The sequence below is a fragment of the Panicum hallii genome, chromosome 3, assembly GCF_002211085.1.
Source record: "Panicum hallii strain FIL2 chromosome 3, PHallii_v3.1, whole genome shotgun sequence".
NCBI lineage: Eukaryota > Viridiplantae > Streptophyta > Magnoliopsida > Poales > Poaceae > Panicum > Panicum hallii.
Genome location: NC_038044.1, coordinates 15,353,364 through 15,416,114, shown reverse-complemented (window position 1 = coordinate 15,416,114; position 62,751 = coordinate 15,353,364). Strand labels below are relative to the sequence as shown.

The window sequence follows — 62,751 nt, the reverse complement described above, 5'->3', positions numbered from 1 at the left end:
GGCCGATTAAGGGCAAGTATATTAGAGCCGTCTAAACGGTCTTATATAATTATATATCATTATGAAACAACTAAATTAAAATAAGTTGTTAATTTTTTTATCTTCTAGCAGTATCATATCTTTAAGTTATGGGATGAAAAAAAATATTATAACTAGCATGATAATAACAACTTATACAATGACAAGTAAGCGGTCTTATAGTCTTTAATTTTAGTTTATGAGGTGGTTGCCATATCATCAAAAAATCTCACATGGATCTGCATGAGATAACCTATAACACCGCTGACGTGCAGCAATATACTTGCTATAGCGGCAGTGTTCCTGACTTCTTCTTGCCCGGTGTATAGCTAATATTGTGACAAACTGACAATGTTACCACTCGCAATGGCGGAACCAGGGGCCGAGCAGGGGCCATGGCCCCCCTAACACCATTGAAATTTTTTAACCTCCTACCGATATTCTAAAATCCAACACACGGATCATCAATATAACGATGCTTTGTACTTAAGTTCTCCAAGTATCATTTTTAACATACCCAACAACACATACTCAACGGGCATGTAATACTCATCTAGCTAGACAGGTAGCTAAATACTAGTCAAATCCAACCAGAAGACTGATGTTATGGGCCACTGAGGTCTGAATCTCTAACAATAAATTGAAAGCCGCTCGACGCTGGCGCGCATGACAGCTTCTGCCTCGGCTTCTTGCAGGCTGCAGCGGGAAATGCTGCTAGCCAGAACACCAAGCACACAGGCAGCATGACATGCAGTTATGCAATTTAACTGTTGGCAAGCAGACAATGCATGTACATATGATTCACGTATATATAAGCCATCAAGCACAGTAAGCGATTGTTACTCTCAAATGCTCATGTTTATTTTTCTTATCTTAAATACACATAGTATAATGGGAGAACTAAAACTTATGTTATAATCTTTTCAATAAACGTGGCTAAACTAAAAAAAAGAAAGATATTTGTATTATTTTAGAAAAGAAAGAGATTGCAAATTTGCAATACGTTAGGAGATGGCTGCTTGTATGCTTTGTATAAAGTGCAAATAGAATATATATGAAGCATTTTCTCTATCTAAAATATTGATGACATATATTGATGACATGCATATATATCTTATATATTTTCTCACGTATTGTATAAAGTGTCCGGTCGACCCTCTTATTCAAAATTCCTGCTTCCGCCACTGGCCACTCGATCCCTTTGTTTACTCGTGAAAGTTTGGCTCTCCCGTTAATGGCATTATATTCAAGTTTTGAAGCGTGTTTGGTTTCACATTTCTCGTGCATGAGTCAAAACTAGGCGCCTATTTAGATACTTGGTCGCTGGTTTCACGCAAAAATTTCAGTTGGCCGGAGCATTTTCTGTCAAACTAGAAAAACGTTGGGCGGCACTTCAATCCGCCAAGTTTTAAGCATAGTACAAAACGCTATACCAAAGTTGAACCATCTTCAAATTTAGGCCACGCCACTCGCCCACTATTCTACAAACCAAAGAACTGGACTGGGTCACCCTCACGTTCCGCCCGGCCGGCCCAGCGAGCGGTCTCCTCCACCTCACGCCCTCTCACGGCCTTTTCGCCGCCGCGCGCGACCCCGACCCTCGGAAGCATTTCCCCGAACACCTGCCGTGCGTGCCGTGCCCGCGCGCCCCCAAACCCCGCCGCCCCGCCTAAACCCCAGGAACCCCAGAGCGCCGCCGGATGCCCTCCCGCCGCCCGTCGGATGGCCTCGGCGGCGCGAGGTAGAGAGGGGCCGGCGCGACTCCTCTCCCCATTCAGATGTGGCGGCTCCCCCCGGCCGCGGCGCTCCTCCTCCGACGCTCGCTCGGCGCCACCGCGCGCCTCTCCGCTCCGGTACTGCACTTCCCCAGCTTCTCCTAATAGTATTTGTGATTTCCGCAAAGGATATTCCGTCCGGATGCTCGGTTAGCGCGGGCCCGTCACGAATTTGCGAATCCAAGCACAACCTTGCTAGATTGCTTCCGGTGAGGGGCTTGATTGGTTCCTTGTGACGGATTATCTGGTAGATCGTTGATACCCCGTCTCGTTTCGGCAGTGGCTTTTGTTAGTATTCAGGACCTAATCCTAGGTTTGGTTGAACTTTTGAACTTGTCCCTTCTTTTTTACTCGTGCTGTTTGAATTGTGTATCTCAAAGTGGTGCGACGATCTCACAAGTTTCTTTCATTTTTACCTCCAGAGGTGTTTGGTGCGTGCCTTGCTACACGAGGAACAGCCCAATGTGGGCACTAATTCACTCATGACTGTGCGTTACCTCCAATGGTGTGGTTCAGATAACGACGACGACGATGAGGCCATTGAGGCATTTAAGCATTATTGCTCAACAACTGCAAGCAGTAGTGCTTCAGATGCCTCAGCATCTACTGCTTATGTCGAGAAGCTCTGCAAATCTGGCAACCTTCTTGATGCTGTACGTGTTGTGCGGCATCTGCGTGATGAGCAGATCCATGTCTGCCTCCACACATTCAATATGTTACTGCAGCAAGCAGCTGAAGCAAACAGCTTTGCTCTTTTTGCCAAGGTATTCAGATACTTGCTGCTTTCAAAACTTGCTCCTGATTCAACTTCATATATGAATGTCGCCAAGGCCCTCCAGAAGTTGGATGGGTGTGAATTGATACTCAAGTTTGTAAGAGAAATTTTGGAAATAACACAGGATAGAGATCCTACGGTAATGAATCGCATTATTTTTGCCACGGCTAAATACGGAGACATTGATAAAAGTTTGATCATCTTTGAAGAGTTGAAGAAAGATCGAACCAGCTTGGATGTCGTCACGTTTAACACTATCTTGGACATGCTAGGAAAAGCTGGTCGGGTGAATCAAATGCTTCATGAGGTGAAGCAAATGGAAGAACTTGGCCATTATCCTGACATTGTGACATATAATACCGTAATAAACTGCTTGCGAAGGCTTGGGAGATTAGATCTGTGTAAAAGATTTGCAGGGGAAATGCTTGAGAGAGGCGTCAATCCGGATCTTAGAACATACACAGCACTCATCGATAGTTTCGGACGGGCTGGCCATATTACTGAAGCCCTGGAAATGCTTGACTTGATGAAGATGTCACATAAACCTTCAGTTTATGTCTATCGCGCACTGATCAGTGACTTGAAAAAAGCTGGACAGTGTGAACTAGCCCAAAAGCTCTCTGAAGAGATGAATTCAAGTGCATCAGATTTATTTGGCCCTGAAGATTTCAAGCAAAAGAACAAGGGAAGATGGTTCAGGAATAAAAGATAACAAGTCGATGAGTGATCTTTTAGGCCTGAATATTCTGTTTTCATGCGCAATGTGCATCCATAGTTCCAGAAATTCTGGAATGAACTGAAATGTTCAGGAGAATGTATCTCAGAGAATCAGGGAGTAACAGACTTTCAGATGAAGAAGCACAATGATTGGGAAGTCTCTGGTACAAATTCAAACATAAAATTATTCTCAAGATTTGCTATGCGCCAAGGAGACATGGCAATCTGGTACCTGTGGCTCCTTGATCGATGTGCAATCGTGGGGGCATTGTGAATTTGTGACAGACGTGATCTGCTGCACAAACTCGAGTTAAACTTAAACACATAGCTGGACTGTCACATGACTTGGTTGGGCCTTGAGATACTGATGACGTGGTATCATATGCATCTAACCTGCTTTGTTGGACATCACTGGTATTAGCCTTGTTTCGCTGGACATCTCTACATGTAAAGTATCAGCTTCTACCATTCCTTTTCAGTGCTGAACAAAAGTAAAATTCTTCACGTCCAACCCTTTTATGTACAGCTCAAGTATAACCATGCATCGAATGATCGAAGCCATCTATGAGCTTCCCTTTTTGGTGATTTTAACCGTAGGATCCTGAGTTGCAACCAAATGGTTGTACCTGTGGCTGTAGTTGGACAAAATAGTTAAATCTTGAGTCAGGAATTCCTTTTTCACCAATTATTCTGCCATGCAATCGGAAAATGGAATGTACTAATATGAGTTGATTAAATTCATTATTTATTTGAGTCATTCTATCACAATTGTGTATTGATAACCTAATGCTTTCATAAAGCATATAGACATGGGTTCTATATGCATAATGATGATTTAGTGAGAAAAGGTGCAGGCAACAATGTTTCGGAGTGTGGTATGGATAAGTTGTCATGCAACCTAGGTATATGTTTGAGTTGTCTTCCTCTCGATACTCATCTGTGCTCTGAAAATGTACTTTTTACAAGTTGTATACTTTGTCCTCGAACAAGTGGTGCAGCCACAATAGTGATTAGTAGTGACACATGTAGAAAAACTCTTAACAAGTTTGCAGTTAATTAAGGCATGTTACACATGTAAACCATTGTGGATGGAGTCATGCCCACACATGCAGCACACTTGAGGTGATTCGTTGTATACAAAATCATCTAAAGCTTGATACTTTTAAATATAGTTCTAGACAAAGGGTATTTATCTTAAAATAAACATGTTCTGTTACATAGCAATGACTTATTAATATATAGAGTACTATATATTTGAGACTTGGTCACATTCACATAACATCACAACTATTTTCGACATCAGAATTCAGGGCCAATAGGAATACTACTGTAAAACTACTCGTTTGACATAACCTAACAGACTGTTCTATTTCAAAACAAGAAAAAAAAACTACCCGCCTGTCTCCTTGGTAACGTCCAATGACTTGGGCTTTTGGGATCTTTTTCTTCAAGGCTGTCGGGCTGTCTAATGGGGGAGTGGAGATCCTGATAGGCCCAACTCATAGCTCACGAGCGCATGCAGAGTTGCAACAAAAACATTTGCAACAGAAATTTTTTAAAGGATTTCGTGGTGCCATTTCATTTCCTATATATTTTTTAAAAAAATTGGACAGCTAGTGCATCCTGGAAGTGCTTTGAGCCATGGAATGCTCTGGTAACTTCCTGGGATAGTATTCCGAGCTTCAACAGCAAGAGATCATCAGCAGATGGAACGCGAAGACGTGTAGCAGCCATCGTCTTTTCCAAAACTGCGACGTGAAATCGATCGATCCAGGCGGCAACGGGGCCGGACAGTCACGTCAGGCTGGTCCGGACCGGACGTCAACCCAACGTCAAGTGGCCACGTACGATACGATTGGCCTGCAGGAAGAAAATGACCCGGCGATGACGGCGAGCCATGGAGATTAGATGGAGAAGAGACGATGCCTAGCGCCAAACCCTGACGCGTGCACGGAGATACACTACGGCCGTATCTCGCCGGAACGGAACGTCAATGTCGTCGGACCGGCCCAAACTTTCCACGCCGGCCGGGGGGAAGCGTCGTCGCCACCGCGCGCATCTATCGTATCGCGTGCCTGACGGTGCGCGCGTACGCGGAGCAGGGGTCATCGGATGAGATTAGATGATCTCGATCGCGGGTGGGGGAGCAAGGAGACGTCCGAGCTGTGACGCCGAGTCAATCTTCTGGGAAGCCGCCCGAGAGGAAGAAGAAGCTGGCAGCGACTTGGGGAGCGTGACCGGCCGGCAGGCCGAGACGGCGAGACCAATCGCCGTTCCGGCGCGTGGCGGTCCGAAGAGATGGATGGCGAGTCAGAGTTCGATTCGTTCCCGCGTGGGTTCGTCGTCGCCGTTGTGCGGCGATCGATGGTTGTGACGATCCGCTAGCTGCTGCTTTACATCACGCGTGGCGCCGTCTCCGTCCGTACAGGCACGCCGAGCACAAGGCGAACACTTCTCTGCGTGTCCGCAGAGTGTGTAGACCGTACGCATCTGCATCAGGCGGCGCACGCGGCGGCAATGCATATGACTCGCTCGCTGCCTTCCACGGTGGTTACTCGGCTTCGCCTTTCGCCTTTCGACGGCGTTGTTTTGCCGTCCGGCCGCCGGCAGGGTGCACACGCGCGTCGGCGTCGGCACCGGAGCTGGGCCGCTGGGCGCGGGGCGGGCGTCCGTTGGCGCCCGGCGTCGAGCCTCTCTGCCAATGCGCGGGCGCGCCTCGGCACGGGCGCGCCCACCGGTGCGCACGCGGCAGGGCCGCGGGCGGCTCGGCCGACACGTCGGCGAGGCGGCACCACACGGCAGGCGGAGGAGAAGGGGCTCGTAGGCTTTAGGCTGGTCCCGACCCGACCGGTCGATGGGCAGGCATAGCTAGCGGCCTAGCGCTAGCGGCGCGGCACCACGACGCCCGGCGCCAGATCGTCCAATTGCCTGCGGATTCCTCGGTCGCATAATAGAGACAGCATGGAACCGAGAGAGAGAGAGAGAGAGGCACCGGCGTACAGCCGTGACAGGTCGTCCACCTTGTTTGTACTACCTCCGATCCGCGACTTGCCGTTGCTGGCTTGCTGCATCCATCCATGATCCATCACCACCTCATGCCTGCCAGCCAGCTAGATTAGCTCCTTTCGACGCCATTCCCAGATCGATCGGTACGGTACGAGGAGTGATGGACGATGATGCTAGACCAGATGTGATGTCACGTCATGCATGCGTGACCACGGGAAGATTGGTGAAAACCACCGGACTCTTCGTTAGGGGAATTGGGGAAAGATCGGTAAAAAAATCCGGTCAGGCATGACATGACATCATATTTAGTATCATCTATCATCGTACTAGTTTGATTATTGGGCTCCTGTTGTCCGTCGAAATCCGAACATATTTTTTTGAAAACTAGGAAATCCGAATATTTATTTGTGTGGTCTCACTTGCATGTACGGCGATGGAAACATGAGCAGTTCCGTATCCTATTTCTGTAATGATAATGGAGTAATATAACTTTAGTTCCAAAGGTGATGGCACATCTTCTTTCATACTCTTTCCGTTCCAAATTATTAATTATTTTAACTTTTCTAGATTCATAAAGTTTGCTATGCATCTATATATATATATATAGAAAAGTTAAATAACTAATAATTTGAAATATGGGAGTACAATATATTATATTATATTATAAATAAAGATCAGCTTTAACGCTACAATGTAGCGGCTTAGCTACATCTCGCTCGGGTGGTTTTTTAGTCCCACACCCTCTCTCTATCTCTTCTTAATTTTTATTGCTCCCTCCTTTTACCTCTACTGCGATGTCAACCCTGAGAGTTTTGGTTAGGTTGGGTTAGTGTAAGAAATTAGAGAATGGACTTTCTCCGGCGAGATTAGGGTTAAGGTTTGGGAAGTTCATTGTGTACTGAGCATAAACAGAGAAGGGTGGATGCAGGCTAGCTCAATGGTGGCGGTAGGCGCAAGGGTGGTCAACAGCTTTCGCAAGTGCTAGAAGACGACTTGTGGGCAAGATCGTGGTGGTGGCTGTGACGGTGGGTGAGAACCGCGAGTGGGGATTCGTGGAACCCCGTTTAGAGATTCGGCTAGGTGCTGAACGCGCTGATCCTCTTAGGCAGTACCTATGGTGAGCATAGAGAGAAATTTTACCTAGGTTCGAGTCTCCTGAAGGATAATAGCCCTATGTCCTGCTTTTGTGTATATTTTATGGGTGCGCATGAACTAGAGAGTACATAGGAGCCGAGCTCGTTCTTTAGCTCTGGAATCTTTTTTTGAGCCAGAAGCTCCTCTTCCCTACCCCGTGGGTCTACTCTTGTTGCCTCTACAGCTGACATGCTCTTCATGCATGGACCTCCTTTTTTAATGCGTACAGGTGCATGTATCTGGGCACATGCTTTCACGCGGCTCATGCACGCATGTATTCGTGTGGAGTTCTCCTTGGTCTTGTCTTATCCTATCTTGGTGCATGCATGTATGCAGCCCATCCACGTGCAAGCATGCAAGGGGCTATTTAGTGCCGTCTGCCCTGCCGGCTGTTAGAGCGTTTCCTTTGGAGCGAAGGTAGCTTCCCGTTCCCAAGGTCCTTTCGTAGTAGTATCCGGGGTCCTTCAAGCTCCCGGGACCTGAGAATCAGGCGGGCCTACCCTGTGGCCCAGCCCTCGTGTGGCGAACGAGCATCTCCACTAATCACTTGCACTTGGGATCCCGTTCCCTTTGCGTCGACAAGCGGCCTCATTGAAGTTATGTTAGGACAACATGGTGTGTCCAGTGGCAGGAGCTGCATCCTTCATTCCAATTTTTAGGTTATTTTAGTAAGTCCAGATACATAAATTTTGCTATGCATATAGATACACGCTACGTCTAGATACATAGCATAAACTATATATTTAGATTTGCTAAATAAACGAACAACAATTTGAAAGGAAGGAGTACAAGTGATGGGAGCGGGAGGCAGCGCGACGGGGTCACGTAGCAATGAAGGATGGTGACGAGAGAGAAGAACACCATGAGGAAAACTGGAAGGAAGAAGGAACCCGTCAGCCGTTGGATCCTAATCTAAAGGCTACATATAGGTTTTGAGTGTGGGGAAGGGTAAACGACGTGTATTGAATTCCTCGGTACATAGTACTAATATTTATCGCCATTAATTTTTTCTTATAACTCTGACCATTTATTTTATTCAAAAAATTATATAAATACCATCTATTTTGTTTATGAAATGCTTTATTATTATAGGTATTTTAAGCATGACTTATGTTTGCAATAAATTTTTGAATAAGACGAATGGTCAAAGTTGTGATAAATATTTGCATACGGAGGGAGTAGCAATTTAGCAAATGTATACGATTCATTGTAGGCTAGCAGGTAGACGCATACATACTAGCGGTAGAAAGTAGTAGGCCCGGTGCGCACGTGTAGTGCTTGGAGCCGTGGGCCTCTACTGTATGGCATGGACGGCCCATGCACCCAAGGCAGGCACTGTTGGCCTCATTCACGCTCGCCGCGTCGCTCACCTTCTGATTTAAAGTTGCACGCACGTGCCTGTCAATCGGAGTATACGGATGCGTGCATCGCATTCGTATGGCATGGTTTGAAATATCTTCCAGGAAGTTAGCGGATGGCACAGATAGGAATATACGGAGGGTTCGAGATGTATATGTTGCACCGGTGTACGGTCAAAACTTGCCAAGTTAAATTTTTTTAAAAAAAGTTGGACCGTCCTGTGGTGTAGGATGTTTCTCCGATCGGACGGTCGCGTGTGATGCGTGGTAGGATCAACCACCACCATTCATGCGTGCGACCTGTGAATATTCGAAGCTGTGCCATGGTGAGTCGTCTTTCCAGCCACAGCAGGTTGCATGCTAGTCGAACAGGCTTCATTCTCGCGTCTCACCGACCTAGTAGTACCAAACTATAGGGGAGATGACAGAACATGCTCAGTTATTCCTCCACTATGAAAAACGATCATGAAAAATGGTGGCGAAGAAATTATGAAAAATGTTGATGGAGACATTATGAGAAATGTTTAATTAGGTCGAATAATAACATACTATACATATCACCGTCCAGCAGTAATAAAATATACATGGACGGTCATACATGCATGGCCTGAATTATTAAAGCCGCACATGTAGACATATCTATCCTTGTAGCTTACACGCGCTGCAAATTTCCTCGACGGCAACGGTGAGGCGAGGATTAATATTTTAAGACGCGTACGTGTTTCAACGTCTCCAAAACTGACCTGCTGGTTAAATGTGTAGCAGGCAAAGTGTAGTAGGTGCAGCGTCTAATGTCTTCTCCTACGGCTTAATGTTACTCTCGCCAAGACTCTTAACGGCTCGTATGAACGATGATGGCTCGTGCTCCATATAACCTGAATATACCGAACGTTACCATCTGTAGTTGCAGCTTAAACACGCAAAAATACTTGAACTGGTTTTCCAAAAAAAAAATCAAATATATTATATGTACACGACCTCATATATACACTAGTATATCCAACGACACAACAACTACATTGTTTTGGTTGTGCACTGAGCTGAAGATAACGTTATGTGTTGTAATTCGTTGTCATGTCGTTTTTTTCTTTGGTATTGGTAATTGTAGGCCGTGGTTTTATCCTATTTGTGCTGAGGCCAGAGTAGTATTATTAGAGCTAGCGTTGTATCTGGTATCAGAAGCTTTAAACAAAAATATATATCCAACGACACAAGCAACTAGAAATAAGCTAATGTACGTGCCTATATATACTCACTGATTGCTAGGTTGATTGGCTCCATCACCACTATAATTAACAACTAATAAGTCCATCATCTCACTATTACTAGTATTGTTTACCATTAGTGGCCCTTGTCCAATCATGCACATTTTGTGTCACCAAGACCAATAATACACTGTGCAGAAGGAATCAAATTTAATGCAGCAGGAAACTGCAAAACCTACTTGTTTGACACGCCGACACAAGCATCAACGGAAACAAAGCCGTTCCGGTATGCTTTCTCGCCGCGCTCTCTGGGCCTACCAGGCCATAGTTATTGCCTAGGACCAAACGGGAAAGCCATTTCTTGTGTCCATGTATGGACATGTGGGGCCAAATTGTTTCCCAAGCGAGCTTTGCTCGATCTGCTAGGAGCGAGGATGTATAGCTAGGAGATCCGAAACTAGACTGCTTGTTTAGTTTGTGGAATACTTGCCATGATCCTAACGCTCAGTTACCTTCAGTTTCTTGCTAACATGAGAAAGGAGATAAGGCGAGGGAGGCTTCCTTACGGACCCAAGCAAGCATACTCTTTGATGATCCATGCAAGTTTGCCGAGAGCAAATACTACCGCAATTCTCTCTCACACGCTATTACTATTTGTGTGAGTGTAGTGTGCATACCTACAACTCCCTCGCTCGGTTATGCAATGTTTGTCTGATCAAGGAAGTTTTTTTACCTGATCCAATCAAAGTTGGTGTGAAATGACCATCCATATCCTTAGTAAATCATATGGCACAAAAAATATCTTCTTTCAAAGTATTTACCTAGAGGTAGCGAGTGAAAATATTACAATTGAGATCCCCAATTGACAAACATTATTGTGAAACATTTTATCCTGAGGCCATGAACAAGTACAACGAGTTTTGTAAAGAAAAACACACCCACCTAATTGAAATGGTCAGTCCTCCAAAATTCTAGCCTTCTACGACTACAAATAGTCACAAATAGAGTAAGGAGTACGTTTTATGGGATAACAATGACAATATTTCTTCAGTGTATCTTTGCATGCTTGCATTGAAAATTATCTTATAAGTATAATGAAAATGTAATATTATTGGTCAATAGAAAATTACACTGCTGAAGATAATTTTCGTATAGTAAAATTCAATAATATTTTACACTCAAATTTCAATATTTGTACATAAGATTTTCGTATAGTAAAATTGATATTTTGAAACATATTGGTAGTCAGAATTTGAGATCTACTTCAACTGAAACTCAGAGCACCATTTCCAAAACATAGTAGTATGTTTGCACCAGTAGAGTACTAGATTACTGAGCAAGACTGGCTGAACTAATAACTAATGACTCTGGTATAAGTCTCAAGAGTCAATACAGTGTCTTGTATTTTGGTTGGGTCTAAACGCACATTATTTTTCTCCGTAGAAACTCTTTCGAAATTTCCGTGAAGAAATTTCTACGATCCCACCCAAGCAGGCCTAGACCTACATACCTTGAGCACCTTAATTAATTAGCGCATGCCTCGCTCAGTCACTCTTACTTTACCACGTCTTCTGCTATATAAACTCACCCGCGGCAGGAGCCGCGGAGGGAAGGGAAGAAGGGAACACACACAAGAACTTTCTTGCTAGCCAGAGACTAGAGAGGGAGATAGGCTAGGAGACGGTGCTGCCGCTCGCTCGCGCAAGGCGGCCATGGAGTACACGAACAGCTCCTTGCCACTGGCGCCGCTGCTGGCAGGGTGGTGCGCCCTCGCGGCCGCGGCGCTGCTCCTCGCCGCCGCCATTTCCGCGTGGCTGCAGCGGCCGCGCCGGGTCGCGGAGGCCTTCCGGCGGCAGGGCATCGACGGCCCGCCGCCGTCGTCGTTCCTGTCGGGGAACCTCTCCGAGATGCAGGCGAGGGCGGCCGCCGCGGCGGTGGCCGAGGCGCCGGCGGCGGCCGGCGGCCGGGACTTCGAGAAGGAAGGCTTCGACGACTACTGCAAGAAGATCTTCCCCTACTTCGAGAAGTGGAGGAAAGCCTACGGTACGTCTCCTCTCCCAGCCCCTTAAATCTCCCGCGCCTTATTAACTTGTTAATATTCATGCTTGTGTGCTTAATACTCGCCTCTTTATTAGCCCTCAGATTGCCATCCCTGTTGTTGCTCTCATGCAAAATAGAATCTTGTTGCCACCTTCGTTTTTTTTTTTTGCGAATGAGTTGTCAATAACAGCAAAGCCCGCATGGCTACTACTACCAAAAGGAACTAGGGTCTTGCCCGTTTGGTAAAAATTATGTACTAGGTTTTTATGAGAAATATAAGTACGTTGTAAGCCGAACTCGTAAAACAGAAATGACACCATGGATCTCTTATTTCAAAAAAAAACTTCTGCTCCCTTCCATAGTTTCATCTCAATTTTATATGAGCAAGCACCATGGATCCATTGAAGTGGCACTGCACTAGCCTATTCCCCAAGCAAGTTGACTAGCCGCTAGTTGTTGTTTAAAAGATACTGCAAGTACCAAAAATGTAGCAAAGTCACTGCTTAAAGAAAACAAGTGGGCGAAAATAACGCCATTCCCCTACCAAGATGGGGTTTGAGTTGTCAATGAAGTCAACATCAGAAAGCAAGCAGGTTCATCAAGGAAAAAAACATACTAGATAACAGATGCAAGATAGAAACCGGGCGCAGTCAACTCCTACCGGCCGGGTGTCCAGGTTCCTGGGCCACCAAGTCTAATTGGAGTAAATAAATAAACAAATAAATTAAAACTGATCCCGTTCTGTCTAGCAAGTAATTGCAGACAACACACAACCGCCTAGCTAGCTAGCTAGAGTAGCTAGGAGTGTAGGCAAAGGTAGCTGCGGATAAACAAGGGGCGCGGGGGTGGCCATGTGGTCAAACTGTCCTGTGCATATGCATGCACGTATTAATTGCCGGGGGGGTGAATGAATAATTGGCATGCTGCCTCGCTCGGTTCTCCGGGACCGTCCGGTTTGACCTATGGGGCTGCGCAGCGCGATGATGTGCGCATGGCTACCTAGCATGGACTCGCTGGTCCACCGTTCATGGGCGGGCGGGCTGGCCGGACTGGACTTTGGACTGGACTGCTGGATAGCTCACCTCAGCTGCTCTGCTGGTTAGATCCTGTGCATGCACAAAGCAATTTAATTATTGGGAGCAGGGAAGAATTGCTCTTTTGATCTATTTTGGGGGCCCAGCAGTAGTGTCTTGCTGTCAAAAGAATTGAAAATGTACGTTAAAACCACTTCACATTCTTCTCTTTTTTTTTTTAAGATAAAGGAACAAGAGAGTATTCCACACTGACTCCTCCATCTTAACGAATGCTACATATAAATATAGCGGCACCTCCCCTGTAAGTTATACTATTATCAACCTAAACATGTAGTAAGTGTATCTTAAGGCAACAAGATTAGAATATACTCGATTGATGAGGCCGACGCCGACCCCAACAGCTAGCCGTACCTCGCATGCAACTCATCAGCTAGCAACCCCAGCCACTGACTGTGTCAAAGACTACTGATTAAGTAACTGCAGCAGCAGCAGCAGCAGAATCATCTGACTACTGACCTGGTAGTTATAATATTATTATTATTATAGCCGGCTAATCAGGTAGGTTTTCCGTAAACGGGCATCATGCATGTTGCCATTAGCTGTCCGCACCCGTCAGGGCAAGGGCTCGTCGATCCTGCCTGACGTCTCGCCCATGCCTATCCACTGCCTGCCAAATAGAGATCCAGCCCACTGCCGCATCCGGTTCTAGCTTTTCCTCAGCCAGATAGAAACGTACGCGATGCGGCCAGGTGCTCTCTGAATCTCAACTGACCAAAGCGCCGCACCTGACAGTACTATCGGTATATATGCATATATATGATGTAATTATATGTACCATCATATACATATATATATATATTAATATACAGTATATATAGATAATATATTTTGGCTAGGATTCCTCCATTTTCGGTGCATGTTCCTCGAAGAAGAAAAACGGAATAGGTGCTGCTTCTCAGCTGGGCCCGCTGATGTATGTAGCAGTCCATTGACAGTTTCAGAAGGCTTCAAACTTCAAACCAGAATATAGCTATGTGAGTTGGCAATTAGGTGCATGCATGCATGATAGGTAGCTGACTTGTTGCGATAAAGATAATAACAAGGCCCCTCCTGTATAGTATAATTCAACCTGAAATAGTTATGGAGCGTGAGTGTATAATTAAACTTTTTGTCAACGACGCTCGCAAACCATAATAATAGAGCACTATTGCCCTGGTTGTTAGCGCACGAGAAATGCATATGATATTTCTTCTCCATGCTAAACTTTTAAGTTTATTCTTTGTCGAATGCGACTTTGATGGAAACTTGGAGCAAAGTTTACATATGCGTGCATCAGAAGACTTGCTTACATCCTACATTCATGCATGGTGCTAGTAGCTTGCTATCTAGGACTCTTGATTTCTTCCTCAGGCCCAATTTAATTATGGAAGATTAACGTTATTCCCCATCATAGCACGATCGATGTGGACTAGAAGCATTAACTTTATGATCTGGCATGGCGTGCGTAGGATGTGACAACAATTGTATTCCCCCCCCCCCCCTGATTTAATTGAATAAAAATTATTATACGACGTCCTTGTTGCGGTACGTCACAAATAAGTGATGTTGCGGGTTGTCTAAAGTTGGCCATTTTTTTTTCAAAAAATAAAATCAGTTTGATTTTTTATGTGTTGTGTGGGTATCTGACAACAACATGAGTATATCTATATTGTCGAAAACTAGTTTCGTAATGATATAGTTTTGCTACGTGTCACTATAGTCATATTAACAAAAATTGATGGTCAAAGTTTCATTTTAGAGGCCACATCTTTTTTTAAAAAACACAGTACAGATGCAGACGTTCACAAATACGCACGCACACTTATCTCTATGAATATACGCACGCAATCCTACCCTATGAGCATCTCCGAAAGACTTAGCTAGCAGAATCACGACATTTGTCGATAGGTACATCATCTACCACTGAAAAAATAACGCCGGTTAAATTCTAAAATATATCTAAAAAAATGCGAGCACCCATACTGAATCTAGAACTTACATACATGGACAGGCAGGTTCCATCACAAGAACCCGGTTCGCATTCTAGAGGCCACATCGACGCTTCAAAAACGTCACCTGTTTGTCAATGGAGGCAGTACTGTTTGTTTAGCTTGTGCTTCTCCCTGATTCCAAGTAAAGGCATGTTGACCAACATAAACATACACATAGTAGTAGCTAGCTGCTAAACTATCCTTGAAGTCAGTCTTAAACTAACAAACCGCCACGAAACCGATCATCAGACAGCACCCACCTTCTTCCCCGTATTCCTTGTTTCTCAAGACACCAAATAAAGAATCTAACTTGATTATTAACATCAATGCCCTGCCAATCACCCAATTGACTTGTACTAGCTGTATGACTTTTGGCCGGGTAAAATGACAATAAATTATTTGTACTTCCCAACAGCACACCAGATCAATACCAGATCGATGCCCATGATCTCCAACGGCTTCAAATAATTCAACCACTAAACCAGTAGCTAGCTAGAGGTGTGCCCCTCCTACCGGCCGGCCCCAGTCCATATGGAGGGAATCAGCTCCCAGTACATGCATGCTGTGCCGGCCCCCAACAGGGCCATCGACGACTAGGTTATCAGCCCTGGCTCTAGGGCAGGGCTCGTAGCTAGCTGGTCGTCCTAGCACACAGCCGCAGACGAGAGGACCTTGCTCATGCTGCCATGCATGCATGCGCACAGTAGTCGCAGTGCTTGCATGCACACACTGTGGTGCTGCACCAACCACGCATCTTTCTCTGGCACACTGCACCTTTAAGGACTGAAAGCGCGAACGAAGCTGAACACCTCTGCCCGATCTGCGTCCATGGACCTCTCTCTCCTACGAGGAATCCACATGGACCTGATGCCTGCGTCGTGGCTACCCTCTGCCTAGCAGCTAGATGCAGGTTGATCTCGCCGTCGCAGCGATCCGTGATTCTGTGCATCGCGGAGATCGATCAGTGCCTCGCTCCTTTTTCTTTTGCCATCATATATCTCTGATTAGCTTCACACACCTTTCCTTTCCTTTCCTTTGCGCAATGGGCTGAACATGAACACCAACCCTATGTGCTTTGTTTCTCTGAAATAAAGCGGGGAAACCTTGTTTCTAAAAAGTAGGCTGAACATGCGGCTGCCTAGCCGGCCAGGGCGTGCTGCGCGAGCCTGTCTGCACCGCGCGGCGATGTCTCGCCATTTGGACGGTCACACATAGAGAGACAGTGACGTGGCTGACGATGAAATTCGTGTGTTTTTTTGGGTCCATCTTTTCTGTAGGAAACCGGCCGGGAGATATCTGTACAAGAGTACAAGCAAGCTGCCGGTTGGTAGCTCGCATTGAGGACTTGAGGTAGCATCCTAGAACATCGCGGCGGTGGACGCTGACCAGCCAGCAGCTATTAGTTGAGGCGCCGCTCGCACGCACGTACTAGGGAGTAGTGGAGTGGCTAGCTTGCCGTCGACAGGCAACCGCCTGCCTTGACACGCCGCCGGTCCAGGCCAAGGAGGGGTCCCTTTCGCGTGTGCTGGGATGCACGCGTGCATACCCCGGGAACGGAGAGGTTGAAGGGGGGAAAGGAAACCACCGTGGCGCGCGGCCGGATCGTATCGGACCAGGTGCGTGTGCGAGCGAACGGCCGGTCGGCGTACGACGGCTCGATCGACGACGTCACGCGCGCCGCCGGCGAAGGACACTGCGCCCTGTTCTTCTCTGCGGCGTGTATGCTTGGCTGCGGCATGCATGCCCCCCGCCTGGTCGGCCGGGCGTCCCTGTTGGATCGGCGGCGTGAGTAGTAGTGGCCTGATCCGATCCGCTAGCTATTAGCTGCGGCCCGCAGGACGCTGGTCCATCCATCCATGATCCATCGTCCATGCCACGGCGATACTTCTCCGCCAAGCAAGGCAACGACCTGCTAGCTAGCTGCTGCTCGTGCACGTGCACGTACACGCGCTAGCTTAGCTGCTGATGATGCGCGCGCACGAACGACCGTGACCACACGACAGGGCCAGCTAACGGCCGGCACCGGCACCGGCGCATGGGTGGTGGCGAGTACGCACGACGTGAGCGTTGCTTACGACCGATGCCGATCGCCATGTCGCCATGTCGGCGAGAAGAAGCGAGGCTTCGTCTCAGATCTCGACCGAGGCGGGCGGTTAGCTAGCTAGCCGGCAGGGATCCACCGTCCATGTGAAGCTAGCTACCAACAAGCGGCCGGCGGCGAGGAGACGATCGACCCAGGACCACCATGGCCGCGCCTGCCCGCGAGGTCACTGTCAGCTTGCTTGCAAGACGTTGGTTGCGTCGTCGCCGATCGATCCGGGCCACGAGAACGAATCCCCGTCAAATCTCAGGGGCGGTCACTGCTCACCGCCACTGGCCGGTCAAAGATTCAGCTGGTCAGGGATCTCCGCCCTTGGAGGGTGCGCGTGGGAGGATCTTCTTACCGCGATACCACGAAACACTTGAGCAGTCAGTGCGTAGGCCAGCCGGCCGGGTCCACACCGGGGAGCGTGTCGTCTAGCTTTGACCGAGTTTTGTAAGGCCGGTCAACCGGGCGCCCAGGATCCTGGAGATTACTGCTGCTGCGTCGCGGTGCTATGGCGTGCGTGCATGTGTCCAGAGAATGCCCATTGGGCCATTGTCTCGGCCCACGTCCTCCCAAATGCAACGTCTCAGGCCAAAAACGGGCCGAAACATCCAGCAAAGCAAGCCCAAACCAGACGGCTTGCTCTTGGTCTTGGGAGCCCGAGAGCAATTCATTCCCTGTTTCTTTTCCTTTTCTTTTTCTTTTCCGGACTGACGACTGAACCCCGCTCGCGTTGTCTCGGTGTGTGCAGGCGAGACGTACCTGTACTGGCTGCGGCGGCGGCCGGCGCTGTACGTGTCGGACCCGGAGCTGATCCGCGAGATCGGGCGCTGCGTGTCGCTGGACATGGGCAAGCCCACCTACCTGCAGAAGGGCCAGGAGCCCCTCTTCGGCCGCGGCGTCCTCAAGGCCAACGGCGCCGAGTGGCACCGCCAGCGCAGGGTCATCGCCCCCGAGTTCTACATGGCCAAGGTCAAGGTAAGGTTAACTTGCTGCTGCTGCTCCTGCACGTGACAGACTGACCTCGATCGCCCGAGTTCCGGCGCGCGTTTGTGTGCGTGTGCGTGTGCGCTTCATCCGTTGGTGCGCGCGCAGGGCATGGTGGAGCTGATGGTGGACGCAGCGCAGCCGCTGCTGCGGTCGTGGGAGTCCAAGGCCGCCGCCGCGCCGGGCGGGGTCGCGGAGGTCGACGTCGACGACGACATCCGGAGCTTCTCCTTCGACGTCATCTCCAGGGCCTGCTTCGGCGGGGACTACTCCAGGGGGCGGGAGATCTTCCGCCGCCTCAGGGCGCTGTCGGGCCTCATGTCCGAGACTAGCGTCATCTTCACCATCCCGTCGCTCCGCCACCTGCCGACGGAGAAGAACCGGAGGATCTGGAGGCTCACGCAGGAGATCCGGTCCCTGATCCTCCAGCTCGCCAGCGAGCGCCGCCGGGCGGGGGAGGGGGAGCCGGCGGCTCCGGCGCCCGACTTCCTGGGGTCCATCATTGAGAACAGCCGGGACCAGCCGCGCGCGGACGACTTCGTGGTGGACAACTGCAAGAACATCTACTTCGCGGGGCACGAGACGAGCGCGGTCACCGCGACGTGGTGCCTCATGCTCCTCGCCGCGCACCCGGAGTGGCAGGACCGCGCGCGGGCCGAGGTGCTCGAGGTCTGCGGCTCCGGCGCCGGCGCGGGCGCCCCGGACTTCGACGCCATCGCCAGGATGCGGACGGTGCACTCGGTGGTGCTGGAGACGCTGCGCCTGTTCCCGCCGTCGTCGTTCGTGGTGCGGGAGGCGTTCCGCGACATGCAGCTTGGCCGGCTGCGCGCCCCCAGGGGCACCTACCTCTTCGTGCCCGTCTCCACCATGCACCACGACGCGTCCATCTGGGGCCCCACCGCGCGCCGCTTCGACCCCGGCCGGTTCCGCGACGGCGTGGCGGCGGCGTGCAAGCACCCGCAGGCGTTCATGCCGTTCGGGCTCGGCGCGCGCACCTGCCTCGGCCAGAACCTCGCGCTCGTCGAGGTCAAGGCGCTGGTGGCGCTCGTCCTCGCGCGGTTCGCGGTCGCCCTGTCGCCGGACTACAGGCACGCCCCCGCGTTCCGGTTCATCATCGAGCCGGAGTTCGGGCTGCGCCTCCTCGTCCGCCGCCTCGGTCCCGACGGCCGCCACTGATGACGATGCGCGCGTAGATGTTCAGCAAGTGTTTGGAGTTGCGTTTTGTAAAGACGTACACTAGCTAACACGTGAAACAGAGGACAGGGATTACCACGACACCGATGAACACACACAGGGCCGGAATAACAGGAGTGTATGTAATGTACATGAAGGATATGCAGTAGTAATATACTGAAGAACTTGTCTGAATTTCAGGGTACAAATCTTCTTGTTTCAGCTGTTTAATCGGTATCGATACTGTTTTGTAGCACAGAAATTTCAGGAATGAACAGTGTGAACGATTTGGATTGACGGCCAATTCACTGTCAGATCAGGTAGCTGAATCCCCTGATCCTCGTTGAGCCATTGCATGACCTGCTGCTGCTAATATCATGAGGACACCAGAGCAAAAGAGGCAAGGTGAAAAGTTTCAGAGATCACATCAGGGAAAGGGACGGTTTCTTGAAGGTGTTCTCTCCCTTGACACATGAGCAGCTGAGCATCACCGTGGCGAAAGCATTTTGCCTCCTGGATTCTTGCTCTTATGCTATAGGTGCTTGGTTGAGTGATCCAACGTACGACAAGGACGCCGGTGACCGGTGTCCTCTGGTTTCTGCCCTGCAGCACTAATAAAACCGCGCTGGTTGCTTGGTTGAAATCACGAAAGCGGAGCAGAGATTGCGACGACATCAGCGTTTAGCGCATCGATCTGACTGACCCTGCGATGCTGGTTTGCAACAAAATTCATTCATGCACAGCGCTGTACAACAGCGGATTACCCGTTCGCAGCGCAGAAAATTCACAAATTTTCGTAAGGAATACAGTTGAATTCAAATCGAGAACTCCTGTATTCCAAGAAGGCGCGCGCTTGTAAGTTTTGTAGCTTCGAGTTGAGTGTGCTTTGCTGCAACAGAACAATGTAGACATACACGTTGTGTACACCTGTGTTACCTGTCCCCTGTATCTGCTTTGATTGGTTCGAAATGTTGGGAGCGGGTGGTCTTGGTCTCTTGGACTCTTGGTGTATACATAAGCAAGAAGCCAAGAACACACTTGCGTGAGGCGCCACAGCTCACCAAACATGTCCGAGTCCGGCGGCATGCCGCCCCAGCACCACGGCCCCCAGAAAGTCCGCCGCCGCCGCGTCCTCCTCTGCCTCGCCTTCACCGCCCTCGCCCTGCTCCTCGTCGCCGCGGCGGCCGCCATCGCCCTGCTCGCGGTCCTCCGCCCGCGGGACCCCGTCACGGAGCTCCTCTCGGTCAACGCCACGGGCGTCCTCCCGCGCGTCGTCCCGCTCCCCACCGTCTCCGTGCAGCTCAACGTCACGTTCCTCCTCGTGGTCCGCGTGCGGAACCCGAACCCGGCCGCGTTCCGCCACGGCCCCGCCGCCACGTCGCTCTACTACCGCGGCGCGGCCGTGGGCTACGGCGAGGTCCCGGCCGGGACCGTGCCGAGCCGGGGCGCGGCCACCATTCGGATGAACATGACGGTGCAGGCCGACCGGGTCGTGGCGGCCGCCGGGATCGGGGGCCTCGTCGCGGACGTGCTCGCCGGCGAGATGGAGTTCGAGGCGAGGACCGAGGTGCCGGGCACGGTCACGCTCCTCGGGCTCGTGAAGCGCGGCGTCGAGGCCAGATCGGTGTGCCGCGTCGTCATCGGCGTCGCCGACGTCAACGTTCGGCGTCAGGAGTGCCACAACGAGGCCAAGCTGTAAGGAGTCTTTGATCTCGGCGATCGTGCACGTGGTGTGGTGCGCACGTACAGTATGTGAGTGAATTTGTACATGTATATATACAAGTACTATATACGTACACATGTATTGTGGAATTCCGGGGAGAATTATTGGCTGTATGCCTGTATCAGTGTTCCTGTGGCCATCGGCCATGCACAAGCTGTTTTTTACTAACAGAGTTATGTAATGCTATAATTATATTACGTTAAACATTTGTTTGTATATGTATTGAGATGTGTATTCCATACTACGTGCTATACAAACATGATACTTTTGCAAAAAGAAAATGGGCGTACAACTACGGTAGATTCGTCCCTAGCAGTTTAGCCTCCTGCGTCGTCTATCAGGTGGTATACGACCTTATGCGTAAATCGATTATCACATGCAACCCTCTTAATACAACCGCCTATACAAACTGTCCGTAGAAAATAGCATCTAAAATCTTTTAAAAATAATTTACCAAGAAGCCACACATTTTTTTTTTCATGCGAAATGTTGGTGTGAGTCGCAACCTATGGTCTCAAGCCTCATGCGATCCCACCTTCCTATCTCAGCACACGCTCATAAACAATGGCTATCGTGCAATTTATTCTTTCTTATCCTTTTTAGTCAAATCTTAAAGTTGTGTATCGAGCGTCTAAAGTAACGATAGCATTTGAACTACAAAGTTATATAGATCTATTCATGAGCATAGTCCCACTGGATGGGAGCCATCCATATTCCTACACAAAGATGCTACTAACTCTGTTGGTCGTTAGAGAGATTTGATGTCGTGATAATTTTTGCTACACCTCGGGTGTCAATGGTTGTCAGTTTATTGGTGGTTATCTTTGATGTTTTACCGTGGAATGTCGCTACATCATGGTATTTTTCGTTTTTGTTAAAACATAATGCATACTACCTTTCTATCTCAAATTATCAGTCATTTTGATTTTTCTAGATATATAGATTTTACTATACATCTGGATGCATAATAAAAATATTTTTTTTTTCAAATTTTGATTTCATATTTCTGCGGCTTCCAGACCTCTGAATCTCCTTCCTTCGACAAACCACGCGCTCCATTTAAATTTCGAACCAAAACCAATCCGGCGATCCCTTCCAAAAGTGGAAACGCTCCATAGTCCGCGCGGAGCGCCACTTCCAGGTGGAGCCCCCAGCTCACCAGGACCACCACCATGGTATGAAATGAAACCGGATCTCGCACGCTACTAACGGCAATCCTACTTGTATCCCTAATCAGTGGGTCCAATAGAAACTGGGTCCCATGGATCAGTGATATTTACAGAAGGAGGCTAGGTCCCGCTCGCTCGGACACGACCCCGAAAAATTCAAACCAGCGTAGCCAGGCTTCGATCCCGCCCGCGCAGCCCTCGTCTCGCTGACATTTTGTCCCCACATGTCAGAGGTCACAGGGCGCCTCATCTTAAACACCTGCCCAATTTCTCACCCATCTCCGTCTCCCCGTTTCTCTCTCCCCCTCTCTCTCTTCCCCCCCAATCTCCCAGCTGAGCTTGAGCTCCCAAACCCTAGGCCTCACCGGGGAGCTAGCTCCGCCGCGCCAGGATGCCGCTCGTCTCGGAGGCTTGACGAGTCCGGCCTCCAAAGTTTATCTCTTCGGCGGCGGGCGCGGCGGGGTTGCTGTGGGAGGCCGGGCGGCGGGGTGCGGAGATGGAGCCGAGGCGGATCTCGGCGAGCCCGCGCCCGTGCAGCGGGCGGCGGGTCGTGGCGAGGAAGAGGCCGAGACAGGAGTCGGTCGTGAGCAGCGTGCGGAAGCTGCAGCGACGGGAAATCAGCTCCCGCCGCGACCGCGCCTTCGCCATGAGCGCCACGCAGGAGCGCTTCCGCAACATACAGCTCCAGGTTGACCCCCTAGCCCGGTTACCACTACCTCAAGCTTCATTTAGATCCCTTTCGTGCAACCCTGTGGCAGGGTTAGCCTCCGGTGCTGGATGCGAGTAATTGCTGGTTGGGGAAGAAGGGGCGGCTTTGTTCACGGACCTCGTGTTTAGCTTGGGCTGGCCGATTTTCCGTTGTGGTGGGCACCTAGATTTAGTGGGAGCGGAGATCTGCTGAGTATACTTTTGAATTCTTGTCGGTCACTCTTATGGCTGCTGATCACCTTTTCCTTTCCCTGGTGCCTTTGGCTTCTTCTTTAAACCTCAGGTCATGGCACTGCTGTTGTACAAGGGAAGCATACCTTTTGTATTTTCTTGATCATTTTTATTTCTTCTGACATATAGTCGGCAGAGCTCCTGCCATCCGTTCGAAAGAAGCAAATTCTCGTTGTTAACTGAGAGTAGAGTTCAGTGCTGGCCGGTATACTGGATAGAGAGGTAAAAGTCGTTTGATACATGTGGTGTGGCTTATATAGCAATGCCTGTTTGAGGAGCGGCCAAATTTAATGTTCATATGTGCAACCTTGTATCAAACCCTTTTGTGACTTCACACTGGCCTGTTTACGCATTTCAGCATTTCTGGTTTGTTCAGTTTGTGGCATTTTTTTTGAGGGTACATTGATATTTGCTTGGTCAGGAAAAAAGAAAAGAGGACTATGTGCTGATGTTTGAGATTGTTGAAGCCTGATCTTTAGTGATTGCTTCAACTTGTTTATCCTCTGTAGGCTATAGCAAATGCCAAATTATAATTCCTTGGTCTTTGCTAGGGATGCAAGTGGGCTTGTCGGGGAGTCCGCACATAGGTGAAAAAAATGGCCTATTTGCAGACAATCCCGCTTGCATACCTAGTCTTTTCCGTGGCCTCATTGTTACCAAGTTGCGGTACAGATGCTGGAATCAGCTACTAACCAGGTATCTGAGTGTTTCCTTTGTGCCACTTGATGCCTTTGTTATTCATGAATCTGTAACATTGTATTTCTGAATAATGAATTTAACACTGTATGCTGGAATCAGCTACTAACTAGGCTTGTTATCACTGGCACTCCAATGCTCAACCACAAGCATTTTGCGGCTGGAAATCACCGTATTAGAGTCGTCAACCTTTGCAATATCTGAGCTTTTATCACTGTTGGTGCAGCAATGAATTTATCTTAAGCCATGTTCTTGGTGACATCACTTGACTGCACTTGAAGTTTCTAATAAAGCATCTTTTTTGTTACTTCTAGGAAGAGTTTGACACTCATGACCCTAAGGAGAACAGTTTGCTACTCCCTTACTTGAGGAAAAGGTCAAAAATCATTGAGATAGTTGCAGCGCGTGATATAGTCTTTGCTCTATCACAGTCAGGAGTATGTGCTGCTTTTAGTAGAGGTATGGTATGCTTGTCTTCTTGTTCCATTTCTGCTTCATCTGGCTTTCCTGAGATTCTCTTTTTATATTTCCAGAGACAAATGAGAGAATATGCTTTCTGAACGGAAGCCCCGATGAAGTTATCCGCAGTTTATTTTTCAACAAGAATAATGATTCACTCATTACTGTGTCAGTATATGGTTCTGAAAATTTCAGTGCTCTGCGATGCAGAACAACTCGAATCGAGTATGCTTTTGGTTCCATACACTTTGTCAATGCAATTGCATTTTTACCATGTCATCTTCCTTGAGAAAATTTTCAACTATTCAAGGTACATTCGGCGTGGACAACCAGATGCTGGTTTCCCTCTTTTCGAGACTGAGTCTCTGAAATGGCCTGGATTTGTGGAGTTTGATGATGTCAATGGAAAGGTTTTAACTTACTCTGCTCAAGACAGGTACATTGAGTCACTGACTTCAGTAATGTCTGAGAAATTGAATATTTTGTGATTCTGCTCTGATGCCAACTCATCCACACGCAGCACTTACAAGGTGTTCGATTTGAAAAACTACACATTGCTGTATTCAGTAGCTGATAAGAATGTTCAAGAAATAAAGATCAGGTACTTTGATGTTTCTGTCCTGTGTTCCCTTTTCCTGCGTGCTACCCTTGCCAGATGCTCTTGATGTTTGTTTCCATTTTGATGTGGAGTAAATTGATTAGCCACATTTTAATGTGTCTTTTGATAAGTCAACAGCAAAAAGTTGTGTGCTTAAAACATCTTTAAATAGACCAGTCATTCAATTCTAGGATGTGATATATATCTAATGCATGTACCGCGGGCAATAGTAGCTTTTACAGCTCATCATTTTTTTCAGCTTAAAATGTTCTATTTGATTCTTTAGTTGATTTTGATTCTATATTACTGCTATTTACATTTGTGTGACCTCAAATTATCTATGTTTTTTTGGTGACAGCCCTGGGATAATGTTATTGATTTATACAAGGACAAGCAGCTCTGTTCCTCTGAAGATTCTTTCCATTGAGGATGGTACAGTCTTGAAGTCCTTCAGTCACCTTCTCCATCGTAACAAGAAGGTGGATTTTATTGAGCAGTTCAATGAAAAGCTTCTGGTCAAGCAGGAAGGAGAGAATCTTCAAATTCTTGATGTAAGCAGTGTACCTAATACAATCAAACAAAAATATATTTGTTTCGTAATTTGGGTTTTAACTTTGGACTCACCTGTGTACCTAATGTATGTAGGTAAGGAACTTCCAGTTGACAGAAGTCAGCACGACTGAGTTTATGACTCCATCTGCCTTTATTTTTCTGTATGAGCTGCAACTGTTCCTGACTTTCCGGAATCGATCGGTAGCAGTTTGGAACTTTCGAGGTGAACTGGTCACATCATTTGAAGATCACCTGTTGTGGCACCCTGACTGCAACACAAACAACATATACATAACAAGTGATCAAGATCTTATTATTTCGTACTGCAAGGCTGATTCCACTGATTCATCTTCAGAAGAAAATGGTGAGCATTTTTTTTTGATATATTGTTCAATTGCTCATGTATTTTTACTGCAGTGCCTTTTGCATTCTACATTTCTAAGCTATGTTCTTTTGATTTTCCCTTGTAATTCTTCCATTGCCAACTACATCATGTTTCTTGTGCTCCTCATATTGAACTATTTGAACTAAATTGCTGTTGCACGATCTCATATTGTCATGCATTTTGATGACTAAACTTAGGATTACTTGAGTTTCGTTAACCTGCATTTTTTTTTTCATTTTGATAAGTTGATTTCTTATTTCGGGTGGAATTCACTGTATCTTTTCACTTCAGAGTGATGTGCATAAAATGTCACATGCATGGTATTTGACATGGGGCTTCTTTTCTAAAAATGCTGCATTTCCTCCATCCTTTAAGATAATGGATAATAGGCATGATATTGCATTCATGGCGCATAAAGATTGCTCGTAGGCTGATTGGAACACTAATCTCTCTTTCGTACAATGCAGCTGGCTCTATAAACATAAGCAGCATACTGACAGGAAAATGCTTGGCAAAAATAAACCCTGGAAATGGAAACTCATGCAAGCAAAAGAAAGCATGGAAGTTCCAGAATACAGTCTCTGAGGCCCTTGAGGACATCACAGCTCTGTACTACGATGAAGAGCGTGATGAGATCTACACTGGCAACCGGCATGGCCTTGTTCATGTGTGGTCGAACTGAAAGCTGAAAGCTTTCACCTACAGCATGGTGATCTTCAGCTTCACCTGTATGTGTATTAACAGCCAGTACCTCATGTGGTGGGGCTATGAAGGGACCCCCCAGCTCCCAGGGCCCAGGTACCTAGAGATGCTTCATTTTTTGAGGCGATTCTTATTTATCCCTGCCTGCCAATAGTTCTCCATCCATTCAGACCCCCCTCAGATTTGTTGTAGAATTGACGCTCGTCATGCGTTTTCACCGTAGCCTGTAGCTTTTGGAAATGTTGATCATGTCCCTCAACTCAGTCCCAGAGTGAGTTCAAGTGTAACGGATGTACCTTGCTCGTAATGAAATTTATTCGTTGAGTTTTCATCCGTTGAAATGCTTCCATTGTGATATACCATATGTCCCGAACTGGGAATCTTGTCCTGAATGTCTGGGTTCTAAGGCTCGCGAGGATGCTCACTGGAGGGGATGCCTCCTTTCAGAAGTCCTGTAATTTGTTTACCAGAGTTCATACTGCATACGCAGGCACAAGTACAACTCTTTCGTGATGAAAATTTGGGATTGAAAAACTCTGGTTGATCAGAGTTGAAGCTTGTTTGCGAATTGAAACGCCGGAATCAGACCGATGGCTGGGTGTCTGCTGAAACTCCTGCGCTCCAAACAAGCTCTGAAACTCTGAATCCGGTGGCCGCTCAACTACGCAGCGCACGGCGCAGTCTATGTGCTCCACCACCGCCCTCCCCGGCCGCCCCGCATGGCACGGTGCTAGCGTCGACGACTACGCAACCACCTCGACGAGTCGGCGAGCTCCGGCGGTGGTCGCGCAACTTTCGGCGCCGGAATTCAACACGCATCACTAGCCTCGCTGGGGGCAAGACGGCTAGAGGAGGGTGAGTGCGTGCTGGACTGGCGGCCTGGAAAAGGAGCACACACTTCACCAACCGTTTGTCTCGCGTGCCGGCCAGGCGGTTAGGATTTCGATCCCGGGTGGGATCGACGCTTGGCGCTGATCCACTGTGCAGTCTCTCTCTCGCCAGTTCATCATGGTAGCATGTACTCATGAAGTGGGGGACAAGCAAATGTGATGCTCAAGCATGTCCCCTTCCTTTTTTAGTGGACTCAATTTGAACCGGCAGAGGAACAATGGCCAGGCGATTCTTTTGGGTATGGCAATGTTTTGTTTTTCTGAAAAATAAGCGATTTTTCGAATGCGATTCAGGCTTCGCATGAGAAATTATAATGGAAACTAAGTGGGGAGGGGGGGGGGGGATAGAAATAGAGACAGGAAATTGGCCTACTCTAACTTTTTTTTGTATTTTTTTTCTGAAATATTTACACTTTGTCCTCTCTTTACAAGGTGCATGGTTTACTGCCGGGTTAAAAAAAAAACAAAACCACACACACCAAGAGAATTCGATCCACATTCACATCGTATGACCCCAGTTAATCGGCTTTCATATCAAAGAGGAACGAAAAAAAAAGGCAGCCATGAGCAATTCTTTTGCTCCTGGGCCAAACAATTGGGGGCAAAAGCGGAAACGAAGCACCTGCGCCAAATGGGATGGCACGGTGGCTACAGCCTACAGGCTAGGCCTAGGAGGACCAGCTCCTGAGGAGGGACGGCTTGCCGAACATTTGGTCGAGCGCGAGGACGACGGCCATGGCCAGCGACACCTCCGTCCCGGGCTGCACCACCAGGCGGAACACGTCCGAGCCCACCGCCTCCTTGGGCCGCACCTCCGCCACGGCCCGCCGCCGCTCGTCGTACACCGTGCAGCACCGGCGCAGGTACGACCCCTCCACCTCGTACCCGCCGCCGGCCCGCTTGCCGCCCGCGGCGCCGGAGCACGGCGCGACGTGCGCCATGGACTTGCCGCCGCCGCCGCCGCCGCCGCGCATGTACTGCGCCGCCCGCTTCACTGCGTAGAGCGGCGGCAGGCGCGTCTCCTCGCCGGGGTACACCAGCCACTGGTCGGCCCCCAGGCCGATCACCTTCCTGCGGCGGACGGTGAGCACGGCGCGGCCGGCGGCGTCCATGAGCACGACCTCGGCGCGGGAGTCGGAGGCGTAGCTGTCCACGCGGTACACGAGGTTGCCGCTGGCGTCGAACACCGTGAATCCCCTGCAGTTGAACAGCAGCGACTTGCGCCACACCGTCAGCGTGACCGGCCCCTCGTCGGCCGGCGCCGCCGCCGGCTGGCCGAGGCACGTCACGGCCACGTTCGGGTGCACCTTCGCCGTCATGCTTCGATATGGATGCAGACGGGCGGATCGAGATTCAAGAATGGTGGTAGTGGACGGAGGAGGAAGAGGCAGTTAGGTCGCTAAGCTAGCCGGGCTGAGGGAGGAGAGAGCGATGGGAGGGAGCTTATGATTGTGCCACGGCTTGAAAAATGGTACCGGGCGTGAGCGGCCTATATACACGCCGCTTGGACGGGAATGCCCCTGGATAATTAGGTTGGGTAGGAAGGGTTATGTGGCAGATGGCTCTCACGTGTGTTGGGGGCAGGGGATGAGATTAATAACTATATATCCCCTAATAATGCTCTGCCACTTTTTATGTGAAGTTTGGACAATGGAGGCACATGTAGGCTCAGGTTAACATGAATCTTGGCTAGTGTGCTCTTGGGGGTCACTAAATGTGGCAATCACTATTTCGCTAAGGTCAATTCACCAAAATGAAGTTGTAATATCCCTGAACGTACTTGGTAGTGAGGTCCAAGGATGGCTCATAAGAGACGCCGTGGTTGTTGGAGGATCTAGAATATTAGCAGCAAAGAATCAAAGATGAGTGCTTAAGGAGGCAGCTAGGTTAGTGTAGTAGTAGAAACAAAATAAAACATTGCTATATATATTACGATTGTAACTACAATAAGCAGCCCACTCATTTTTTTTTTCATGCTTCCCCAGTTCAACTCTTCACCAAGATAAATTGGCTCTTGGGACACCTGCAGCATCACTGGCAAGCAGGAAAAAAAAAGGAAAAAGAACTACCAGTGTCTTAGAAGGGTAGGCTATGAGCTGCCATGTCCTCTCCCTTGCAATTGCAACTCATAGAGTACTTTGCTAAGACCTCGAACTGAAGCTGTTAACTACACCGTGCTCCTTCGATTTTTCTCATGCTCCTCACTGTACATTCCCAGCCACCTCATCTCGGCTCGGTGTCATCTCCGACCTACAACCATATAAAAAACCCCATATTTTTCACACTCGGCGATCGCTATCATCCCGGTCGTGCAATTCGGGTTGGTTAGAACAAAAACATTTCTTTACGCGGTTCAGCCTTGTTCTACCCGGTCAGAATCATTCCTCGAAACCGACAGATCCGACGCGCGGCGCGCGGCGGAGGCTCGGGTGGCCAGGATGAGGCGAGCGCGCGAGGAGGGGGGCGGCGCGGCCGCCCCCGCTCGTCAGCACCCGGCGCGGTCGGCTGGGGATTACAATAAAAACGATTTGTTAGTGGCAGCAAGCCCGCGAGATCTTTATCTCGAGCCATAAGCGAGACCGCCGAGCTTGTTACGGGTTTAAAATTGCTGCTAAGTGATGTGCTTATTAGCTGGTAGCTTAAGATTATTTTACTTGGAAAAAAAATCTAATGGCTGTGAAGTGATCGTCGCTGGAGTTTCAGTAGCCGGCCGGGCTGTGCAGGTTCAGGCGCTGACAGGTGTGTTGATATTTTCTTCTCTCTTGTCGTGTGATGGAAGAGATGAGGTAATGCATGCCTAGGATACTCTGGTAATCATGCCGTTTTTTTATTTTATTTTTGTTTGGAGTTGATTGAAAATTTTCTGCAAATAGAGAAGAAAACGTAGACATAACCCTGTGCAGAGCTGGGAGTCCAGATAATTCCAGGAAACGAGAAACGGAGGTGGCTTGAGGGGATCCGGTCTGGATCAGAAGATTTTCGAATTGAATTTTCCATTAAATACACAGATTCGTAATCACAACTGACCGATGCTTCTGCAAGCAACAAACCAGATCCACAAGTGCGAAAATGTGCCACATCATCACAATGTACTAGCTCTAGCTCTGACTAGTATCCATGCACCAGTCATCCCTCGGATGCATGCCCACACGAAGAAAAATATGAAGTTTTAGTTTTGTCGTCTATGAAGCATGGTTAATTACAAAGCTAATGACGGCGGCGGCGAGGAGCCGATATTTTTTTAGCTGTGGCTACTGGATGATCCCGGCCAGATCACGCTGCGAGCACTGCCACCACCAGAAAGAGCAGGGTACCAGAAGCCAAGCTACGCACACAAGTGACCGCAAAGGACAGCCATCACATTAGTGCAGGCCATGCACTGTATCATCTAATTGCCAGTAAACAAAGCTTGGTGATGTTATCGTGTAGCGAATATCTAATGATTGATGATCTGGTTGATGGCTTGCATAGGGCATTTTTCGGTTGCATCCGACGTAGATCCTTCAGCTGGTAGCTGGTCGTAGCCTAGCTGGTGTACTGCATGTTCTATATATGTACACACACTTCCCCCTTAATTTTCTGAAAGAAAAGCAAATGAGATCCAACTAAGTCCATAGTACTTTTTAAACAAATCTTTATGCATGCTATCAATTTTCTTGCTTTATATCAGTGGTTTCTCTTCAATTATACGAACAGCGATTAAGTGAATCATATGGGCGAAACCTTTAATTTGTTTGCTCTAAAATTATAAATTAAATGTACCGTATCAGATCTTCCTCCTACGAAAAATAAAATTCTCTTTTGTGTAATTAACCTCAAGTATAATATTTAGAGAATCATTTCTGTTCATAGCCAATCATTAGATTTCCTGATCATTGGTCTGGACGCAGAAAAATGAACAGACCTACCTTGCCTGCTAGATGTCAATCAGCTAGGTGTTTTGAAAACAATTCAGTACAACAGATGGAGTTGAGGAACTGGTCAGGAACTCTTAGCTAGTAGGCCACTAGTGTCCTATTTTTCCAATGCGCACAGGAAAACGATGCTCTCAGTCAATAGATCCTGTCGAAATCAGGATTATTAAACTAACAAACTGATGACCATCTTCCACCGCTGTTCTAGTGCGTTCCGTTCTCCTCAGCTGGCCTGGCCTCAAAGTTAGTTGAGATATTTGCCAACTCTAGTCTCTGTTTCCACACTATGTTCATCCCATGAAGACTGTAAGAAGTTGACCCTGCCTTTTGTGTTCTTGGCCCTTTCATGAAGCCATCTAATAATTTGCATGCACTGATGAATTATTTGTGTATGTGTTTTTTTCTTCCAAATGATTTTCACCATCATAATATGTATTGCCTCAGTGGATTGAGATTTCTAATTTTATAGTCTTGAGTCAAATTGAATCAGAAGTCCTTCAGCTAGACCAGTTGCATTGCCTGGATGTCTCAAGTTTTGTATCTGTTGGACCTATAACCTCACAAGAATTTTACCTGAGAACAATATAATTCCTTTGGGTCCTTTTTGCCCATGTCAGTTCTAGATCATAGCTGAAAAGTGCAGCAGAAATCAGAGGGAGCATGATCGATTCAACATTTCCATCAACGTTACCGAAGTACATTTCATCGACGCTCGATCGATCCTGTTCCGTTCTGACGAGCCACGCATCAAGTAGCCCTCACGTCGCGCCATGCTGTTCGCTGTCCCCTCCACGATTCGACTGGGGGGACGCTGCTGCCCACGGGATGGAGGAAACGAAACCGCAAATGATTCTGCCCATTATATTCGTTCGATCCATCTGGCTGCCTGCCACTGTACACCCACAGCCGCATGGCATCAGTGGTAGTAGGAGATGGATGGATGATCGATCGGAAGAGTCCAAGCGGAACTGTTACGCGATTGACATCGGTTGACCGGACCGGGCCTGATTGCAGCTCGGCATGGCGCTGGCAGTAGCAGCAGCAGCAGCAGCATCTGCATGCAGGGGTTGCTGCATGCGCCATCGATCTTCAGGCATGCAGCACAAGGTGCGGAGCACAGTCGCCGAACAAACTGTCAATCAGCCCAGCAGGCCAGCTTCAACTTTCAAGTTTCAACTGCCGGCTTGTAAGCTTTCTGCGCGTCTCGCTCTGCCTTGGAATTTCTCCAGTGTCCCAGACTGTGCAGTTCACTACTTCACTTATTAGCATGCATGACGGCAGCCAGTTATCCTGTTGCGTCGAGGTAGTTGGGTTCAGTTCAGGTATCCGCATCTCTGGCTGCTTTACCTGGTACATCAAAAATGTTTTTTTTTTCAAAGGAACCAAGAAAGTTCGTCATCGAAATGTTATCGGGGTTCACTACTTTTCCTTTTTCTCTGATGTGGCAAACTAGAAAATGCTGCAGGTGTTGAGCAGCTTTCCATCAGGAAGGCTCGGGACAGTACGCTTTCAGATTCACAGTATTTTTGCCGAGATCGCGCTGGCTGAGATCCATTTGCCTTTCTGAATTTTCGGAGTGGGCGCTCCGCTACATGTCACCGGTTTTATAGTTTATCTCGTGCAGATTTACGTAGGATTTTTGATGATGCGAAGGAGAGAGAGGGAAGAGAGAGAAAGAGGTGGTTGCTTCGTGAAACAATCGTTTTATAGGTTAAAATTAAATACTATGAGATCACTTACTCACCATTGTACGAGTTGTTGTTATCATACTACTCGTAATATTCCTTTTTTTCATTCTACAAATTAAAAATATGATATACTATGAGACAACAAAAATAACAAGCTGAGGTTATCTGTTCAGTCATCTCAAAATGACGTATCAATGCATAAGATCGCCTATTAGATAGCTCTAATATAATATGCTTTGCCATAGCAGATAAACAAGTCGCGGAAAGGAAACCGGCCATGTGCGGCTCGTCGATCCTACGCCATTTAAGGGATCGACTAATCAAAAAGATTGTTATCAGAGAGAAACGTTAGGACACAGCACCACCTCCTTGCCCGCCACTGTCCATACCTGTAGACCATCACCTGGGAAAAGATGAGAGCGAGTGGAAGCAGCTCCATCTTTATCTGCTGCTGCTACTGCATGCTCACAGTTTTCTAAGCAGATCACCTGTCCGGATGAGTCACCCCACGCGGCCTACACGGTCCCCGGCTCCTTTCAGTTGCGCGCGGGACCCATGCGAAAGTATAATCCATGGGCATTGCTACTCCAATCCAAACAGATAAGAGTACTGACGAACAGTGGGTAATTCAGTACTGGTCCTACCAGAAAACAATCGATGGCTTGGCCCTGTTCTGAACCTGGAAATGGTGTCCGATCGATCACTCGATCAGTGTCTGTGAAATCCTTCACAACTTTCAGGCAACCACCGTAGTTTTACTAAAAAAAAGAATCCTTCACAACTGTGCTGAAGATCAAAGCATTTCAGCTGGCTCCTGGCCGCCAATAAGAAATGGAGCACTACTGGTAGTTTATTGCCTACTAGAAAACAGAAGAGTGATCTCGGATCAGTGTTCGTGAATGTTCGGGTGACAATGTTCGAGCAGAGATCAAGAAAAGGGGGCAAGAAAATAAAAGCAAAAGGAAAGATACTACTAGTAGGAGCACTATACAGAGCTAAGCAACCGCCTTCATGGGTGTCTGTTTGCCACAATGCCACAACCGAGCTCTTAAAAGAAAAATAGAGCTCTCCCTACACACTACAGGTGAACAGGGTCCACGGGCCCGGCCCTTTTCAACAACCGAGCTGAAGACACGGCGGCATGCCGGCACCGAGAACCCCGACCTTGTCCCCCTCCCGCGGCGTCGGCCACCGTCTCCAGCGCGTCCCCATCCATGGACCACGGCCCGTGAAGCTGCCGGAATTCAACGCACCTACGAACAGCCCATGCACACTGGCTGGCTGGGCGAGTGGGCGTCTGCGCTGCCTCCCCCTGGCGGTCTCCTCCTCTGGCCGGCCTCGCCGGCGTCGAATTGATGACGCAGCCAGCCCGAGCACATGCGTGCATGGAGACGGTAGCGCGTGGCGCCGCCACCCGCTACACGTGTTCGCTCGCGAGCGTATTGGCAGCGTCTCCGTCGAGTCACCCCGGCCGCCGGCACCTGTCCCCGGCTGGCTGCTGCTCCTCTCGCCGGGCTGCTTCGCTCCCCTCCTCATGAAGGCGGCCGTTTGGTTTGGTGAGCTGGCCGGCTCCAACTTCCGAACGACCTCGGCCGGCTCTTGATGAGCAGCAGCAGCCAGCAGCAGTGAACGATGATGACTGAGACTGACCCAAATGGAAGTGATGCGTGGCCCCGAGGGACACCAGGCGCAGCGGCGCGTCACGCTGCAAGGAGACAACGCGCGGGCCGAGGGGCTCCATGCGGTGGAGCAGGCCATGTGGAGGGTTAGGAAAAAAAGAGAGGAAAGGCCAGGTGGTCAGGTACCTTTGCTAAGGGATCTCTCGAGGGTTAGTGATCCAAGAAAGCTTTCTGTGGATTGAAGCCCACGCCGGCCGGCCGGCCGGTCGCCGGATAAGCGGATCAGAAAACGATGGAGCGCGCGCGCGCGAGGTGATCCAAGTTTGGCGTGGTGCCGCGCGGCGCGGTTGCGTCACACACCCCCCCCCCCCCCCCCCCCCCCCCGGCGTCTGCTTGGCGCTCGCGGCGTGTGAATACTGCTCGACCGGCTCATTTTTCCCCTTCTGGAAACTGTGCTGCGTCTTGGGTTACGGCCACGATCTATGTGGTATATATTTTTGGAGGTATCGGTATCATCTGCTTACCATTAGCACTTATTACCACCCGGTTGCTTTCTCCATGTACTATATTACAAAATTTTAATTATTTGTCAATATTTTGATGAACCAATGAGGTTAAATTTAGGTATATATTCTCAAAAGTTGTGTTCAAAAATACTTCTACCAGTGACACGGGTTCTAGAGTACCCTTCCTACGCCGTCGGGTAATTGCGAGGTTTGGAATGCGATAGCCAAGACAGCAGGCTGGAGGTCCTTAAGTCGCAGAGGAGGGCCCTCATCATCCCATGTGGTAGGAATTTATAGTCTGCAGGCCGTGTCACATAGCGCCATGAGGCTTCCCTATCATGTGTTCTATTTGTGGGCATAAAGCGACCACCGCCCGAATCATGCTCGCCTCAGTAGGAGTGATGCTTGTCCCTATAAAGATGTTTGCCTCAGTATTCACCGTAGGCCGTGGCCATGACATAGGACCTAACAATGAGCGTGCACCTTGACTGTGGCGCATGGCTGGGTCACATTAAATGTGACAAATTGAGAGAGCCATTGGACGCACCATCATCACCGGCCCCTATTTCATCGCTACCGATCACTGCAAGACAGGTCACTCCACAGTAGCGTTGTGAAGCGGCATTTGAGGCTAATATCGAGATGGTTGTAGATGGCAATGTGGATGGGGAGGAGCTCAACGCCCTCCCCCCCTCCCGAGGGGGGGGGGGTGCACCAGCCAATTAGAGGTAGGCGTGTGAGTACGTGTGATTGGTGGAGCTAGAACCTAGTCTTAGGGTGTATAAGGTTGTCTCCAATTCCATGCAAGATTGGGACTACATTTTCTTCCATGAGAAAGAAAGACGCAAAAAGAAAGCTCCAAGCTCATTAGGACATAGACCTTACCCTTAAGGGGCTCAAACCTAGCAAGAATCCCTTACACTTAATCTAACTTCGAGAGCGATGTTCACCCATTGAATCTTTATCCGCGAACTCTAAGCCTAGTTACTAGGTCTGTTGACGAGAAATCATCGACAACTTCGTACTAATATGTAATTTTACAATAACTGCTAATCTATTCTAAAATATTATGATAAACCATCATTAGTTTCTAGCGGGACTGCAGATATTTATGAACAAAGTTTCGATGCTTGGAAATAAAGGGAATAATAGAATTTATACTCATTTCTAATAACATAGAAGGAATGAGTGTAAATTCTAATGGAATTGAAGAAATTTTCTCTTCCTTGTCCCTTCTCTATTTCAGCTTGGTGTTGTTTATCTTTTTCGTCATAAGTGGTCCACATTTGCGTTATCCTATCCTCGCACCCTTTCTCTCGTCGCTATGTGCTACTCGACCAATCCGAGGCAGGTGGAGGACGTGTTGGCTGCTGGTTGGCGCAGGAGGATGGGCATCAGTTTGAGTTTCAAAGTTCAAATATGATTTTTCTCTTAAACTGTTAATACATTTCAAATCTATTTAAATCACAGTGTCAGTTAGAATTAACACCACAACATAGATCCGATATGATCACATTCTTATTTATATTCTTGTCAAACTCAATATTTAGAGTGTACAATTTTAACAATTTGTTTATACTAGTTCAACATTTGGTCATTTTTTGGGGTAAAAAGGGGAGAAAAGTTTGCTCAGCTCCGCGCCGCGTTTTTCTGCTGCTTTTGCTACGCCTATACTACTGTGCTTGGGCTCTGGTCCATCCTTACCGCTGCTACTAGTTAGGCCGGTTGCTGATGTACTCGGCCATGCGATTCCGCAGCTTGGCACATCATCGCACAAGGTACATAGAAGCCCCGTCCAACTACTCTACCGGTGGCGCTGTCAGATCCGGGTTCACACTGCGCATATGATCTATATCTTACAGGATAAAGGGTAGGGCATGGTTCACGTCCTACACACCAGCTGTAACTATTTGTAGCGTAGTACTTGGAGACAGTAGAAAACTACCTGAAAAGTACGGACTGCTGGGCTCGCATCTGACTAAGACTTACATATAACCTTATCCCCCCAGACTATATAAGGGTGGGCAGGGACCCACTCTAAACAGTAGATCATCCGATCACCACCTTAGGCAATAGAACCATACAGGACGCAGGGTATTACCCTATCGGTAGTCCAAGCCTGTCTAAACTTTGTGTTCCTTGCACCTTCAAGTTTCTAATCTCGGCGACACGCTACCTACAAATTCACCATCTTGGAGGTATCCCTCGGTGGGCGTGACGGTAAAATACCGAAAGCTGGCGCGCCAGCTAGGGGTGTTCATGGAGCATCCACCGGAGAACTCGATGGCATCTTTCAGCTTCACCAGCACCGTGCTCGATGAGGGCACAACTTTCATCTTCGGCTCCTAGATCTGCGTTGCCAACGACTTGGGTGGCTTCAACATCCACATAGACGATTTCAGAAAGCCGGACGCCTCTACACCAACTCGACGCAACGACCTCCATGAGTTTATCGACAATCTCAACGAGTTGCTGCTCCCCGATCTCGCCGAGGAGATCGAGATGATGTCCGTTTTCTACATGACTTCAACTCCGCTGCACCAGGACTACTCAGATTGGATTCAAACCGATCTGAGGAGGCTACACAGTTTGAGTCCCTCTCCGACTTGGAGGAGGACTTGGATCGTCTTCTCAAGATTCGAGACGAGGGAGTCACCGCCTGTTGGGAGGAGGGGGGGGGGCCGTTTTCGACAACTACTTCGACTCCAATGAAGAGTACTCGTCGACTACTACTGCACCTTCGAGCCAGAGCCGAGGAGGACTCGAGGATGAGGGAGCCACCGCTTGTCGGGAGGCCCCCCTTCTCAACAACCACTCGCAACCTGATGACCACCCCGAATCCTTTTCGGATAGTCACCTGGGTTTGACCATAACATCTACGCTGCAAGACCATTCCGTGTACTGGAAGGGCTCAGAGCCCTCTGAACTACTCGAGTATGACTCCCGCCTTGTGGCTTTCATGCAGGAACTGCCTTTACAAGAGGGCAAACCCCTCTCTCCCATCTCGGAAGGGGGAGAGGGCAGCACAGAGCTACTCAAGTACAGCCATATGGCTGACAACTCACCGGATCATTAAGTCCACATGGCTTCCCTTCGTAATGCAGATGACGATGAGCTAGGTCCCGAGTACGACGCTGAACTACTTGCGGACGTGTCTACCAACGAGCGTACGGTGGACGTCCCCTAGGATGAGAACGAGGACCACTGAAGGATCCAGCTGTTGAAGAATGCCAAGCACGCCCAGCACAGGCAGAATGCGGAAAACCGCGCACGCAACCCAATGCACCAAAGGAACCTTAACAACGCTTTCGCAGCAGCCGTAGATTGGGAGTATCGCACACCGATTGGCGCCATTGCAGAAGCAGCGCTCCGACAGGCGCTCTCATGCGGGAGGAGCCACCAACCCTGTGCTCTTTCTTCCCCACTACGTCCTCTCCTCCATTGTAACCAGTGGCGGATCGGAGGGGGGGGGCTTGAGCCCCCCTACTGGTTGCAACATCCATTGGAACAAGGGGGACCGAGAAGAATAAGAGAGAGAGAGGAGGTGGGTGAAGAGGAAGAAGAAGACTTTAGACCCTATGTGGTTGTATGCTATATTCGTCATTGATTGTAACCCACAACCAGGAGCATGGAGCGTCTCCATGTTGGTGATGCTTAAATATCAAATTCGACCGTCAACCTCTGCATCATTCAGCACTAAATAACCACCAAACCTAGAGGTAGGGATTCAACTCTAACTATTTTCATAAGTTTCAGTGAATCATGATATGCAGGCACCCATGAGCGAACACTAAGAGAAAACGCGCATAGAATGTAGAAGAATGCACAGAAAATCTCATCCTATGTCACACAAGGATAGAAGGGCCTACATGCCAGAGCAAACTGAGTCAAAGACGCGGGAATCACCAAGGATCAACATCAAGGCCCACCTATCAGCAACTCAGAGAAAGGCGGTGCTAGAGAAGCCCCACCTGGGGTCGGCCGCAGCACGCTCAGATTTGGCGGGAAGCCCTCCCGCGCTCTCGCAAGGACGATTGCCAATGTTTCCATACCAAGAGATGGTGGGAACCGACCTATCCAAGCAATATATGGAGGAGGAGGAGGAGAGCCCCTCACAACACACACCACAAGTGAAGAAGAAGAGAGCAGAGGGACGCTATTTTTGTAGTATTAGGATAAGGAGCGTGTGAGGAGAACTGTGGAGAAGAGCCGGATGTATCGGCATCTCTTCTATCTTGTACCTCGACGGATACGATTTATTTGAGTAGGTATCCGAGTTCATCTACGGTGATGAGTTCTCTGGTTAAGTTAAGCTTTCATTGCTAAATGTGGGTTCATTGTCCATTCTTATAGCGGATGCTCTAGTTAAGAACTCCTGATAGAGACGGATGTTCCTGAGCAAAGCTAGAGTAGCAATCGATAGCGTTAACATGGTGTTTAGGCTATAGATTGCCCTTGTTTGCCTTGTTCCCACGGTCCGTGAGGTAGGCGGCAGGTGGGTGCTAGCCCTGTCCATCCTTCATAGTCCTCCACGTCCGGATTCGCGTAAAGCTGTAGGTCGCAGTCGTATGGCAAACCAGGTGTGAAACGGTGCCCAAAGTACGCGCCTAGCAACCAAATTTATCTTCCTAGAAACTCTATCTGTAAGACAGCCACACTACCTAGGCCAATTTATCTCTTGTTCTTCGGGGGTAAACTAGATAGAAAACCGTTACACCTCCGTTCCTTGAGAAATTTACGATACCCTGAATACTCTCCAGGTGAAGTGCTATAGCGGTATATCCATACGCTTGTGGATTTATTCGTGAACGTTAAGAAATACCATCACTCCGCCAAGTTGTTCTCATCCAGCAGCTGCTGCTCATCCTCCTCGAGGCTCGGCCACAGGTCGCCCGCCTCCGCCTCCGCCGGACTCGCGCCACCAGGCCACCTCCTCATGTCGCGTCACAGCCTCCCCTGAAGACGCCATGCAAGGGGTTACCACTGAGGATTTATTCAGATCTAATGAGTTGGGGTTCTGTTCCGGGCCGAGGAGGGGGAGAAAAAGTCCGGATGAATCAATTTCCATAGTTTCCATTCCGAACCAGACCTAAATGAATGCTTGTTCCGGATCAGACCCGTTTTCAAACCGGGCCAGGCCGATCCGGATAGAACTAACTGCATTCCAGGCCGAACCGAACGAGGCCTAACTCAGGAAGCAAACCACCCGTGTGGTCGAGGCTGGCCATGGGATGGCGGCGGCAGATTCAGGTGGCAAGTCAGTTGCGGGTGGCCGGAGGAATTGTGGAAATTCGAATCAGCGGCCACGCTTTTGTTCGTTCAGAACGATGGAGCTCTTGCTTAAAGAACTCGTGCAAGTAATGGATTATGGAAACATTAGCTTAAGTGATTAGCCCCGATCCAACATGAAAACAAACATACACGAAGGGCTGCTAGTGCTAAAAGCCTAAAACTAGCATGGGCATTGTTCCTGACAATTTTGTGAAATTAATCAACGAGCATCAGTTAGGCAAATTGTCACGTAGTCATCTCTCATCCTAGTGGAGGGACAGATGAATCAGAAAAGAGCTACAAATCAGACAGAAGCGATCAGCTAGAATTGTACACATAACAACCATCAATCCCAGTCCCTGGCTATAAACGTGTCGCCAACAAAAAAAGAAAAAGAATAGAAAGCCCCTAGAAACGTTAACCTTCTATCGACGAATCGACCAACCTGCGCGTGCGCGTGCGCGTGCGGCGGCCACAGGTCAGAAGTCCGCGGCGCTGCCTCCCCACCCGCCGCGGCCCGTCACGGCTGTCCGCTGGTTGGCGTTGGTCACGTACTGCCGGACGGGGTCGTCCGTCACGGGCACGGCCGGCCCCACCGCCGGCTGCGGCGTGGTGATCACGTACTGCTGCATCACCAGCACGGACACCATCTTAGAGAACTCGGACGACACCAGCAGGTCGCCGATGGGCCCCAGCTCCGGCGACTCCATCCACTCCGCCAGCGCCGACGTCAGCGCCGACCCTTCCTCGCCCGGGTGCCTGCCGACGATGTACAGCTCGTGCGCGCTGTCCAGGTCCCGGATGGCCGCCAGCGTCTCCTCGCTGTTGGCCACCACCTGCTCCATGTACAGGATGGCGTCGTTCCCGATGTTGCGCGTCCGGAACTCGTTCAGGTACTCCTCGTCCATCTGCCGCTCGCTCTTGGCGGCGTCGGGGACGATGGTGATGGCGCGCGCGTGGACGTTGGACGCGGGCGCCCCGCGGGGCGCCATGTGCTGCGGCGGCGCCAGCGCGGGGGCCTTGTAGTCCGGCGGGATGAACCGCACGATCGTGAGGCACACGCCCGGGTGCTCCACCATCCGCCACGCGTACGCGAGCCCCTCGCGGTCGTCGGGCCCGCCGAAGAAGAGCAGCGCCACGTGGTGCACGCTCGCCATGCGCGCCGCCGCGGCGCTGAGGCCGCGGTCCACCAGGATGCCCACCGAGCACGGCGCCGACGTGAGGATGCTCTCGTTGAAGCCCCGGAGGGAGGCGTTGATGGGCTCCATGCCGCCGTCCACCGTCTGCTGCTTGTGGAACGGGAGCACGATCAGGGACACGTGCTTGTCCTCCGCCAGCACCGACACGTCCTCGTGCATCGTCTGGTACGGCGACACCGCCGTCAGCGCCTGGATGGACACGCCGCCCACGCTCTCCTCGTAGTTCTCGAACGCGTTGAAGATGTGGTCGCTGGACGCCGAGCCGGCGTTGCGGCTCTGGTTGGAGGCCGAGTGGTGGGCGGCGAGCATGTTGGAGGCGCGCCCGGTGAGCTCCACCAGGTGCAGCGCGTAGATGAAGATGGGGGAGCGCTTCGTGGGGTTGGACAGCTCCAGCAGCGAGATGATGGACGGCACGTTGCGGGTGGTGTGCACGCACGCCAGCATGCGCAGCTCCGCGTCGTGCTTGGAGCGCTGCAGGTTGCGCCGCTTGTACCCGACCAGCCGCCGCGCCGGCCGGTACACCGTCGTCACCACCGGCGTCACCAGCGCCGTCATCGCCACCGACACCAGCACCATCACCGCGAACGACTCATCGTCCAGCACCTGGTTTGCATTGGTCAATTTGTTGGTTCAACCAGAGGCCCTTCTTCCGATCATGCAGTGACAGTTCATAAACAGTTGCTGGTTACTGACCTCCTTGTCCCTTCCGATGTTAAGCACGATCATCTCGACGAGCCCCCTGGTGTTCATGAGGAAGCCGAGGGCGACGCCGTCGCGGAATGTCATGGTGTAGGAGATAGCGATGAGGATGGTGCCCATGATCTTGGCGAAGCTGGCCATGGTGAACACGAGCACGAGGAGGCCCACGGTGACGGGGTCGCGCACCCGGGTGACGTTGGTGCGGAGGCCACTGATGGCGAAGAAGAGCGGGAGCAGCAGCCCCGTGACGAAGTCCTCGAGCTTCTCGATGAGCACGACGCCGAGCTGGCCGCTGGGTATGACCAGCCCGTAGACGAAGGCGCCGAACACGGAGTGGATGCCGATGGCGTCGGTGCAGACGCCGGCGATCATGACGCCGGTGAGTATAAGCGTGACGTGCACGTCGCTGATGGTCTCGCCCTCGGGGACGCGGCGCACGATCCACCACATGAGCGGGCGCACGGCGTAGAAGCAGACGAGCACGAAGACCACCCCGGCGAGGAGCACCCACAGGGAGGAGAAGGCGGAGCTGTTCACCTCGGAGATGGCGATGGCGAGCGCGAGCAGGATCCAGGCGCACATGTCGTTGACGATGGCGGCGGACATGGCGATGCGGCCGAGGTCCGAGTTGAGCAGCTTGATCTCGGCGAGGATGCGCGCCAGCACCGGGAACGCCGTCACGGAGAGCGCGACGCCGAGGAAGAGCAGGAAGGAGGCCTGGTGCACGTTCTTGGACACCTGGTGCCGGAAGATGAAGGACGTGGCCGTGCCGATGCAGAACGGCAGCGCCATCCCCGCCACGGCGATGATGAGCGCCTTCGTCCCCGACCGCTTGATGACGTTGACGTCCATCTCGAGGCCGACGAGGAAGAGGAAGTAGAGGAGGCCGAGGTGCGCCACCGTCTCCAGCGTCAGCAGGCTCCGCAACGGGAACACCGTGGTCGCCCAGACCTCCACCTGCCCCATCACCGACGGCCCGAGGATCACGCCGGCCTGCGCACACGTCACATCAACAATGCAGCAGGCGTATCCCGGCCAGTGTCAGTGATGTCTCCCGGCGCCCGGCATGCCAGCAACCAAAAACCTAATCGGCTCAGGCTTACGCACGAGGATCTCAGCGATGACACGGGGCTGGCGGATGGGCTTGAGGAGGAGCACGAGGATGCGGGTGGTGGCGACGATGATGGCCGTCTGGAGGATGAAGAGCGGGAGCGAGAACTCGAGCGGGTTGACCCCCTGCCAGATGCCGTAGGCCGTGACCATCATCGGCGAGTAGCACACCACCGAGGCGGCGCTGGAGATGTTGCCGCGCGGCGTCACCTGCGCCGTGGCGTTCCTCGGCGGCAGCATGCCGGCCGCCCCCGCCGTTGGCAGCCCCGTGGCCATCCCGGCGCATGGGCGAGCGTGACCCCTCGAGCGTCGTGGCGAGCTGCGGGCGCCCTAGGAGTGTGGGAGAGGAGAAAGGTTCGGGAGGGAGAGCATGCAGTGAGCAGAAATGGCCCGGGGCGTGGAAACGGTCAGACCCGGGCGCCAACACGCGTGGCAGTGGCTCTCGACTGCTAAATTTTGGCCGGTTCTCCGGGGACTTTGCGCTGCCCGTTGCCTAATTTTGACCTGTCAGTGCCCGTGCAGGAAGCTTACAGACACCAGCGGAAGGCAAGTCCGAACTGAAAAATATCAAATCACTTCTATAAGTAGATTCTGTGTTCTTAAACAAAACTTTGGGTCAGTCCATTAAGTACCTGAGCATTTTAAGTTCACCGTACGCTTAAATTTCTGACTTTGATCTAGCTGGTCCAGTGTGTTCATCTTCTCCGTCTTCCCCTCAGCTAAGTTGCCACTCGGAGCACCTCGCACGCACGAGCGACGCTAGCATTTCCAATCTTTCACCTTCAACCTCGTTTATCTCATTTTTTTTTAACTGAGACGCATAACAAGTAGGTTCATGGTAGCAATTCCCAACTTATAAATTCGTTTTAACAAAATTTTGAAACTGAAATCAAACAATAAACTAATAGAGTACATGCTCCCGAACATGTTCGGGAGTTATTCCCCGTCACTGCCCGCTCGCCGTCTCGGCTCCGGCGGCAAGCTGCTGCTGCTTGATGCGCAAGCTCGCCCGTGCGCCTCGTTGCCGACGTCCATGGATAACACATTAATCATCCTCTCATGGAATGTGCGCGGTCTCAATAATCGTGCGCGCCGCGACACCGTTCGTACTCCAGTAGATGAGCTACCAGCCCACATGGCCAACCTCTCCTTGCAAGAATGGTGGCGTCTCCTGGTCACAGCTGGTCGGGCGGCAAGAAAAAAGGGTTCGATAGACTGTTCGCACTAGTTACCTGGGAAATTTGGAAAGAGCGTAATGCACCTATCTTTCGACGGGTCTCAACTCAAGCAAGCCAGGTCGTTGCTCTAATCAAACAGCAGGGCGAACTTTGGATTGACGCCGGAGCAAAGAAGCTTGGTTGCTTATTAGTAAGCGAGTAATCCGCTATGTCGGGCCATTGACCAACGTCTTTCTCGGTTGTTCTTCTTGTGTGTAATCTTGCATTTGGTGCATACCGAGGCGCACTTGCGCGTTGTGTGAAACTTCTTCTATCCTGTGACCTGGGGCGCCGTGCTGCGCGCCTGCGGAAACGGCGACGGCGGCGGGCAACCAGGCGGTGGCGGCCGCAGCGCGAGGTTAGGGTGGAAGATGTCTTTCGCCTCCGGTGGCCGCCGCCGTGGGGGCTTGCCTCAGATTGCCGCTCTCCCATCTAGGATCCGTTGGGCGCTCTATGGGTATGCTGGTGGAGCTGCTAGGGGTCACCGTGCATTGCTGCTTTAATGCGCAAGTTCTCGGGCGAAAGTCTAGATTGGTTCTCAACTACCGGTGATGACGGTGTTATGGGCATGTTTCCTTCTTGAAGGCGTTACCATGAGGAGCTCAACCTATAGGGACAGATCCTACATCGTGTTGCTCTCCTCTTGAGGTGTCGTATGGGAGTCCTTGATGGCAACACCTTGGTTAGCTTGGAGCAATGGAGGTGCCTAATCTGTTTGCGTAGTAGAACAGATCGACTCAGTGCAGTTTCTAAATCACAAGGTGATCGGACAGCACATGACCGTCGACGATTCTTACATCAAAAGTTTCTAAGAAGAGAGTTGATGTGAGAATTTTTATTAATGCATAAGACCAAAGCAAGATTAAAGGAAGGACGTAGAAGAAGTTTGAAGCTTAGTCTTTTATGCTTTTTTTCTTAATTCTTTCTTTTTTTTGTTTGTTGTGTTCCTCGGTTGGAGGTTTGAAGTTTAAGTACTTATGGTTCTGTGGCCAGATTGTTTCTTCGTGGTTGTAGATATTTACGAATGTTTAAGACCGGATTTTTTTCTTAATTAAGAAAAATCTTAATCAAAAGATACACATGTCTTGCGTATTCGATAAAAAAATCGAGTACATGCCGCAGGCTACTCAATCACGAGACGCGGATAACACGAAGACGAACACCGGAAACCAATGACGACAAACTTGGAGACCAAACGCTGTGTTCTCGTCGCCGCGGCACCACCCGGCCGCCACGCCGCCGCCGGTGGCACTGCGGCAGCACGACTCCTGATGAATCAACGGAGACGCATGACAAGAACAACACGAACGTTGACCACGACGCCATCTCGATCCCCACCAGTCTACCGCCCCTTCTCTGCGTTTATTAGATACTCCCGGCAGCGCTCCCACGCGTGCTGGTTGGCCACGGCGTGCGCGCGAGCCGCCGCCTCGACCACCAGTCTGCTCAGCGAACCCCGCAGCGGGAGCTCGGGACGTGTGCCCGCGCCGGCGACGCAGCCAACTCGATGGTTACTCCGCCTGAACGGACTGCGGGCGAAGCCGCCGCCACTGCCCGAACCGCCATCTGCTCTCACCACCGGCATTGAGAGATTCAGGTCCTTGGTGTCCAGGCCGAGACCAGAGGCGCCGTCGGCTCTGCCGTGCTCACCGGCCTGGGACGGCAGCGCGAGGCGGTGCAGGGCCACCGTGGCCACGTTCATGGGCTGCCGTGCCAGGGCGTCGCGGAATGCCCTGCGGGTCAAGAAGCCGTCCTGCCTGTGAACAAAGAACATTAGACGATGAGCAGGCTCCTTGGTCCGTGCGACGCCGCAGCCGTACGTACCTGTGCTCGCGCGCCGCGCCGCAGACCTTGGCGTGCGCCTCCCAGTCGTGGTAGTAGGATGATAACTACGTAGCTGCGACAAGATAAACGATGCAGTAAACACTTAAATAAGATCAAGATAAGAAATCATCGGTTAATAAGGACTAAATTGATGCTTACAATAAAAGAATCAATCTTCTACAAGCAGCTAAGCAACAGATTTCAAAGATATAAATTGATAGATCTAAACAAGATCAAGATAACTGTGATTCTATAAGATCAAGTAAGAGGTTGAACGATACAGCCTTACAAGACTTATAAGTCTGGTAGGCAATCCGAAAGAGAGGAATCCAAGAGATCGAAACCATGCAGCCTTGAACAGCACCACTGTAGCCAGTACAATTGCCAGGGCTGGTTGAACTGACGACTTACCCCTTCGCTGGAGAACAAAGCGATGCGGCCCCATGTCTCGTGCCAAGTTCCGCCGGTGATGAAAATCTCGGAAAAGAGGGTGGCGATGTGCCGAAAATTGTATTGTATTGATCGAGAGATATTTGATACAGTAGTAAACAAAATTAGCCTAACAAGAAATATCTAAACAAAAGGAAATATTAAGATACATGGACTCTAATTTTTCATCGTAGAGTCCTTGCTAATAAAACTTTCTTGACCGATCATGTTCTTCCTTGATACTAAATCGTCGGCTTCCTTCCATATTTTATCCGTTGGCTATAAAATTATCAAATTTTGATGCAAACAACGTACATGCATGATCAAATGCAGAAAAAAAATCCAATCTGCGTGGCCCAGCAACTTCCATCTGGAGCAAGATCAAGCGAACCAAGCTAGAGCAAAGCATCGCTCTGACCATGAGCGCATTGCTGTTCCTGGGTACGGAGCCTTCATGCTCTTCATCCTGCTGCCTTGTGCTTTTGTTAGATCTAGCAATGCTCTTCTTCCTCAGATCTAGGCTGGAGGAAGATGATTTTCTTAGGCGAAGATGAGTGGGGAGGATATAATTAATAGATAGCCAAAAGGTCGCCAGATGAGACGGATGAAGTTGTCCTCTGCCGTGCGGCGGCGCAGGCAGAGATGGAGGCGCGGAGTCCGCGTAGCCTCGAGCGAAAACTCGAAGACGATGACGAATTGGATCCCTCCCTAATAACGTTAGGTTTGAAGCGGTATCGGTTTTGTGAAGGCTGGTATCTGTTAACGATAGGGCTCGTTACGAGAGGACTAAAACAAACCACGATAACGTAATCTTTTAACGCTGAGTAATCAAATCACGTTACATTTCGGTGAACCAACCACAACCTATAGTGTCGCGGACGCGTCCAGAACGCCACACCGGGCTAGTTTTGTCTACATGCACTAGCCCGATCTAAGAGCAGTGAGGGGAAAAAAATGTTGAAATACTAACTCAAATGTTGACACAGAGGGGCTCCTCTTCTTGGCTGGACTGGTGAGCAGGTTAGGAGCGTAGGACTGTATGAGGTCATTACATTAAGCAGCCGGATTAGCGCTTGCGCACCCAAGACCGTGGGTGGGGGACCGCCATTGTCTACGTACGTACGATGCACGGTAGGCGCCGGTGAACTAGTTGCGCTGTGGCGTGCTCGTCGGTCTCCGCCTCCCGTGGACACGGGACTCGTTTCACAGCTCGGAGCCGGCCGGGCCGGGCCGCACCACCTTTTCTGACACTGACGGGCGACGGGCCGACTGACTTGACTCCGCAGCGTACTGCGCTACTCCGTGCTAATTCCGTTACGGGGGAGAAAAAATCGTGCGCGGCGGGTCAAATCGGGCTCCAGTGAGTTTCAAAAAAAAAATCGGGTTCCAGTGCATCGCATTACTTCCTTCTTGTGGTTAACGAAAAGCGGAGACCTTTTTTGTTCCACCGGTCCAGTCCCGTCCCGTGTGTCGCGACTCGCCCCGGAAGAAGAAAAAAGAAAAGAAAAAGAAAAAGAAAAGAAGAGGCGTTGTTGCACTCGGACCCGATCCACAGACGTGGTGGTGGAGTCGTCTTCGGGCCGCGCGGCCGGCGCCCGTTACATAAGACCGCCGCCGCACCCGGGCGGGACGCGAAGCAAATAAACTCGCTCCCAGCACCGTCACGAGCCGGGGCGCCTCGATCGACTGCCAACCCCGCTGGATCGTCGCCTTTCACAAGAGAAACCAGGCTGGTTTCTCGGCGGTCGGCTGGTTCCGCGACCCGGCCGGTAGAGCCGCCGCCGTCTTCTTCTCCGACAGATCGCACCCGCCGAGCTCTGCGTGCGTGCGTGCCTCGCTTGCTTGCTCGTGTGAGAGACCGATCGAATAGCGAGCGAGCGAGCGAAGGAGGCATCATGGACGTGGGTTTCGGGCCCGACGAGCGGATCCTGTGGCCGGCCTCGGTCCTGGCCGGCGTCGCCATGTGCGGAGCCGTAAGTCATCTCTCCATCATCCCCTCCTGTATCTGCTCGTATTTTCAATGTTAGACCACTGACCGTCAAAAAGAAATTTTTCGCAAGCGTGCAGCGCTTCGCTCGATGACAGCTTTAAGATTTTTCCGTTCCTGGAAAGCGAAATATTTTCCCGATTTTGCTTCAACTCACTTCTTTTTCTACACTAAGCACTAGTAGGCTGTTCTATATTTTGCAAAAGAAAAAATAACTGTTGCTGCTGTATTCTACCAGGTATACGACTTGACTCGCCGAGTTAGCTCTCGGTGCTTCAAGGGCTACGACGGGCTAAACGAGATGCACAAAGTCGAGTGGAACAATAGGTCAGAAGAGATTCTTAGAGCCGCCGCTACCTTTCACCTAATTCTTCATACTCCTTTGCATGCTAAATTGCTAACTGTGCATGCATCTCTCGCCGCATTCCAGGGGATTCTCTACGTTCCACGCACTGGCTGCGGCGGCGGTCTCCTTCTACCTGCTGGTCATGTCTGGCCTCATCAGCGAGGACGCTCATCGTGCCATCGTGATAGACAGGAGGTCATGGCTATCCGATGCTATGTTTGGGGTAAGTTCGCGCCTGAATGGCGCACCGCGCACAACAGATACATGCTCCGAGATGTCCCAAACTGGTTCATGAGAAATGTGCGCTCGATGATGTTAAATCCACTGTGTTTTGACTTGTGTTTTTTTTCTTCATTCCGTAGGTTTCTCTTGGCTACTTCTTGACAGACTTGGCGATGATCCTCTGGTACTTCCCTCGCCTAGGAGGAAAGGAATACGTAAGCAAGTTTATATCACCGTATAGAGTCACTAAAGTCATGTATTTTTTTCTGATTTTTTTACTCTTCCTTTCCTGCTATGAATTCGTTCTGGTGGCACAATTCTTCAGCTCCTGCACCATGGGCTCTCCATGTACGCGATCTCTCTCGCCCTGCTGAGCGGCAAGGGACACGTCTATATCCTCATGGTCCTCTTCACTGAAGCGACGACTCCCTTTGTAAACCTTAGATGGTAACCTTCAGTTCCAGACAGTGTTAGTTGATCTCTAGGTACAAATGCATTCTTCAGGCATCATGGTTTACCAATTCGATCCGAACTGTGCCTTGCTTTTCCTGCAGGTATCTGGATCGTGCTGGCCGGAAGGATTCTAAGCTCTACCTGTACAATGGACTGGCTCTGTTTGTCGGATGGCTGGTACGGCCTGTTAGCCTCTTTCACTTCTGAACTTCCCCTCTCTCCTTTTTTTTTTTTGGCAAAGCTTCTCTGTGTAAAGCAGCAGGGATTCATGCCCGTTCATCTGTGTGATTGCTCCTCCTCCGATGTCTGATGTTGCAGGTTGCTCGGATCATACTGTTCGTCTACTTCTTCACCCACATGTACCTTCACTTCGATCAGGTAAGTGACCACCCCTCCAACAAGTCATCAACCTAAGCACATGTTCTTCTTCAGCCTTATGAAAAAGGAAACGAGTCGACGTTGTGGTGGTGTTTTGTTTGTGCCCCCCAGGTGAGGTCGGTGTTCCCGCTGGGGTTCTACAGCATCCTGACGGTGCCGCCGGTGCTCTCGCTGATGAACCTCCTCTGGTTCTGCAAGATCTGCAAGGGGATGGTGAAAACGCTGTGCAAAGCGAAGCAGAGTGCGAGTGTGAAAACGGATTAGGCTGTACCAACGGATCGAGGCAGGTTGCTGAGAATATTTACAGCGCTAGATTGCGTTCATTCTTCTCTCTTTTTTTGGTTTCCTGGCTCCTTCCCGTCAGGAGCATGCGGTTACTTTCTGAAATTTTAGAAATGATCAGTGCAAGGGAGACTGCTCAGTCAGCCTGGGATATATACTAGGCTGGAGTTTTTTTAAAAAAAGGTTAAAAAATTAAATTTGGAAAAGGAGTACCGTTTTGAAAACTTTCGAAAATGGGTGCCTCCCGCCGATCAACGGGCGGGAGGCGTGGGGCCGGTGACCTCTTGCCCATCCAACGGGCGGGAGGTCCGAAATTTTTTCCCAGGCCCCTCTCGAGGGCCTCTTCACGAATAAGAAAAGTTTCTTATTCGCGAAGAGGTCCCTAGGCATCCCGCCCGCCTAACGGGCGGGAGGCATCCCATTTTCTTATTTTCTGTTCGAATTCTTATTTTACATATTATTTCAAATTCATACTTTTTTAAATACAAAATTTATTCGCCATACTCTTTTGTATACATATAAAATTTTAATTCAATTTTACGAAGAAGATTATTGTATCTAAAACTCATATGAAGATGGTTAAACGATAACGTTTTGCAACGTAGAATCCAAATATTACGATAGTACGATACATCAACCCATTAAAAATAAAATAGTATCGTACAAAAACAGTTTAAATATACAGAGTACACCGAATCAGGAGTATCTACCCCGCCTGTCCCGGACCTCGCGCTCTCTTCGTCCTCCCCCTAGTCCTAGGCCGTCGGCGTATGTGGCCCTCCGAGTACGTGAATGCATCTGGAGCACGGTGAGGACGAGGCGGAGGAGCTGCTAGCGTTAACGGGTCATCCTGGGACCGTGCATGCTGAGTATAGCCCTGAGAGTACGGAGCAGCTGGAGTCGAACCCGACGGGAGAGACGTTCGTGGAGCATAGGCGCTGAGTATAGCCCTGAGAGTACGGAGCAGCTGGCGTTGAACCCGACGGGAGAGACGTTCATGGAGCATAGGCGCCAAACGTCTGAGGCTCTATTCTTGTAGGAGGAGGTCCCATTGCCGTCGAGTGTATGACTATAAAAATAAATGAAATTAGTCGTGTAAATCAAAATTGATCGAAATGGCAATTATAAAGAACTTACAGCTCGAACTAGCGGCAGTACCGCTGGACGCTGCGTGCGGTGCTGCAGAGGTCGATGGGCCAGCTGTGTACATGTGGGCGGACACATGAGATGAACTGGAGGCCCCCATGTCGTCTCTGCTGCGACACGTCAGTGCATGTAACGCTCGTGTCAAGTTGTCTTGAATCTTAAGAAAGCTATCTTTGTACCGTGCGTCCGGTACACGTACTCCACGTTCAAGCAACATGATCTGAGATGTAGCTTCGACCTCCGCGCAGTTGATCAGATCGATCTGCATACGTAATGGGAAGCAGAGTAATATTGTTATCGATTTTTTATAAAAAAAGATTTAATAATTGAAGTTGCGATGATGTACCGTGCCACGCTGCGCCTGATCACGGTACAAGGGATACGTGTCCGAGATGGTCGGCTGGTGCTGATGCTCCGCGTCATCAATACATGAAAGAGTGACGTACGGACGCGTGCGAGTGAGGTACCAGCGGAGTTATGCGCCGTAAGACGCCTCCGTGTGTGGATGCGGCTCGTCCCACTCATCGTCAGGTGCGTCTAGCCACCCTCCTACGTACTCCTGCAGCTTGACAACCCAGTTGACCTCGTTGGCATGATATCCCCTGCGCAAATATCTGTTGCAAACATTTAAAAGACAACATTATTTTATGATAACGATTATATAATTAATACAAAACAAGTTATCACAAACTTACTCGTGTACGCTGCGCGGCACGGCCTGGAACGCTCAAGGTAGGAGAGGAAAGTGTTGTCATCGCCCAAACTGCCTCATCACTCGCTCGACGCAGTACGGCTCCACGACAATATCGAACACTAGGTTCGCCTTTGTGGGCCAGTATGCCTCGTCATGCGTGTAGAGGGAGGACAACCCGTGCGGCGCACGTGACTGGACAGCCGCAGCAGTGTACGAGGTCCAGATGACATCCTGTGGCCGCATCTGATCAAATTCGGACACGAACTGCGGGTATGCTTTTCGGACCTGCCGATGTGCCCAGCTCATCTGCAAAATTACACAACTGCGTCGGTACTTTGCATATACAGAAACGTACAACAGTAAATTAAAGAGCTTACCCGTCGATCGGTCCAAAGCGAACCCATTGTGTGGCTATCCTCGTGCCACATCACATACATCTCAGGCGGATAAGGCTCCTCGCTGATTAGGGGGCGTGCTATGGCGAATCGCTCGTATGACCATAGCTATAGCAGAAGTGGACAGCCTGTGATGACGGTGGTCCTCTCCATCTTGAAACAGGCCTGGCAAAGGCCTCGATACATGGCAGCAAGCACTGCCGATCCCCAGCTCCACCCAGATACCTGGCCCGGCTCCGCATCCGCAATCGCGCGCACGTACTGGATGAGAACCTTGTCCACATAATTGCCGCTAGAGTTGCAGAAAAGAGTCTAGCCGAACAACCATAATAGATATGCCTCTACGCAGCGCGACACCTCGTACTGCCCAGCCAGAGGGTGGAGATCCTGAGCCTGAAATATATTTCTTCAATGCTTAGAGGTAGTCATATATGATTCAATTAAATTAATTAAAAATAATTGTACGTACCCTATATTGTATTACCCAACTCTTGGCGGGGCCAGACGGGTCAGGTACGTCCAAAAAATGTGGTGGGTTCACTGGAGCAAACCGCTCCTGAAGCTCCGCCCTCCAGGTAGGTGGCACGGCAACCGGGCCAACAGTTTCACCTGCAATGGGAAGCCCGAGCAGGTACGACACATCCTGCAACATGGGGGTCATCTCCCCGCATGGCAAGTGGAACGTGTGCGTCTGCGGACGCCACCTGTCCGCCAACGCCGCAAGTAGAGAGCGGTCCAGCTGCATCCGCTTCTTGGCGCCACCGTCTTGGCCGTCGCCGGCCTGAAGCATACGTGCGAGTGGCAGCAAACAAGCCTCACGTAACCTGTATATTTTGCATTGTGGTTACAATTGTTGTACAAGCTATACATTCATTCCCTAAAAAAATACAAAGTATCACCTGTCAAGCCAGCGGTCGTCCAGGTGCAACAAATCCTTTGCTACACGAGGGCGCAACTCGTGAAGCTGCTGCCCCTCCACCGCTGCCACGTATGACCTGTTCCGTTCGTCGGTGTTCGCGTCAAGGAGCTCCGGTGTCTGCGCCATATCTGCATGAAAAATATAACTACACTAAGACATATTCCTACAAAAAATTGAAAATACTAAAAACTATTCAAAATATAACTACCCTAAGAAATATTTCTAAAAACTATTGAAAATACTAAAAACTATTCAAAATATAACTACCCTAATAAATATTTTAAAAACTATTGAAAATACTAAAACTATTCAAAATATAACTACCCTAAGAAATATTCCTAAAAACTATTGAAATATTACAAACTATTCAAAATATAACTATCCTAAGAAATATATCTAAAAACTATTAAAAATACTAAAAACTATTCAAAATATAACTACCCTAAGAAATATTTCTAACAACTATTGAAAATACTAAAAACTCCTCAAAATATAACTAACCTAAGAAATATTCCTAAAAACTATTGAAAATACTAAAAATTATTCAAAATATAACTAACCTAAGAAATATATCTAAAAACTATTGAAAATACTAAAAACTCCTCAAAATATAACTACCCTAAGAAACATTCCTAAAAATTATTGAAAATACTAAAAACTCCTCAAAATATAACTACCCTAAGAAATATTCCTAAAAACTATTGAAAATACTAAAAACTATTCAAAATATCACTACCCTAAGAAATATATCTAAAAACTATTGAAAATACTAAAAACTATTCAAAGTAGAACTACCCTAACAAATATTTCTAAAAGCTATTGAAAATACTAAAAACTATTCAAAATATAACTACCCTAACAAATATTCCTAAAAACAATTGATAATTATACGACTACAACGAGAATATATCTCCAAACCGACGTGTGAACAGGACTTCGCCGCTTCCTCTCCTCCCTTTCTTTTTTTTCTTGATTTTTGCTGAATAATATGGGAATTTGGGGGTGGGTGGAGGCTTAAATAGTGGGGGTGGGGGGGGGCACGTCCCGCCCGTTGGGAGGGCGGGATGCCCCTCCGGGGACCTCCCGCCCGTTGGACGGGCGGGATGCCGCGTCAGGGGCCTCTTCGCGAATAAGAAAAGTTTCTTATTCGCGAAGAGGCCCTCAGGAGGGGCCTGGGAAATATTTTTGGACCTCCTATCAAATCCGGGGCCACGGGACTATGTACATAACGTAGTTTAAAAGAGGTTTAAGAGATTAAGTCCGTCTTATCTCTTATTTATCTTGTTTATTTCTTATTTATCTCGTTTAAGTAGGAGATATGTTCTGGTACGAGATATGTTCTGGTACGATTCCTTAGCTGGTATTGGTTAGTATTCTTGTAACCCTGACCTCCCGGATATATAAGGGAGGGCAGGGACCCTCTCAAAACAAGATCTCCAGATCATTCTACACCAAAGGCAATACAAATCACTATACAGGATGTAGGGTATTACGCATCTTGCGGCCCGAACTGTCTGTGTTTTACCGGCTGCCCACCGTGGGATATACCTAAGGTGGTAAGTTTTGGTGAGGAGACGCCGAGATCAGGAACTTGAAGGTGCAAGGAACACAAAACTTAGACAGGTTCGGGCCACAAGATGCGTAATATTCTACGTCCTTTATGGTGATTTGTATTATCTTTGGTGTAGAATGATCTAGAGATCTTGTTTTGAGAGGGGTCCCTGCTCTCCCTTATATATCCGAGAGGTTAGGGTTACAAAGATACTAACCAACACCAGCTAAGGAATCGTACCAGAACATGTCTCGGGTAGATTCCTTCTGTATCGGTTAGCTCTATCTCCTACTTAAACGGGATAAATAAGAGATAAACGAGATAAATAAGAGATAAGATGGGTTTAATCTCTTAAACCTCTTTAAACTATGTTATGTACACAGTCCCGTGGCCCGGGTCTGACAAGCCCCCGAGCTCTTCGTAGCTGAGTACTGCAGGCTTATCGAGTACTTTCGAAGTAGTCTTCGTCTTCTTTAAAGCTCCGTCTTGAAATCCTTCTTCGAGTACTTACTTGGCTGCATCGAAGCTATGAGGTGCTCATGCCCCAAATTTTATTTCTGATATGGTGTGCGATTGAAAAATCTCACTTCATATGGAGTAGCCCCCGAGCTTTAGGTTGAATCGAAGAATCAGGCTGAGGGTCACTTTAGTCTTGAATCTTCCTTACTCACTTTTTCAAACGAATTTAAAAAAATAAGTAGTCGATGCCACGTACCCCGTAGCACCCGAGCCTTGAATCCAAATCCCTCAAAATTGGAGATAAGGATCCAAAAACCGTGGCATGCAGGCTAAAAATGTCGACATGGTAAATTAGCAATATGATGGTACAAATGATGGAAATTAGATCATGAATTCGAAAACCCCCTTTTTCAGGATAATTAACCCTGAAAAAATAATTAATCGAATATTTTGTCTAAACAATCCACCAAATAACCTCTCATCTTCCGAATATTCCCTGAAACGACTCCTCTCCTTTGAAACAGTAGAACTTTTACCCCAACCGCTGGTTATTTAACCCCGCAGTAACTGCCAAGAAAAAACTGTGCTTCCAATCTGTGATTTGCCAAGAGCCGCAAGAATCCCCAAATAGAGCCACGCTCCGCCATCCTCTTCCCGAAGAAATCCCAATTCCCCCAGATCTCTTAGCCCCTCTCCCCGCAGCCCCCGAGCAACTCGTGGCGAGCGGATCCAGAGATGGCACCCAAGAAATCAGAGAAGGAAGGGAAGAAGAAGGAGACACAGCCGCCGACTGAGGAGTGGACCCACAGTAAGTGCTCCCTGAACGATCTCAATAGGCTAGTTTCCGAGGGATTGCTCCAAGACAAGAATTTTGTCAATTGGCGCCCCTCATTCCATGAACCTTTCCTCATGGAAAATGTTGACGAAATCGTCACATTTTACCATTTTGCCGAAAGGGGATTGGCCCTCCCCCATTGTTCTTTCTTCCGCGGCCTTCTTTATTATTACGGGCTTGAGCTCCATCACCTCAACCCAAACTCTATTTGCCACATTTCGATTTTTATCCACTTCTGTGAAGCCTTCCTCGGAATCAAACACCACTGGGATCTTTTCCGCTTCCTCTTCCGCATCAAACCACAACCCACCTTGAAAAAACTTTCTGTTGTAGGGGGCGCCGGCATCTAACTGTGTCAGCAGGCCGGCGACAAGTACTTATCATACAAATTTCCCTCCAACCTTCCCGGGTGGAAGAATCACTGGTTCTATACCGAAAACCATGCCCCCCAACTCCCAGCAAAATCAAACAATCCACCTGTAGTGAGGCCGGAGTGGAATATTGAACTTTCCAGAGGGGACATGGATCAAGTCGAGGAACTGTTAGACATCATAGAAGCACATAAGATGACGGGAGTGACCGGCGCATCCGTCATATTTTCCTTTTTCAAACACCGCGTCCAGCTGATACAACAGCACCACAAACTTGGATATGAGTACACAGGCGCTGAAGACCCGTCTTGCATGTGCGCAGAGGAATTGTCAGACGACGCCGCACTCCTCCGAGTCAAGCGGGTGCTGCTGGACGTGGACGCCGTGCCTTACGTGCTTGGATTGTTTTCCGCATGAAGTCCGCCCAAACCGGTGAGTATTCGACTACTTTTTGTTGGCAGCAACCTCTGTTATGCCATTACTAACTGAGAAATTTCTGCAGGGACACACGAAATTGTACCGTAGCTACCCGCCACAGCCTGACATCCCTCGGCCAGACCACCTGCTCCCCAGCGCCGCTGCCGAAGCGAAGAGGGCTCGAGCAGCTGCAGCCCGGCACAGCAGCGAGTCCACGGAGGACGAAAGCCCCCTAGCGGAGACAGAAACCGAAGGGGAGGCGAGAAAGGACAACTCCTCCGGGCCAGCCGTGGAGTTGGCCGAAGCTCTGCCTCTGGTGCCGCAGGGTCGTCGGGTAGTGCGCAAGCGAAACGCGCAGGAAATCGAATCTTCCAGGTAATTGTTTGCTGCTTTGTTGAATTGCTAAACATCGATATTGTTACATGCTAACAGTGGCCACTTGTAGTCCTACCGCCTCTGCACCCAGGTCCGAGCCCGAAGAGATGGGAGCAGCTCCATCTGCCACCACGGCCGTTACTGTTGCCGTGGCGGGGACCATGCCACCAGCTGGTCAAACCCCGCCGCCAGCAACGGAAACTCTGCAACGGGCCATGCGGGTGAAAAAGGCCGTCAAAAAGAAGTCTACACTGTAAGTTTGCATCTGGTTGCATAATAAATATTCCGATCTTTTCGACTTGTATAATAACGAACTCGACTTCATCAGGGCTGCAAGCGCCGTGAACCTCCAGCTGAAACCGGACACGACTACCTCAGCCCCCGGGTCGTCAACCCGAGCAGAGTCTTCAGGCGTAGGGCCAGCCACAGCTGCTCCAGCCCCCGAGCCATCAGCCGCTGGTGGGTCGACGCCCACGGAGCCAGCCCCCGAGGCGGACGCGACGCTGCCCGACTTGCCGCCTCCCGAGCTCCAACAAGGCGAAGCTGGACCCGGTGGCGAGGAGCAAGTCGGGCCCCTGTTGCCGCTCCTACGGATGGCGTAGGTAAGCATCTGACTGCCCATGGCTAGCTACCGAGATCCAAGTGCTATATGCTGAAAACATTTGTAGTTGCAGGTGCCCAACTGCCACCTCCTGAAGAAGCCGCGGGGACCTCGGGGGGTCCTCGTGAAATACTGAAGGCCGGGCCCGGGTACAAGAACGTCATCAACATCGACCTGGTGGATGACCCCATGCTGACGGCCGATAACATAAAGTCCTTCAGGAGAACTTGCAAGGAGCTATGTGATTTTGCCATGGTAAGACCTGAGTACTTGTCTGCTTGTATGCTTTGTCGAATAGTTTTGACTCAATCTCCTCTTTTGTGCAGAATGTGATCACTCACTCGCAGAAGAAATCAGAAAAACTTAAAGCAGTTGTGAGTGGTCACCAAGAACTTGCTGCCCTGGATAAGTGCGTATCCGAGGAGATTACGAAGAACGGCCTTCTGGAGAGGAAGCTCGAGAATAAAAGAAAGCGCACCAAGGTAAACTACCCTTACTTCCCTTGAGTACTTGCATTTATCAATTTATCCTGGATTCTGAAAAACTCTTCACCACAGAACTTAGGAAAATCTTAATGTGTAAAGAAGAGCTGCTTACTGACGTGAAGAACCTGCTGTATCACCGTACAGATGATGTCGAGAGGTTGCAGAAGGTGATCGGCGACACTGAACAACAGTTCGTCGACTGCCTTCAGCAAGTCAAGACGCTGGGCGAGAAGGATGAGCGGCAACAAAAGGAGCTGGAGGAACTCAGGGGGGGCCGCCCAGGAGCTGGTGGACATGGTGGATCCACCAGAAGAAGGCGAAGCGAGCCCGCGGCCCCTGCTAGAGCGACTTTGCGGAGCCCCGCAGAAGGTGGTCAAGTTCCTCTCCGAAGCCCCGGTCGCGTGTGTCAGCCACGCCCTCGCCTTCGTGAAGTCCTTTCTGCCGGAGGCGCAACTAGAGATATTTGCTCAGGGCATGGTTGCGGATTGCGCCGAGGGCCAATTCGACCAATACCTCCAAGAAGCCCAACCTGTAGTAGAACAGATAGTACAAAGTGTACTGCAGGATTAGGGTGTAAAAAACAAGTACTTACTTCCTTATGTACATATTTTATTTGATGACTCCACTTGTGTGCGCCTTGGCGGAATTGTCATCCAGGCTTAAAGGCTAAGTAGTGGACGCTACCCTAGGTGCAGTGACCCTGGAAGTAGCCATAGCTCCAAGTAGGAACTCATCTAATAAGTTAGCCATAACCCGATCGGGCAGGCCTAACCTTTTAGGAAAGAACGCGAGCATCATCGCGGGATTACCATGCTTAAGGTAAAGAAAAAATGAAGCTACCCAGAGTGCATCGACTCTGGATGTAGTCAAGGTCGCTCCTCATATGAGCGCGCTCCACAAGTAGGAACCAGACAAACGAATCGAACTTGATGGGAGCGAACGCGGGCGTCGCTGCGGGACTGCCGTGTTTTTGGCAAAAAAGAAACTACCCTGAGTGCCATGACTCAGGATGTAGTTGAGGTAGCTCTTCCTGCGAGCCCATCCAACAAACTGGGTATAAACCAGTCGAACGGATCGATCCTGTTGGGATAAATACGACTACTGTCGTGAGCGACCATCCAAGGTCGCGGCGAAAGTCGATTCGTAGAAGATATGAATGGAGCCGAGGCTTCCGACGAAACATGAAGTCGATAAGATATGAACGTGGCCGGAGCCTCCATAAAATTCATGACAGGAAGTCGATTTATATAAATGATACACGTGGTCGTAGCCTCCGTATGTTCACAGAGAAGTTTACAACCCGAATCTTGTGGCACGTAGCCTCCAAATTGATTCGAGAAAAGGAGACCGCCTAAGCCCCTGGAGATTCAGCTATCTCCGAACATCTTCTCATGGGTAAAACTTGCGCAGGTTCTGAATGTTCCAAGAGTTCGGAACATCTGGACCCTCGGGATATTGTAGTCGATATGACCCTGGTCTTGTAACCTGCTTGACGACGAACGGACCCTCCCACATTGAGTTGAGCTTGTGTAGGCTGGATTCGTCCTGAATGCGACATAGGACCAAGTCACCGATGCTGAATGACCGTTCTCTCACGTTGCGATCATGATATCACCGAATCCCCTGCAGGTATCGGGCTGACTGAACAAGAGCGGTGCAGCGAGCCTCTTCAACAGAATCGAGCTCTAATTGCCTCGCCTCGTTCGCCTCGCCTTCGTTGTACATTTCAACCCTTGGGGGATTTACACATGATATCGGCCGGCAAGATAGCTTCAAATCCGTACACGAGAAAGAATAGAGTTTGTCCTGTGGTTTTGGACGAATGAGTCCGAAGCCCCCAGACGACATGTGGCAACTCGCGTATCCATTTGCCTCTCTTCTTGCTGTTTTCATCATAGAGCCTCTTCTTGAGACCGTCAATGATCATGCCGTTCACCCTTTCGACTTGTCCATTGGCCCTTGGGTGTGCCACAGAGACATATTTAACCTTGATGCATGCATTCTCATAGAACTCCCAGAACTGGTTGGCCGTGAAATTTGATTCCAGGTCCGTGATGATGGTATTCAGGAAGCCGAAGCGATGCAAGATATCAGAGATGAAATCAACAACCCGATCTGGTGTGAGCTTGGCTATCGGCTTGTACTCGATCCACTTGGTAAACTTATCGATAACAACAAACACATGGGTGAAACTGCCTGATGCCATTGTGAAGGGCCCAATCATGTCAAGGCTCCAGCAAGCAAAGGGCCAGGATGGCGTTATGGTGATGAGGCTGTGGGCTGGGACATGAGACTGCTTGCCAAAGAATTGAAAGTTTTGACATCTGCGCACTAGATCCTCCGCGTCGGATACTGCGGTGGGCCACCAGAAACCGGTCCTGTATGCTTTCGCCACCAGCATCCTCGAAGCTGCGTGGTTACCGCAAACAACTTTGTGTTTCTCCCGCAGTATGTCATAGCCATCTTCCTTCATGACGCACTTCATGAGAACGCCTGACCGGGCACCGCGACGGTAGAGCTTGCTGTCAACTAGGACGAAACCCTTACTTCTGCGCATGACACGTGCCGCCTCTGCGCTCCTTGCGTCAATTCCCGCAGGTAGCTTTTGATCCCGGATGAAGTCGATAAAAGCCTATCTCCAGTCCTCACCCAGCGTCATAACCTCCCGATCGGGTTGTTGAGGACCCGCACCGGTGGATACTTGTGGTGAAGACTCGATGGATGGCTGCTTGAGCTCCTGGACAAAGACTCTCGGTGGAACCTGAGCATGTGTGGACCCCAGCTTGGATAAAATATCTGCGCCAACATTGTGCTCTCGAAGCACATGATGAACCTCCAGGCTAGAAAATTTGTTTTCCAACTTGCGCACTTCCTGTACATAGGCGTCCATCGTCTCCTTGTTGCAGTCCCACTCTTTGTTGACTTGCTGAACGACAAGAAGAGAGTCACCATACGCAAGTAGTCACTTGATCCCTAGTGATATCGCCAAACGAAGCCCGTGAAGCAAGGCTTCATACTCGGCTTTATTGTTGCATACCTCCCACAGGATCTGAAGGACGTACTTCAATTGTTCGCCCCGTGGAGAAATAAGCAGAACTCCAGCGCCGCCGCCATCGAGCTTGAGGGACCCATCAAAGTACATGGTCCAGTGCTCTGGCTTGTCGACTGGAGTTGGAACTTGATTCTTCCTCCATTCAGCCATAAAATCGACTAAGGCTTGAGACTTGATTGCAGTGCGTGGCTTGAAGTCAATTGACAAAGCCCCCAGTTCCACTGCCCACTTTGATATACGTCCCGTGGCATCTTGATTATGAAGAATATCCGCTAACGGGAAGTCCGTAATCACAGTGATCTTGTATTCATCGAAATAATGGCGCGGCTTTCTTGATGCGATTAGAATTGCATATAAAAGCTTCTGGACGGCCGGGTACCGTACCTTGGATTCGGAATGCATAGCCTTCCTCACCTCGCTCGACTACAATAGCACTGCTGACAACGTGAATTGTTGCCGCAATATAAAGTAGTAGGTCTTCCCCCGGCAACGGTGCTGTAAGGATCGGAGGAGACTGAAGGTGATGTTTTAGATCTTGCAGAGCCCGCTCGGCCTCCTCCGTCCATTGGAACTTATCTTGGCGTTTCAAGAGCTTGAAGAAGGGTAGTCCTCTCTCCCCGAGTCGGGAGATGAACCTGTCTAGGGCTGCCATGCAACCTGTTAATTTCTGCACATCCTTGATTGTGGCCGGATCCCCCATATCAGTAATGGCCGAAATCTTTACAGGGTTGGCCTCAATGCCCCAGTTGCTGACGATGAACCCGAGCAATTTTCCTGAAGGTACTCCAAAAACGCACTTGCTTGGGTTGAGCTTCCACCGAAATCTGCGCAGACTGCTGAACGTTTCTTCCAAAT

At 49.7% G+C, this 62,751-nt stretch overlaps 7 protein-coding genes across 9 annotated transcripts; 5 read left to right on the top strand and 2 right to left on the bottom strand.

Moving 5' to 3' along the window:
• The first annotated feature begins 1,549 nt into the window (after positions 1–1,549).
• LOC112886555 (pentatricopeptide repeat-containing protein At1g11900) lies at positions 1,550–4,029 on the top strand. Of its 2 annotated transcripts, XM_025952497.1 has the most exons (3): positions 1,550–1,871; positions 2,216–2,557; positions 2,778–2,810. In XM_025952497.1, the coding sequence occupies exons 1-3, from the start codon at positions 1,797–1,799 to the stop codon at positions 2,781–2,783; spliced, it is 423 nt and encodes a 140-aa protein (XP_025808282.1). In that variant the 5' UTR covers positions 1,550–1,796; the 3' UTR covers positions 2,784–2,810. The 2 variants fall into 2 exon arrangements, with proteins under 2 accessions (XP_025808282.1, XP_025808281.1); XM_025952496.1 differs by having other exon boundaries at positions 2,216–4,029.
• A 7,556-nt stretch (positions 4,030–11,585) lies between these two features.
• Positions 11,586–19,547, top strand: LOC112884322 (cytochrome P450 714D1-like). Its single transcript, XM_025949703.1, has 3 exons — positions 11,586–12,031; positions 17,930–18,156; positions 18,274–19,547. The coding sequence occupies exons 1-3, from the start codon at positions 11,701–11,703 to the stop codon at positions 19,339–19,341; spliced, it is 1,626 nt and encodes a 541-aa protein (XP_025805488.1). The 5' UTR covers positions 11,586–11,700; the 3' UTR covers positions 19,342–19,547.
• Positions 19,548–20,389: 842 nt separating this feature from the next.
• LOC112887186 lies at positions 20,390–21,283 on the top strand. Its single transcript, XM_025953300.1, has one exon. The coding sequence runs from the start codon at positions 20,405–20,407 to the stop codon at positions 21,035–21,037; it is 633 nt and encodes a 210-aa protein (XP_025809085.1). The 5' UTR covers positions 20,390–20,404; the 3' UTR covers positions 21,038–21,283.
• A 1,233-nt stretch (positions 21,284–22,516) lies between these two features.
• Positions 22,517–26,902, top strand: LOC112886908. Of its 2 annotated transcripts, none has more exons than XM_025952931.1 (8): positions 22,517–22,918; positions 24,180–24,324; positions 24,399–24,549; positions 24,635–24,760; positions 24,845–24,925; positions 25,281–25,473; positions 25,568–25,838; positions 26,327–26,902. In XM_025952931.1, the coding sequence occupies exons 1-8, from the start codon at positions 22,727–22,729 to the stop codon at positions 26,539–26,541; spliced, it is 1,374 nt and encodes a 457-aa protein (XP_025808716.1). In that variant the 5' UTR covers positions 22,517–22,726; the 3' UTR covers positions 26,542–26,902. The 2 variants fall into 2 exon arrangements, with proteins under 2 accessions (XP_025808716.1, XP_025808717.1); XM_025952932.1 differs by lacking the exon at positions 22,517–22,918 and adding an exon at positions 23,736–23,865.
• A 1,058-nt stretch (positions 26,903–27,960) lies between these two features.
• Positions 27,961–28,899, bottom strand: LOC112884235 (protein LURP-one-related 8-like). Its single transcript, XM_025949608.1, has one exon. It carries the CDS (start codon positions 28,768–28,770, stop codon positions 28,120–28,122), a length of 651 nt encoding a protein of 216 aa, XP_025805393.1. The 5' UTR covers positions 28,771–28,899; the 3' UTR covers positions 27,961–28,119.
• Positions 28,900–40,928: 12,029 nt separating this feature from the next.
• LOC112885276 (cation/H(+) antiporter 15-like) lies at positions 40,929–43,733 on the bottom strand. The gene is made up of 3 exons (XM_025950931.1): positions 43,455–43,733; positions 42,342–43,340; positions 40,929–42,251 (listed from the first exon to the last, which is right to left on the bottom strand). Exons 1-3 carry the CDS (start codon positions 43,731–43,733, stop codon positions 40,929–40,931), a joined length of 2,601 nt encoding a protein of 866 aa, XP_025806716.1.
• Positions 43,734–48,604: 4,871 nt separating this feature from the next.
• On the top strand, positions 48,605–50,641 carry LOC112887574 (transmembrane protein 56-B). Its single transcript, XM_025953770.1, has 8 exons — positions 48,605–48,900; positions 49,153–49,241; positions 49,345–49,483; positions 49,623–49,697; positions 49,808–49,929; positions 50,037–50,112; positions 50,254–50,313; positions 50,425–50,641. The coding sequence occupies exons 1-8, from the start codon at positions 48,823–48,825 to the stop codon at positions 50,575–50,577; spliced, it is 792 nt and encodes a 263-aa protein (XP_025809555.1). The 5' UTR covers positions 48,605–48,822; the 3' UTR covers positions 50,578–50,641.
• The last annotated feature ends 12,110 nt before the right edge of the window (positions 50,642–62,751 follow it).

What these genes read in the sequence shown, in the direction of transcription:
- LOC112886555 (XM_025952496.1), top strand. Translation starts at nt 1,797, where the DNA reads ATGTGGCGGCTCCCCCCGGCCGCGGCGCTCCTCCTCCGACGCTCGCTC. An exon ending in CCGCGCGCCTCTCCGCTCCG is followed by an intron (nt 1,872 to 2,215) that starts GTACTGCACTTC and finishes TTTTACCTCCAG; the next exon opens with AGGTGTTTGGTGCGTGCCTT.
- LOC112884322 (XM_025949703.1), top strand. Translation starts at nt 11,701, where the DNA reads ATGGAGTACACGAACAGCTCCTTGCCACTGGCGCCGCTGCTGGCAGGG. An exon ending in GAAGTGGAGGAAAGCCTACG is followed by an intron (nt 12,032 to 17,929) that starts GTACGTCTCCTC and finishes CGGTGTGTGCAG; the next exon opens with GCGAGACGTACCTGTACTGG. An exon ending in TCTACATGGCCAAGGTCAAG is followed by an intron (nt 18,157 to 18,273) that starts GTAAGGTTAACT and finishes GTGCGCGCGCAG; the next exon opens with GGCATGGTGGAGCTGATGGT.
- LOC112887186 (XM_025953300.1), top strand. Translation starts at nt 20,405, where the DNA reads ATGTCCGAGTCCGGCGGCATGCCGCCCCAGCACCACGGCCCCCAGAAA.
- LOC112886908 (XM_025952931.1), top strand. Translation starts at nt 22,727, where the DNA reads ATGGAGCCGAGGCGGATCTCGGCGAGCCCGCGCCCGTGCAGCGGGCGG. An exon ending in ATGTGCTGCTTTTAGTAGAG is followed by an intron (nt 24,325 to 24,398) that starts GTATGGTATGCT and finishes TTATATTTCCAG; the next exon opens with AGACAAATGAGAGAATATGC. An exon ending in ACTTACTCTGCTCAAGACAG is followed by an intron (nt 24,761 to 24,844) that starts GTACATTGAGTC and finishes ATCCACACGCAG; the next exon opens with CACTTACAAGGTGTTCGATT.
- LOC112884235 (XM_025949608.1), bottom strand. Translation starts at nt 28,770, where the DNA reads ATGACGGCGAAGGTGCACCCGAACGTGGCCGTGACGTGCCTCGGCCAG.
- LOC112885276 (XM_025950931.1), bottom strand. Translation starts at nt 43,733, where the DNA reads ATGGCCACGGGGCTGCCAACGGCGGGGGCGGCCGGCATGCTGCCGCCG. An exon ending in GTGTCATCGCTGAGATCCTC is followed by an intron (nt 43,341 to 43,454) that starts GTGCGTAAGCCT and finishes ACGTGTGCGCAG; the next exon opens with GCCGGCGTGATCCTCGGGCC. An exon ending in ACATCGGAAGGGACAAGGAG is followed by an intron (nt 42,252 to 42,341) that starts GTCAGTAACCAG and finishes AATGCAAACCAG; the next exon opens with GTGCTGGACGATGAGTCGTT.
- LOC112887574 (XM_025953770.1), top strand. Translation starts at nt 48,823, where the DNA reads ATGGACGTGGGTTTCGGGCCCGACGAGCGGATCCTGTGGCCGGCCTCG. An exon ending in AAAGTCGAGTGGAACAATAG is followed by an intron (nt 49,242 to 49,344) that starts GTCAGAAGAGAT and finishes GCCGCATTCCAG; the next exon opens with GGGATTCTCTACGTTCCACG. An exon ending in TATCCGATGCTATGTTTGGG is followed by an intron (nt 49,484 to 49,622) that starts GTAAGTTCGCGC and finishes TTCATTCCGTAG; the next exon opens with GTTTCTCTTGGCTACTTCTT.